Source organism: Nymphaea colorata, chromosome 12 (assembly GCF_008831285.2).
Source record: "Nymphaea colorata isolate Beijing-Zhang1983 chromosome 12, ASM883128v2, whole genome shotgun sequence".
NCBI classification, from domain to species: Eukaryota; Viridiplantae; Streptophyta; class Magnoliopsida; order Nymphaeales; family Nymphaeaceae; genus Nymphaea; species Nymphaea colorata.
Genome location: NC_045149.1, coordinates 11,399,490 through 11,460,437, shown reverse-complemented (window position 1 = coordinate 11,460,437; position 60,948 = coordinate 11,399,490). Strand labels below are relative to the sequence as shown.

The 60,948-nt window shown below is 37.1% G+C and overlaps 3 protein-coding genes across 3 annotated transcripts; 1 reads left to right on the top strand and 2 right to left on the bottom strand.

The window, feature by feature from the left end:
- Positions 1–905: 905 nt before the first annotated feature.
- Positions 906–10,315, bottom strand: LOC116266026 (uncharacterized). The gene is made up of 16 exons (XM_031647083.2): positions 9,934–10,315; positions 7,821–7,871; positions 7,539–7,714; positions 7,347–7,424; positions 7,145–7,256; positions 6,872–6,956; positions 4,496–4,547; positions 4,362–4,423; positions 4,151–4,263; positions 3,899–4,017; positions 3,757–3,825; positions 3,610–3,667; positions 3,068–3,141; positions 2,807–2,852; positions 2,637–2,716; positions 906–1,135 (listed from the first exon to the last, which is right to left on the bottom strand). The coding sequence occupies exons 1-16, from the start codon at positions 10,304–10,306 to the stop codon at positions 1,073–1,075; spliced, it is 1,611 nt and encodes a 536-aa protein (XP_031502943.1). The 5' UTR covers positions 10,307–10,315; the 3' UTR covers positions 906–1,072.
- A 2,366-nt stretch (positions 10,316–12,681) lies between these two features.
- Positions 12,682–13,447, bottom strand: LOC116266168 (ethylene-responsive transcription factor ERF096-like). The gene has a single exon (XM_031647275.2). It carries the CDS (start codon positions 13,326–13,328, stop codon positions 12,831–12,833), a length of 498 nt encoding a protein of 165 aa, XP_031503135.1. The 5' UTR covers positions 13,329–13,447; the 3' UTR covers positions 12,682–12,830.
- Positions 13,448–46,240: 32,793 nt separating this feature from the next.
- On the top strand, positions 46,241–47,283 carry LOC116265951 (ethylene-response factor C3-like). The gene has a single exon (XM_031646967.2). The coding sequence runs from the start codon at positions 46,362–46,364 to the stop codon at positions 47,061–47,063; it is 702 nt and encodes a 233-aa protein (XP_031502827.1). The 5' UTR covers positions 46,241–46,361; the 3' UTR covers positions 47,064–47,283.
- The last annotated feature ends 13,665 nt before the right edge of the window (positions 47,284–60,948 follow it).

Here is a 60,948-nt window from a genome sequence, read left to right as displayed (position 1 = left end):
GGTTAGTCGTCACCTAGCTCCACTGGGTACCTTATTATACACTGGAGCTGGCTCAAAGACTAGCTCAATCTACTGTTGAGCTGTATATAAGTGGTTCTTTCTGGCTGATATTTTGTCTAAAACATTTGGCCCTTCATAGAAGTCCCTTTTTGGTGTTGTTGTTTAGTGTGCTCGTGAATGAATTTCTCATACTTTTTTTTAAAGTTCCTTATTTGCACTTGATCATGTGCGTGTGGGATTCCCTTTTCATATTTGATTCAAATTTAATATCCTACCTTCAGGAATCTAGAAAACTTTAAGTTATAAAAGAACATTTTTTCAACCTGTTGGTAATTTTATCCGAGGGCATATGCTAAGTTACACCCTGTATAGTACAATTAATTGCATCTGTAACACTGGATTTGAAGGTATACTTGTTACTCTTAAAAAGTTACACTACCAAATGGACAACATAAGTCGATCGAGATCGTCCTTTTGAGCAAACCTCCAAGCCCACAACCGCAAACCAAAGAGAAAATACCTCTTTTTTTATAATTTAATGATTTTACCAAGTCTTTAAAATTAGAATAGTTAATTAAATCATTTATGGAAAATTAAGATGAAAGAAAGAGTTACTCGGTTAAATGTCGATAGTCCGATTCTTAGTACTTAACCCGGCGAGTCAAAAAGTCAACCCAATGAACCACTGACCCGATTGATTGCTGATCTAAGTCTGATTCCCAAGTTGGCCAACTGTGAACAGCACTGATAAATCTCACGAGAGGAAGTCCTTTTTCTTTTCAAAGCTCTTTTAAGTGTTTTACATGTTTCAAAAGAGACTGACTCTTGGATACCCTTTTTTTGTGTTTTCTTAGAGTATCTTTTTATAAGTAAATCATCCTGCAGTATTGCACATGTACTACCAATTTTTCTGTAATCAGATCCCATAGGCAGCCATTTTCTTGGTATTCATATAAGGTACAGGAGAACATACAAATTCTAGTGATACAGAAAGCATAATATCAGTAACTTATCCATGTTACTGAAAGAACAGATTCCACTCGAGCTTTAAGGTGGAAAGCCATCATAGCTTTCACCAACTTGAGCCATTTTTAGAACCTTGAACCTTCACTCGGTATGCAGCTTCCATCTCAGCCTGCATGAAGATGAAATCTTTTTCATCAGAAAATACATTGAAAAAGCATAGCTAATAAAGACTTGAAAAGAAAGCAAAGCAGAGAAAAAGGGAATGCGGTTGTCTATAAAATAAAGGTCATCATACATACTTGGCACACCATAGAGTTGAGTAAAACTATAAACATGAAAATGATTTCTGTCTCAGCGCCATGCAGGTGTGCACACACAATAGCATATGGACATTGCCTCAATTGCATTCTTGACGAATCTCTAGATCATTATGATTTCAAAATGCAGTGGTAAATTCAAGTTGAAAACTGGCGTGCAAAATAATCATAAATTCTGAGGGAGAATTAGAGAGCGTAACAAGAAAATGAAGTAGGAACACTGCAGATAACACTTCATTACAAATTTGATTGCCCATGAAGCGTTGTATTGGAAAACACCAAAGCTGACATATAGTCACCATTGTGTCAGGCAGTATTTCATGATTCTGTTCTACACAAGAATCCTACAGTCACAAGCGAATCACATGGTACTATGTCATGACTTTTTGAGAAAGAGATTATTTATTTATTTATTTATTTATTTTTTAATCTATGAAGCACCAATTAAGCAACATCAAGTCACCAACTACAGGCATTGCATTTCTTTTTCAGCCAAAGTAAGGCGTTCAAATTGCACATATGAGAAATGAGTCAAACCAGTTCCAAAACCAGCCTGGTTTTTCAGGTCCTCTCTTCCTAGGATCCACCAATCTTGTGATGAGGAAGATAGTTGTCAAAAGGAAGTGGATAAAAGAAGAGAGAAAAAGTAGGCAAGATGAACAAAAAAAAAAAAAGAGGGGAAGAGTCAGTCCTAAAACGGACTTGATTCCATTCCCCATACATATAGGAGAGAGAAATTTCAATGTGGTCCACAAGTTTGTACCCACCATGCTCACCATTCACCTTTTGGATGGTGTGTTCAGAGATGAATTTCACCATTTCTGCAGAGTGGTGGATATGGTGGAGACCAACCTGTGGTGCATCTCCCTCCCTCCCACCCCTTCTCTCAACCACCTCCCCGCCCCCACCAAAAAAAAAAAAAAACAGAACCCTTCTACTTGAACTAGCTATTGGCTAGTTCCAATGGCTGGATTTCTAACCAATGAGCTTCAAATGTCTTAGGCATCCCTCTTCTCTTGTACGCAGAAGGGGTTAAGCCCCATGTAGCAATTTGACTACATTTTATGAAAACAATCAAGATTAACTTCGGGTTTGGTATGGAGTCCATATCTGCATTTTAGTTACTTTAGCTCTTACAAGCTTTTCTATTTTGCCTTGCGTTTGGTTCTTTTGAGCTATTGTTTTTCCTCCTGGATATAGCCTTGTCCTACTTAGAACAATTGACATGCTGAAACCAACACGTTTATGTTCCTGAGTGATCATATAAGAAAATTTTATAGCCTGACTTTCGAATGGACATCTCCATGTTTTGCAATAACAGTTCTCATAATGTGCTCAATCCTCCCAATATACCTTGCATGTTTTAAGCAGTGGCTGCAAGAATGAAGATCTGAAAAATTTTATAGACTCAGCCAGCGATGTTCCTTCCCATCCTGTAGAAAGCACATATTTAACACTAAAGAAGGATTAATGCTTCTAGAGAACAAAAAAGCAAAGCGGATTTGTAAAAAATCAGGGACTACCTTCAGTATCTGCACTGTGGCCCCTCATGTTCAACTCTTCCAGAAGCTGCAATTTTCAGAGTCCAATTTTAGAAGTATTATGGAACCAACAGGGAAAAGAAATCTATATGGTTAGACAAATTTAGTATACACAAGATAGATTCTGGAAGAAAACTACATAAATGGCCACAGAAGCTGAATGTCCATTGGACCAGGGGAGTTTGTTACTTTTTGTTCACTACAAAGCCAATTGCTAGGAGAAAAGTCCTTCAGAATGCTTACCCCTGAAAGGGTTGGCACAGCAGTTGGATCAAACTGATCAGAGTGAGCAGGATCAATTGGAATACAAACGCGACCTGAAAATTAAGGCATATGAGTAACTAATGATGCACCTGTAGATGTGAAAAGGCTGAAACTTGAAGTGATAAAATTGTAATTGACAAATAGCAAGAGTTCATGATCCAGGTGAACTTCATATTTTATACATATGAGAAGAAAAAAAAAGGAAAAAAATACTTTTAGGAAACACAAAATGAAATATCGTGTTTTCATCAGTTTTTTCTGGTTTTTCCCCTTTCCAGGTAAAAATAGTTTTAAAATATACTTTAATTTTTAGATGCTTCTTTTAATATATTAATACCTATTTTGGATTTTGATAAATGTTTTTATAAGAAAATTAATAAAAAAACTCTAAGATTATATTTTTTATCTTATTTCCGTACTTTTTATATTTTTTGAATTCCCCAGATTTTCTGAAGAAAAACAAACTTCCCCTTTTAATGCCCAAAAAAAACTTTATCAAAGTAACAACTATAATCACAAACCAGTTTTTGGATGTACACAAAATGGTGACTTCAGAAGATGGTTCATGTGCTTTGAAACCTGGAACAAGGTTCAGGAGATAGTGTTTATCAGCAAAAATTAACAAGAAACTTGAAATCCAACGCAAAGAGGGGGAATAAACATCATACCTCCATATCCAGTCTGGGGTATGTATGGCAAAAGACAATCTCCTCAACACTTCGCCGTAGCCCTTGAACCTTAAAATAACTATGATTGCTCAGTAAAACATATATGATCTTCCCGATGAATATGAAAATTTACTGATCTCACCTTTTGCTTTCCAGACTGCACCATACGCTTTAGTTGCTTCCAACGAGCAACATTAACATCTTCACCTGAGGAAACCTGATGATTTTTTTGCCACTTTTCTTGAAGCTGAGAAGAAATAGCTGTCAAAAATTTATTTTTAGTTAGAGCAGGTTTTATTTCAGGGAAAAAATAAAGAAAAATCACTAAAAAGATAAAGAAATGATAAACCAAAGGAAGCAATTGGCAGATCTGGTGACAATCAGTGACACATACATTCATCTGGAATCATGTCAAGAATCCTCTGAATACTCGTTTCAGATGCTAAATAACTTTGGCTGCTAAGTAATTTCTCTTCAAAATAGAACTGTAAAATGTTATAAGATCGCCTGTAATGTATGCCAATCGAAATTCAGCAACAATCAGTTCATGTATATTTAAATAGAAAAATATACAAAAAAAGAAGCAGGACCATATCGGGGCTCACGTCAGGAATGGATGAAGTGCAGGTCCAGACAAGGTGACCTTTCTCTTATTGTTTTCATTTCCCTGAAATAATCAATGTCAGAGTTCCTGAAGGACCACCTTCAAATATTTACTCCAATAATCACAGATACTTACCCTATTTACACGGAAGTAGTGTGCAATAGCTGCCCTTTGTTCATTGGTTAGCCTGAATCAAAAGACCAGCTACAAGTCACTGTTATGTGGACATTTTGCAATGAAAGAAGTGGAGAAAAGGATATCCATGGCTATCAGAAGCACAATGTTTTGGCCACTTTCTTGTATGCCATACATTATGAGCACATAAACAGAATGCCTAGACAATTTGACATCAGAAATATCCATATATAGAAATGAGGCCCATATCTTCCATTTACCAGAATGTAGAACCCTAACATAAATTACAGCATAGTTTATATATTGATAGTCTAGACCTGGGCATCTGGCTGGCCCGACCCGGCCTGGCCCGCTAAGAACCGGGTCCGGGCCAGTCTGCTGTCTGAAACCCGGGCCCGGCCCCACCCCGCCCCAACCCGGTTACAATAAAAAATATTTTTTTAATAATAAAATATATATTATTAATAATAAAAAAAATTATTTAAATGTTATCGGGCCGGATTGGGCCCCTGTCGGGCAAACCTGGGCTAGGTTTTTCGGGCCCAAAACCAGGCTGGGTACTGGCTACCCGCCGGCGGCCCGACCCAGTGCCCAGGTTTAATTGATAGTTGATACTTAGTACATGATATTAATTATTAAGAAAAATATTTATATGACATTCCTTGCCTAAGCAACTGCCACAATGGCTTGTTTTAGCATACAATTTGCTTTGGAGAAAAAAAACAAAAGGACCAAATAACTAAGATCTGCAGATAATGTACACAGATCACAACCTGACTTGCTTTAGTAGATATCGTTCAGAAAATCTTGCTTTAAATAAACCCTCACATGACTCATGGAGTTGGTAATCATAATTCTCTTACCACGATAGAAAATATAGATAACTCTAAACCAACAACTATGTAGTGTTAGAGAAGATAAATTCAGAAACATATAAAGCTATGAGATGAAAATGCTTCTCTACTTCAGTAGAATGAGAACTGCAATATCAGAAGTATTGAAGGATATTGAAGTGAATTCTTCTTTATGGTTTAAAGGTCTTCATGATATTAGGCCAATCTAGCAAATAAAAAAAACAAAAAGTCCTAAAAATTACAAGAAAAAAAATAAATGAGAAACTAATAAAAAAGTGAAAACATATCAAACAATCGAAGATATTCATTTTTTACCAAGATTTCCAAAATCTCACAAGATTTTCCAATATTTTCATTTTACTCATTTTTCTCATAAATATCGCAAGGTTTTCGAAAATCTCATGATATCTATAACATTGGTTTTGTAGAATGTTGTTCCAGGACTAACAAAACATTTCAGCACATTCAACACTTAAAACATCATGATCCACTCTTAGTTTCTCAACCACTTCCACAGAAGAAAATCAAGAAAATGGAAATGGACAGCCCACCAAAGGAAGAAACAAACATTTTAGATGTAGGTTTAAGGATTAGCTTTTTCAAATCAAAAGTCATGTAAAATAGTATCTGATATCATCAAGCTTGAGAAATTAAGAAAGACCATGTTACTATATGTATGTAAGCTTAGATGAGAATGAGAGAGAGAGAGAGAGAGAGAGAGAACTTCTAGCAGATAATATATGATCCTTGACAATTCAATAATTTTTTTTAGATTACTGAACATTTAAATATGAAAATGATAAACTTCCACACTTCTATTTTAAAGCCAGAAACCTCAAGAGGGAATGAGGTAAATCAAATTCAAGAAAGAACAACTCTAACATGCCATAAGACTTGATGAAAAGGACAAAACTCCATGCTTCTATTTTAATAGCAGAAACCACGGTGTGAATGAGGCAGGCAGATCAAATTCAAGGAAAGAATGACTCTTGCATGCCATAGAACTTCCTCATTCAAGCTATATTATTGCATATAAGCATGAGAAGGATGTGTTTGTCAAATAAAGCACCTTCAGTTAATGTTATATATTATATTGATATTAAAATATGACATGTTGTCAACAAAAAGAGGAAAAAAGCCTACTTAGAGGTTATGAAGAAGTGAGAAATGTACAGGACAAGCTCATAAATAGAGACAGCTACAAAGGCATAAAATAATCAATGGAGGCTATGAAATACAAAGCCACAACTTAATTCAGCAAAAGACAACTCAAATAGTCTGATACAACATAATACCCAAAGGACCTTTTTCACAGTTAATAGGTCAATTTTCCACCAACGTAATACCCTAATCAGAAACAACCAAATTTTTTTGGATTAGTATTAATGCATAATCCACATACAAATTCATATCTCACAAGCGCATGAATACCCATGTTACAAGGCCTTCTACAAGTTCTTGCATTAGTTCAATGAGAAAAGTCCTATAAGGAACAGAGAAGAGAGAAGGCCTACACATTTACCTTCTAGCTTTGTGATCACAAACCCAACAATGAACGCCTCGTCGACCACTGTACACCCAGAGAACATGATCAAAACCAAAATCCTCTGCATTGAAGACAAAGTAAAGTCACTTTCTCACCCATTACTTCTAAAAAACCATCAAAATAAGCAAAAGAAAAGTACAGTTTCTTTTAAATGTTCAAGATGAATCTCAAATTCATATAAACACAGAGCTTGATTGCCCACTAAGACCATGCAAAAGCAATTGTAGAACTTAAGCTTATTTTCTCCACCTCGAAGGGAAACATCAAGGACTTTGATAGCAACTGTCATCAATGGCCAGCAGTCTATGCAGACATCTGCTCCAGAGCAACAATATCTGACATCATCATAGTCTGAAATATCCTGTTAAACCATATGAAAGGATGCAACAACAGATGAAATTAGCAAGCATTTATGCTTCACCACAAATTCCACTTAAGACTGAAACCTCACAATATCAAACACAAGCTCCCTCTCCACTGGGACAAAAGCATTGTCCCCAGACCGAGCATAAGCATTTCTTTTAGCAGGCTGCAGCAAGAAAAGAGGAAATCATCTGAGAACCAGACAAACTTTGTTCTTAAACTATCAGAAGGTATGTGTATTTGTACATATATTTAATATGAACAATTTGTTGTCACATACATCTACACTGTATACAGGTCCAATATCAATTTTGAAAGGACACTTCTCCTTCACGGACTTTTCCAGTTCTGACTTGCTACTGAAAGACTGAAAGCGAAGAAATATATTGTTCTCCAAAGTATAGGAAAACTCCCTTCTGCTGATGAAAGATGTGTCACATGATGGATGCTTCCCATCTAAAAAATGATGCACATATTTAGGCAAAAAAAAACATCACTACATATATTTATATGCACACAACAACCAACCTCTACAACATATTCTCATAGAAAGTTTCCATACCGTTTCCATATGACATCCATCTATAGAAGTCATCATAAGGAAAGAGCCTTCCTGTGATAAGCGACATTGCATTAGGTAAGAACATTCAAAGAAAGTTTAGATTGCAAAAAATTAGTCCAAGACATGCTTTCTAGTAAATTAAGACCAGGGTATCTGATTATCACTTGTACCATCTCTCTGCATCTAAATGTACAAATAGTAGGATCAAATTCAAAGCAGAGGCAGCATTATCATCCCTACAGGATGAAACTTTGTCCCCATTCTTGATTAAAATACAAAGCATAGTGAAATAAAACTTTTGAGGCCAATGACATAATACATTTAAACACAAAAAGAACACATAACATCGCTTGCAGTTGATTTTGTTTAAAAATTTTCCACATAAACCATTTCTTTCTTCAGTTTCAAGCATGGCACTAATCAGTCTGTGTTGCCCATTTTTTCTGAAAGAGTTGGGATTTTAGTTCATAAAATAGGCAAAGATATTAAGGTAACAATCTAGAGATCCCATTTGTTAAGACATTCTATGCACTAGATAACCAAGACTGCAAGCCAGGCTACCAGGGATCCTGTGCGTAGACATACTGCTTTCAATCAATGCTTATCTAGGAAATTCACTCAACCTATGTCAGACAGACTCTTCAAAAAAGAGGCCGCAACCGTGTCGACACGATGCTGGTGTTGGTGCAGCTCCGATACGCATCCCAATTGTGCCTTTTCTTATGCAAGTTCAAAATATTTATCATACTTTTTTTTCCTTCTCTCTGTCCTTTTCTTTCTTTATATATATAGTAATAAAAGTAAAAAGAAAGGACAGATTAAGCTAAGAAACAAGGTAACATTATATATATTATGAACACATACATTTATATATATATAATAAATATATTATATATATATACACCCTCGCACCCAAATTTTTTGGGATACGTCCGGCACCGGCACCGGCACCCGCACACGCACCACCACCCGCACCCCGCACTCATGTGACATAGCACCCAACACATGCATGTATCTGCAGGTAAACAAACACATGAAGGAAACGCTTCTCAACGGTTACCCCCCTCCAAAGCTCATTCAGATAAAACACTAAGACCATGACATCATCAGACACACTATATCTCCACAAGGAAAATGCATAGGTCGGTATATGTAGAAAAAGGAAATAATCAAAGGAAAACATACAAGCAAATGATGAGCAGTCAAGAAAGAGCGAGAGTCTCAGCTCCCGCTCCTGAATGGTTAAAATCAAGACAGAAAGACCAAATGAGGGTCCTGAATGAACTCACCCTAGATCAATTTTCTCACCCCTAACGAGTAGTAATTGCTCCAGGAACTACTGTCCCATCAAGGGATTGAAGCCAAGGTACAAAAACTACACATTCTGTTGGAGTGCCAAATCAATTGACTTAGAACCAGAGAGCGGGCAGGCCTTTCATTGAAACTGGCAAAACCACGTTGGAAAAGCTTGCTGTACTAGTCCAAGAAAAGGACACTTAGGAGTTTAACTCCCACTCATTTTGAACGCAGGCTTTCTTAGGAAGCTCTGACCTACTTAGGACCACTTTCTGATTAGCCCTCAACAGAGTTTCATGAGTTTTTTGTCAAATGAAGAACCCCCAGATATCCTTTTTATTGTTTATTTGCATTGGGCACATTCTTTAAAAATCAATTTAATGCAAAGAGATTAAATTTTTTGTCATTGAATTCCAATGCAGTTCGACTGGCTGATTTTAGATGCCTTTCAGAAAATACATATGGCAGAAGAAACTAAGCTAACGCATGCCGGTGCCTTGCTAGATATACCATCATAAACACATTTTCCAAGTTAAATTTGACAAGCAGCAGAAGTAATCAATGTTGTTTCCAGGGCCTAGTGCATTCACGATGGAGATTCCACTCCACCTTTTCTTTTGAGATAGAGACAGTGGGAGCAGGAAACCACAACAAAAAAAGGTTGTGAAAACTAGAATTCACTGGAAAGCAAGCATCAACTACCGATAATGTCGAAGGACTAGAAGGAAGCGAGTGCCGAAGATCAATAGGGAGACGTGCTGAAATATTAAACGAGACAAGGACGAGAAAAGAACAAAAAAAGGCAGAAGAAACATACCATAGTATACTCTCAGGTAGTTTTGGTCAAACTCATTGGGGACGACGGACCTCTGGATGTTATGGGGCGCAGGTTCGTCAATGGCCATGTCATCAGCGCCATCGCGGTTCTCCTCAGCCACCATTGCTTCGCACAATCTTATCTTTACCAAGAAAATCGAGGTTTTTTGCGTAAATACAAACGCAATATGAAAAAGAAGAGGGTGTGACCAGGCAGGGGAAGAGGATGAAAAACCCCCCAAAAGAGAGAGGGACAAGGTGACGATGCCGCCGTGGGGACTATTCCAATAGAGTCGCGAGGCAGATCGATGAAAGGAGCGGGAAGATGGGGGCAATAAATGGGAGATGTTCTCCTTTAGGTCTTTTCCCGCCATTTTCTGTGTTACCGCCGTTACGGATCAGGCCGGGTCGACACCTAAAAGAACAAAGTCCGACGATAAAAGTCCGATGAGCGTTGATTGAGGCGCATTTTTCACCAAAAACGCCTCGAAGCGGGAAGGCGAAGCGATCTGGTACACGAAGCGTCGCGCGCTTCACAACGATTCGTGCATCGGTGCGAGGTCTGCGCCACCATTTGCCACAAAATATTATTTATTTTGGTGCTAGGGCATAACATAATTGGTCTGATTAACAAAATGGTGTAAGGCTGGTGTTCAATTTATTTTTTTAGACGGCAAACAATGGATGTAAGGCACTTAATTAAGAGTGTCCACTCCCCCACCTCAGTCCAAGTCCAGTAACCGTGGACATTGAGGAAAGAGAAAAAGGGTAAATAGCCCTTTGTAGGGGGCTATTTTCCTGCCGTATTGACCAACATCGTGCCTAAGAACATTATTCAGTCATGCATATCAAGGGTCCTATATGTATAGTCTATCATGCCATTGTCAAGGATCCATTTGTCCATGTTTGTTTTCTGAAAATGCTATATATTTCTGTTTCTTCTTAACTAAATCTTTACACCAAAACTATGATTAGGACTTGCGACATTTAACTTTACCATTCTTTTATGGAACTCGACGAGCTACTCTCTCTCCCTGTTCCTCCATTTGACCAACCTCCCTTCTAATGGCATGATTCGTTGGACTCTCACCACCTCAGCCTCTTCCCCCTTAGCCTCCTGTTACCGAGCCACTGTCTTCCTCATCGCACCTTTTGGTTTTTGAATCTCTCTCCCCAAGCTAACCGTGTTCACAGACTGTTGATTGCTAGTTATATCAGTTATATGAATACTTTAGATAATCTGCATTACCTCGGCCTTCAACTTCTGAACTAGTGCACACCTATGTCACCAGGGTGCGGCAACCCTGGTGACGCGGTGTTGGTGTGACCCAGATTCGCACCCAATTGATTTCAGTTTTTTTTATCAAATTTGATATTATTAATATATTATATTAATAAATTAATAATAATAATAAATACCTTCACCGCACCATCGCACCCTAATTTTTTTGAAATGTATCGCACTGGCACCCGCATTTGCACTCGCACCCGCACCATGCACCCCGATGACATAGGTGCACACATTTCTGCTGCCTCTTGCCTCTTTTTTTCTGCTTTTTTTTTTTTTCTCTCGCCTAGCCTTCCCGGAGTGGTCTTCAAGGACACACTACTTACGGTCACTTGTGTGGGATATGTGATTCGGGCAGATGTGCACCTAGCTCTTGGCATTGGCATTGGTATACACGTTGGAGTAGCTACTAACTAGTTACCCTTCCTCAGTTTTACTTTGCCTCCCTTCATTTGTTTGTTTTTTGCATTTCGTACGATTAGTAATAATTTTGTTTGTAGGTCATTGCGACTTCTTATCACAATTTTTACTATTGCATTTTCTACTTTCACGGCCATATCTCTCTCTCTCTCTCTCTCACTCTCTTGAAAAGAGATACAGGGGGTTGAGCCGCTATTTAGTTTCTTCTCATAGTTTTTTTTTCTTTCTAGGGAGCATAAGGAGGATGGTTGATAGCTTCAGATTTTAGATCTTCAAGATTTGAGAACCTTGGATGTAAGATCAGTTCCTCTCCCTTCATTCTTAAATCTGAACTTTTGTTAATGCAAATATGTAAAATAAAAATCTTAAAGGATCCTTAGTTTAATGAATGGTAGATTTTACAAAGGATCTTTTGCCACATCACTTCCATATCAGGTCCATGAATTTCGAATATGGAGTAAAGTAGCCCCTTACTAATTCGAAGCTTAAGTAACTAGGAACTCCTCCTGCGTTCAAAGTCCCTAGTCTCTAGGTGCTCATAACAAATTGTTATTATCCAGGGATTATGTCCCAAAATTTAGTGTCACGTATGAATCTGCCAAAAAATGGGGCAGTTTCACTAAGAACATCTAAATGCCCCTAAGCAGAACCCATTATTAGCAACTTATTTTTAAGAAAAAAAAAAAGCAAACTAAATTTCATAGAAAAATGCTACATTCTTGAAGGCTTAACAAGCGTAATATACACGAGTTTCAAACAGGTTGCAACCATGTGACAACGACAAGGTCCCGTCCCTCTCCATGAAGCGATGTTATTTTCCCACAGTTCTGCAACACACAACACACACACGCACATTTTATATATATATATATATATATATATATATATATATATATCAAGAAACGGCCTTCTAGCACGCTTTTGAAACGAGAAATCACATACAAGAAGTTTGGCTGATGCTCTTGTACCACTCCCCTCAATGTGCACGTTAAGGAGCAGAGGAAGTATCAGAAGAAATTAACTTGGGCATGCTGTCTGTTAACAATCTCTTATTGAAAAGTTTTAAATAATTGAAGAACAATAATGTGCTTGGCAGTTAGCACTCATCATTTCCTCTTCAAAAAAAAAAATTCAATTACATTAATGAGAAGAAATCAAATGCTTTCTGCAGTCTCTAAATTAATTGATCATCATCTTCCTCCTCTTGTCTTGCTGCATCCCTCCTCGGAAGGTTGAAGAAGTTCATCTAACAACGTGTCGTCCAAGCACTCAAATTCAACCACCGGTTTCTGGGCATTCTGAAAGCCACTCGCACGAGCCATCATGCTCTCCCTTCCTTGTTCCACAGTAACACCCGAGGACGATGATGGCGGCAACTGTGATGATGATGGTGGTATCGATGACGATGATGAAGATGGCGCTGCTGAATAGTAATGAACTGCGGCTCCATGTTGGTATTCATGGGGAAAGTTGAGGATGGCCAAGCGGCCTCTCATGCCGAAGGCCGCCCGGTCGTAGGCGCGCGCGGCCTCCTCGGCCGTGCTGAACGTCCCCAGCCAAATCCTGCTGCCTTTTCTTGTGGAATCACGAATCTCTGCTGCGTATTTGCCCCAAGGTCTTTTCCTCACTCCTCTGTATCTAACTTGCAGTTCTTCTCCCCTGTTCTGCCTTTCTGCTTCCCGGTCCATTGGGAGCGGCGTTCTTTGGCCGGTGGGAGAGCGTTAATCCTTTTATAAAGTGGACAGGGATCGGATGTTGCATGGTCCAAGATGCTGGCTCTGTTTGAACGTGTGAGTTGAAGAAAGAAACTTTGAGAAAATTCGTGGCCAAAGGCTTCACACGCTTGAATTATCATCGAAGCTGATAATAAGACGCATTTTATTTGATTTTAGCAATCACTTTTCCGGTGACTTTGACGATTCTTCGAGAAAGCAAAGTGTTGGTTCAATCACGTTGGTAATGGTGATCGAACAGTGGGTATGAGATCAGATGCATGAGTTTCGATCATGTTATATTGCAATCTGTTCTCTCCGGCGCTTCAATTTGCTACTGAGCTTTCATTTGGTCATTTAGGCTGACACTTAAACCTAAGTTCTGCCATTAATGAATGCACAGGCTTCCCGTGAAACCCTGTCAAAAGAGAGAGAGAGAGAGATCGGTTGAGTGGTCATCTTGTCCTCTGAAAGTTTGACGAGAGTCGGCTTTGGGGAAGGACGGCATCCAATGGGTGAGGGTGTTCAAAGTTGACGTCTACATGAATCATCTGGTGACGTTATGCCCATGATGCCTTTTAATGGGGAAATCAGTTGGGCACGGTTCATTTTTGTGGGCTCCCCCTTGTCCTAGAAATATATATTAGAAGTCTTAATTTACTGGTGCTCATTTGAGATCTTGTCCTTTTCCAGCTAGTAATCTACTTAATGAAGTAGACAGATCTATCGGATCGAACCTGACAAGATGTTACGCCTCATAAGTAATGTATTCAGCAAAGGCATCCAATGTATGGAACAAAATGTACAAGTCAAAAAAGATATTGGGGTGTTTGGATGGCACACACACAAAAAAAAAAAAAAAGCTAGTTTTGTTGGTAAAAATCTAGTTAATTTTGTATGCAAAAAAAAGTTTTTGGAATGTTGGGGAGTCTTATCAAAATGGGGTTTGAAGGAAACTCAGTTTTGTCAAATCTGGTATTATAAATGGTTTTATAAAAAGGAGTGAAAAATCTCGCCTTTTAAGTTATTAAAAAATCAAGTTTTGGGTATGTCATCCAAACTAAAAGGCAAGGCTTTTAAAACCCATTAAAAAATTTGGTTTTCTTAAGACTGTATTAGATGAGGGCGCGATCCAATTACTCTCTTAAAAAATTTCACCTTTAAACTTCTGCATGAATCAAGTTAGTTGTTTCCTACCTCTCTTGAAAGGTGGAGATATATGGGGTCCCCGTGAGACGTATACCGTGGGAGCAGAATCTGAAATCTCAAATTTATATGTTGGACTTGATTAAACTTCGGTCCAGTTATATAGAACAACCCCACTAGAACTGATTAATAGAAAATTTGTTATGTCTATAGTGCCCCCATAAAATAAAAGTTCTAACTCCACCCCTACTTGAAAGCTTCACACATTAGAAAAAATACATCGTAAAGCCATTCAACAATGTCAATGTTCATCTTATTATGCCGACTCCGAGTTTGGCAAGCTACATAATTCATGATCAAGTAATGCTGTCTTTAATTGCTACTTAGACGGATAGACGGGTGTCGTCAGCTTAAGTAAGCATTCCTATAAATGATGATATAGCGATAATGATTGAAAGACATACCAATTTTGTTTTTCATGAAATATTGAATATGTGGTTAATAAAATTTTAATTGATTATGCTGTAAAGACTCAAATCTCATGAGACTGATCTATCTAATTATACTTTAAGTTCACTTAAATTTTGGATTAGAGTGGTCTCTGTAAACTCCACAAAAACTCCACCTGCGTCAGCTTCTGGAACAACGCCTCTAGAAGAAAGTAATGATGACACGAGAAGTTTAACGCGGTCTTGTTTGGCAGCACTAACATCCATCTTTTTTGGATGTTTCTCTTCCACCAAATCATAAATGTTCAAATTCCGTGGGCTCAAACTACGAGAAAGAAAGAAGCTATTCCACTGAAAGACCGAAACCTGTGGTCCGCATGGTCTATGTTGAATTGAATCGTTGACGATGATGAGGAGCCACCATTTATTTAAGGAAAAGAACGAAGAACGTCATGTGCTTAATTTAATTCTTTCTCAGAAGAATGAAATGACGACTAGCGAGGTGCCAAGTAAATTTTGTCAGGCTTTATATATATATATATATATATATATATATATATATATATATATATATATATATATATATATATATATATATATATATATATATATATATATATAGAGAGAGAGAGAGAGAGAGAGAGAGAGAGAGAGAGAGAGAGAGAGAGAGATGAGCTCACACGCTCACACTCAGGCGAGCTCATCTCGGCACCTCAAGACCGTCCACTGTGCCAACATCGGACGGTCGGTTTCTTTTTGGTGTTTTTAGTCTCCTTTTTTTCCAACCAACGCACGAAATCTTCCCAGCGCTCTTTCTCTAGTCTCTCTCTCTTCTATCTTTCTCCCTTTACCCTCTCTCCTTCTCAGCGTGAGCGCCGGGCCCTTTCCGCCTGAATCGCCGTTGAATCATCGACAGACCCACGTCCGGCAACCCATCCGGCCGGCACCACTACCGTTTATCCTCCCTCCTTCCCAGCAGACGAAGTTGTCTGCGTTGAAGCTGCCTGAGCCCCATACACCTGCCGGTCGCAGCACCCCGCCGAGGCGATGGGAGAGGGGCGGCAAGGAAGAGGCCTATTCTATCTAAGAGAAGAGTTGCTCGGGCTCGACTGACTCGAAGATTGCCACGCTCGACCTTGACAATATCAGCTCCAGCCAAGTCGAGGAACGAGCTTGAACTATGGGAAACTTTGTAAAATTTTATCTTATTTTTCTTAACTCAGTAACTAAGGGCCCGTTTGATTGTCGGGTGAAATTTAACGTGGTAAATTTATCATGGTAAATTGTCGGGTGAAATTTAACGTGGTAAATTTATTAAATTTTTTTGAAAAAATTTACAGGATGAAATTTCTCCTTCTTCCAATCTGAGGCTCTGTTTGATGCACAGGAAAAATTTAACGTGTTAAATTTAACCTTGTTTGATACACATGAAGAATTTAACGTGGTAAATTTAATCCTGTTTGATGCAAAAGAAAAATTTAACGTGGTAGATGTTTTTTTTCTTCTCGTCCCAAATGATTTTACTGCAACCACTAGGGAAGATTCTTCCATAAATTAGGATTACCAAGGAAAAATACAAGCAATACAAAATTCATTGAGTAAAAGGACAATCCCAAGCTGACTCGGGCAATTTCTGAGTCGACTCGCGGAGTATGCCAACAATGATTATATTGCAGCTTCGACCATTTTCTTTGATTTATACAAAGGTTTTCTACTTGAGTTGTGCTTGTGGACTTTATGTTCTGTTCCATACATCTGTCTGGCTCCAGCTTGAAGAACATTCCATTTACAGGTTTCTCCAGGCTATTGTCGAAAGTAGAAAAGTCTCCTACCCAATTGACTGGGCAGATTTCATCTCTTTGCAGTAATTACAACATACAAATGAATGCTTCGCAACTTGGTTTTATGGATGCTGCCATGGTATGCATTTTACAAATTTTCTCAAAGCAACGCAAATCTCAGCAACTTGAATTCTTTTGGTACAGATAATTAACGTTTGCTCATCAATAAATCCTCTTTCTCATCCTTCAAGTAATTCAGTTCAACAAAACAAATCAAAAAATTCATAGAACATAATAGCATGAAGAGCGGCACATATGCTTCAACTAGCTCCTACTCTCATGCTTGTCCGTTGAACAGTGTCACAGACTTAGTTAACATATTTATTGAACCATTCAATCGTGTGAGTTTGTGCTTCTTCTGCTCTCTTCACAGCAGCTTCATCATCAGTTTTGTATTTCACTGTCCAGCTATGTGCAGCGCCGAGGAATATCTTCATAAAACTATTACATGCAGATGAAGATCAATTGTTTAGTGTTATGTTTTTCCAAACGAAACTATAGGAATACTCAAGCAGGTGATGAAGAGCAACCATTCAAATCAATTCTACCGGTGCCTCCAAAAACCAAGCAAGAGAGGCAAAAGCATGTCAAATATAGAAAAGGAATAAGCTCAATACCAGCTACACTAACTAGAACAACGTAAATGCAACAGAAAAAGAGCTCCCATTGAAGAGCTGAACTGACAGCTTCCCACCAAATTCATACTAAAGCGGCCTTCAACATACAGTACAAGACATCCTAACAAGATAGCATCTGAAAGAAGCCTGCCTGAATATAATTTTGCTGAGGAGAAGACTTGCTGCTGCTGGCGGGCAGTGGGATTTGATGGCAAAGGGCGATGATCTGCTCTTGGTGAAAGAGGGGGCAAAATGCAACTTGAGTGAAAAAAAAAATTCCCGCGGTGGATAGGAATACTCAAGCAGGTGATCTTTGAACTATCCAGTTATTCAAGTAACTACTGCTGCATATCATGACAATCAAATAAGAGGAAAAGGCACTAGTAAAATGAAAATCCTATGCCTCCAACAAGTGCAACAAATTCTGCAATATACCAAAATTAACATTGGCATAGCAGAACTTTGGTGGAATCTCCAGAAACTCTCGAAAGTGGCTCTGTTAGGCATTATATCAAAAAATAAAATTGAAACAACAAGATAAAGTCAAGGTATAAGAGATGGGTACAGAAATCAATCAGCAGAAGCACCAAGAAACGAAGGAATTCAAAACTATGATGAATGAGAAAAATTAAAAACAAAGAGGAATGCCCTAATCGGTGGTTCAGATGTTTGCCCTGCCGCGAGAGAGAGAGGAATTTACCTCGCAGATGTCCCTCCTGTTCATCCCTAGCAATGAAGGAAGGTTAGAGAGATGGCTGGCTTGCTCGATCGTGAGAAGATAAAAGGCTGCAGAACGGTGGCGAAGGCATCAGCAAGAGGGAAAGGGAGAAAGCGAATGCATCGACAAGAGCAAAAGAGAAAGGGAGAAAGCGAACCGGCGGAGGAGCGGAGTGGCGACGGTGAGAGGGGCGACGCCTCTGGTGCGACGATGAGAAGGCACAAGGCCGAGCGAAGAAGAAGCCGAGGTGAGGAGGTTTGGGGAGAAATGAGGTAAAACGAAGCATTGTCGAGCGGGTGAAAGTTCACCCGCTCCCTTTTTCATTAAACGGGTGAAATTTCACCCTGTTTGATGCTTGTTTAGTCGAGCGGGTGAACCCGTACATTTTTCACCTCTTCCGAGTGATTTACCCGACAATCAAACGGGGCCTAAGTGAATTTGAACTAGACCTATTTAATAAATGACAATAAGTTGAGCCGAGACAAGCCCAACCTATCTGCTATCTCTGTGTTGCCCCTTCTCATGACCTTTTAACTTAGGTAACGTACCCACCACTTAAAAAGCAAAAGCATAGTGCTACCATGAATCAAACTAAAGACATGTCTTTTCACATTTATCTAGCATGACCAACTAGATTATTCTCCTTGAAGCACAAAGACAACATTGTTTGCTTGAACATGTTTATCTCTTTGATTGCTTTATGTAATATGTCAAATCAATTTTAAAAACATATATCATCTGTCCATGTGCCACAACCTTCAAATGAGATGGAGAGAATTCTACCAACAATTGGAAAATGAAAGGCTGTAAGGATTTCATTTGCAAAAAATCACGACAGGAGAAAAGACACATGATTTTTTCACGGTTCGGCACGTTGGTTTCTACGTCCACAAAAGACCCTCATTGTGGTCGCCTCCTTCTCAAGGTCGATAATCACAAATGGGTGCTGTGGATTACATATTTCAAAGATGGTCATTTATGTCGACAAGCTTGGGATTATGTTTTGGTTTATCTTTAGGATAATTATCTCCAAACTTTCTTTCTATGTTAGATTACAACTGCCAAAATTTTCTTAATCTTTATATAGGGCTGCACAAAAGTCGAGTCGGGCTCGAGTTGGGCCAGCTTGAGCTCGACTCAACCAGAAAGCTCGAGCTCAAACTCAAGTCAAACTCGACAGAACAAGCTCCAAGATGACTTGAGGATACATCATCAAGCTGGAACTCTACTCGTTTAACTTGTTTATATTAAGCATGTCTCATTTCTTTTTACTCATTTAACTTGTTAACTCATTTAACTCAATTAACTAGTTTAGTTGTTACTCGTTTAATGATTTTCTCTTTATAATGTAACATTCATTATGTAGTGGAGCCGAGTCGAATTTGAACGAGTCGAGTTCTTACAACTTGAACTCAACTCGTTTAATATTTCGAGCATACATTTGAACTCAAGCTCACAAGTTGTGTTTGAGTCGAGTTCTGCCATTGTAGAGCCCTATCTCTATTCTCTCCTACATCATGTCAAAGCTTTATGATTTTGGATAATACCTTGACCAACATCATTTACATCACCTTCCATATGTTGTGCGAGCCACCTTCCTTATGCAAGCCACCTCTCATGAACAAACCTCTTTTCTTAACAACCCACACCCTTCCTCCCCCCTGCCCAAAAAAAAACCAAATGGGAGGAAACAAACAATTAGCTTGTGAATGGAATTAATCAAAGGTGCTTCTTGTCAAGCAATTTCAATGTGGTCAACCTGCCCTATTGTAAATGTTGTATTTTAACCAATTGAAATCCGATTAATGTAAATTAATACTCGATGGATAGCATGGCATGCAATATATCAAACAAACCTAAACTTTAAAATGTGATCATCGTGCATTTGGCAATGAACATCATAAAGTGATGGCTTAAAACAAATATATAACACATACATGATGTTATTCTTAGTTCAACGAACTTTAACAAATGACTGAATGCATCATCCAACAATGAAACATGCTCAACTATACGTAAAAAGCTACAGTTAAAGTGGCCCGACAAGATTTTAAGTCCCAAGTTGTTCAAACAATTTATTGAACACTGGATGGGTGAGTTTAAGGAAATGTACCAGAAACTTTAAAATATAAAAAACACATTAAAGCAAGATCCAATAAAGATGATTTTTTGTCATTAAGTTCACATGTAAGGGAATTAAACATGTACAAAGTACCTCACCAGAATCTGGCTGGCAAATGCCAGAATCCGGTGAGGTCAAAAATTGAAAAAATTTGAGAGATTTTTTGCAGGTGACAAATTTTTGGGCAATTAATATGCCAATCAGACTAACAAACATAATTACAAAGATCCATAGCCAAACCCCACAAAAAATAGTGAAATCTTGCCTGAAGATCTCAGATCCATGCATGCAAATAATATACGCCTCCACATCTAAATGGATAAATAACACATATTAAGGTTAATGAACCTACTAGAAGTCATCTAGGGGCCGTAAATCGAAGGACAAATTGTCTAGACATGGAAATCTAAGGTCCTCACTAGTGGAGAAAGATGGAGAAGATAGGGGAAAAGGGAGAAAGGAAAAAGGGGGAAGAAGAGTTCGAATGGCTTAAAAGTAGGGCTAGCCTTTACTGATGTGAGTGGATGTCGGTCAAAATATTTTCACTAATAGTAAACTTAGTGAAAGTAGGTTGTTAGAAATGTCAAACTCAACCGACACATTCAAATGTTAGTAAAAGTCTTCTTCATTGATGTCTAACAAAAATGCGTCAATATGACCAGAGTTATACTGAGGTGAAATCAATACCTTTAGCAATCAGCAACACCTCGACCATTGGTGAATGTAATGCCAGAATAACTTTCACCGGCATTTTGTCACCAGCCATTAGTGAAGGTTGACTTTTACTGACAACCATGCACCAAACATTTGAGGAAGTCGACTTTCATCGATGTTGACTTCCGAATGTCGATGAGGGTCTTTCTTTACCGACGTCCACTCGTGAACTTTCGTAAAAGTCGATTTTCATCGACGACCATCCCGCCATGTGTCGATGATCTCAAGATGTTTTGCAGTGTATGAACAACATACATCTATGAGGCTGCCTCACTTATTCCATCATGGCCAACAATAGGCTATAATATAATTCATCTTGGATGTTGATTGGATGTCTAATCAAAGTCAACATGGATTCTCTAAATGCCCATGTGAATTATGTTCCATCAGGCATTAAAACACATTTTGTGCATTGCTAAGGAGACTATCCAATCAAAATAGGCAAGGCACACTAGGCATATCTTTGCTGGGTAAGAAAGAAAAGAATTTCATCTTACTACTCAAGAAGGGCGAAGCCCCCACCCTTCCCCCCTCTCCCTCTAGGGTACCAGTACTGCTTTAGGTGTCTCGAAGTGACACCTTCATTAATCTTCAACTTGCATATCAATACACTTCCAAGTTTATTAGGGGAAGAGTATTTCAATAGCCAAATCTCCATTCATCATCTACATCCAAAAAATAAAACATACCATACCATTTGTTGTAGTGAACTTTCAAAAAATATAATAAGAAGTTGCTATGTTTTTGCCACAAAAGGCAAAAACACAAAAAATGTGTCCACAGTAGAAGCAATGTCATTGTTCACAACGCCAAATAAAAGAAAAAGGAGGAAATACTCTTTCAAAAACAACTGAACTTACTTATGATATGAAACCACTGATCAAGTCAACACAAGTAGCATCAGCTCAAAATTTGCACTGATCGTGGTACATGTATAAAGACAATATTGGTTGCATCCCTGTAATAGTGAACCCTCACATGGCCAACAAACATTGAACCGAAATATAGTGGAAAGTGGCAATGTGCCGCCTTTTATTCTTGTCAAAACTTTGGGAGAGGGCTCCTCCCTCAGTTTTTGACTTTTATGTTTTGATTAAAACTCTTCCTTCTAAAACTCTTTTAGATATTTTGGAAAACCCACATAATGACCTTTTCGACATGGGATCAATTGGGAAAATCAAGGTGGCTATAAAAGAATTCACGAGCCTGAATTCAAAGCAACCTTGGAGTTGCATCCACGTGAAGCAAACCTAGCTACCTATCCTTCCTCTACTTTCTCTCTCTCTCTCTCTCTCTTCATATTTTCTTCTCTCCATTGCTCTTTACAAGGTTCTGCTCTTTTAGAGGTTGCACTGCTGCAGTAGAACCCATGGCTCCATTAGGCTTCTACATCGGGCTCCATTAGTGGTATCAAAGATGGCTGTGACCCTAGTCCCTGGTCTTGGAAAAACACTTCAAAACATTAAGATTAGACAAGGTTTTAAGAAGCCTTCTTTTGCCTATCGGCGTGCACAGTGGACTCACAGTTGTAGAGCTAATGATACTAACTAAGTTCATTAAAGGAGGATTGGTGCCCCAAAGCATAGTATATAATACAGCTCATTGTTAGAGCAGTTCATACATAAAAAAAAAAAGCAACATGCATGCATGTCAAGTTGGCCAAGAGCACAATAAAATGACAGGGTGACAACAATCAAAATATAGCATGATGATTAATATAGGTGCCCATAATGATGTGACCACGAGAGAGAGAGAGAGAGTTTTGACATCTTATTTTAACTAACAGCAACATCATACATAGCATATTATTTTGACCCGCCACTTAGATTGCGAAGGGCTACTTAACCCGAGTAGTTGATCTCCTCTCTTTATTTAGAGTGTCTAGGAACAAGATGTACGGTCGGCCTCAAACACGCAGCATGAAAGTTCCCTTTGCACGACAAGTGTTAATGTAGTGAACCTAAGAGTAAGAATGATAATAGCGAATGTCCCTTATGGATTATACAAAGATCCTCTCCAAAAACTAAAAAGAAGAAGAAGGCAAAATGGATAAAATTTAAAAAGTAAAGACCAAATATAGAAAGGGGTTGGGGGAAGGGAAGGGGAAAGGTGAAAAAAAAGATACCATGCAAGTTGAAGCATAGAGAAAGCATCACCTCAAAGCACCGAAAATAGGCTTGATTAGACTTGATATCTTAAAGGGAAGAATGAGAGTTTTGACTTTCAGTTGGTGATAGGATTAAATACTCTTCCTACTTACCTAAAAAAGAGGTTGGAGAAAGGCTGAAAAGCTTCAGCTCTTAATTGGGTGGTAAGATGAAATACTCCTATTCACCTTGAAAACAATGTAAACAAGAGTATGAACTTTTACAAGCTATGATGACGTGATATAGAATTAAAAGAGATAGTGTTCAGTTCATGAGGATGGCGGCCACATGGGCGCTCGGGCTCCTTTTCCATTATTTTGCCAATGGATATTTGTGTCTCTATTGGACGAAAATGTGTCTCTCGTTTGCTTGGGCCCCACAAAGTTAGCACATGGATCTACAGATGCTTGAATTTAGTATGAGCGTCTTGTCATCTTCTTTTTATTTTTCATTTCTAAGCTAGTTTCAATAATTTAGCTAGACTGAATTTTATTTTTCATTTCTGATCTAATTTCAATAATTTAAATAGACTGAATTATTTTATTTTTCTTTTCTAAGCTAATTTCAATAATTTAGCTAGACTGAATTGTGGCTTTGCTCATTCGAATTCTAACCTTAAGGCCCCACTTAAAAAGGAAGCTCAATGGCTTGACGCCCAGAGTTTGAGTAGTCCACATCAGATTGCTTTGCCAGATGCCAATTCTTTGGGATGTTACCAAAAATTGTAGAAAAGTGGCACAAAAGGGAGGAAATCACAAAAAGCAGTCCCGCAAAAAGAAGAATATCTACTGTTGATGATTCAGTAGGTGGGATGGCCAGCAGTCAGAGTTGATGAAAAAGGGAACCATATGGTCGACTTCTGCTGCCCTTTCTCGGTTATATGATATCTTCATTTTGGGTCAACTTTTCTTTTATAAGAGAAATATTAATTTTGGTGCGCAGTGTCTCTTCTACTTTAATAATCATATATGTACTTACAACCATATTAAATATGTACTTACAACTCAATTTTACAAGAAAACCCGTCTAGGCATGTACTTACAACTCAATTTTCTATGTAGCTTTCGGTTAGTTCCAGGGACTTCATCAATGTTTGAGACATCATGCTACCCCACAATTCATAGTCACAAATGTCGCTTGTACATTTTAAACGGTGACGTCTTCCTCTGACATAATATGAAAAAACGGGAAAAAGGGTAAACTAATAAAAAAATTTAAAAACTTCAAAAATCAAGAAAAAATAAATGAGAAACTCATAGGAAAACAAACAATGTAGATGAACAACAAATAAAAATTAGAAAATAGAAACAAGCAGTTTGACATTAAAAAAACAGGAAAAAAGCATCAAATGAGAAAAAGAAAAACACGGAAGAGAAATGCAACGATGCATTCTTTTTGCCTTGGTGTTTTGTTTTTTTTTTATTGTTCTGTTCGCTCACTTATTTTACATTTTTTGTGACTATGCTCCACACATTCTCTCTCTCACTAATATGGTTAAGGAGCATGCCTCTCCTCTTGGGTCAGCAGTCACTTACATTCGTATGGGGTGGAATATCAGGGGCCTAAACTATACCCCCAAGGGTTATTTTTGGCTGATTAATTACATTCATAAATCAAAAACCAAATATGATTGTCATCCTTGAAACCAAAATGAGTGTATTCTCTTTAGTTGAGACATCGTTCCTTTGCCCTTTGTTACAAGCTCCTTATATTGACAATGGCTTTCATTGCAGGTGACTTTAACTTAAAATGTCTTATTAGCTGCTATAGAATCTTGGTTGCAGACACATTGTCTACCATCACAATATATGCTCGCTTAGGAAGCCAAACTGTCACTTCTTCAACAGAGTCTTTCAGATCCCAACATCTCAGAAGTGGACAATGATTCATGCTTGCAGTAAAGTCTCCAGCAACACCTAACAGAATAGAGAGTTCGTGACAAGATTCAGTAGAGATAGAGATCTCGCCTTACTTAATTGGCTGACCCTAGCTAGTTGACTTCAACAACTATGCTTCCACAAAATGGCTAGGGATCGATACATACAACTCTTGTCATGCTTCCGCCATCTCTATCAATGGTATTACTCATGAGAACCACTCGGCAATTTCTGCTGCCTCTAAATACTGTCAATTGTATGGATGTATTGGAGCAGCCAATTTAAGAACTCTTCTGCAAGGTTACAAACTCCATTTTCTCGAAAGGAAATTTTTGCAGAGTTCATGGAAACTGCACACGTTAATGGTCGATGCTGGTGTAGATGGGTTCAGGAATGCTGAGAACGTTTTCTTTGGAGAACGTAGACAATCGGTCTGCAAACACTATCAATTTTAAAATGCTCTCGTCTTCAAGTCAGTTAGCTAGCAGGTGCCCTTATTGTCACAATGCGAACAAACATGAGAACATCTTTTCTGGTCATGCCGTCATGTGTGAAATCTGGTTCATGTTGCCTAGAATATTCCATTGATTCAATTCAATGACGACATATGCTTTAATCTGGGTCCTCACCGACAAATCCCTTAAAGTGTTTTTCCACAGAAAATGGTCATTCTTTCGGAGAACTTGGTTGTGTACTCTGTGATGGGCAGCATGGATGTGCAGAAAATACTAGGATAGAAGAATATGGATGTCCATGTGCTCGCTCTGTCTATCAAAATACTCAATGATACATAGTGCTCGCCTATCAAAATTCTCATTGATGCATACATCATATATAAAAACAAAAGGAAAGTCTCATCTTGCGACCAGTTGATGATGCGAACGGTTCTTTGAATTGTATCTCTTTGCTATATTGTTTCTTTGCATGCATGGCCATTGGCCATGTTTAGTAATGTTATCTCTCTCTCTCTCTCTCTTATACACGCACACACACACACACACACACACACACACACACACACACACACACACACACATATATATATATATATATGTTCTTTTTCTCAATATTTTAGAAATATATTCTAAGTTCCAAAGGATATAGAGGCCACGCATATATGTTTAGGTTGTGAAAAAGCTACTAATCATAGACGTATCCATATATAGAAAGCAATTTCCTTGTAAATTAAGGTACGAAATGTGAACGATTATATGTGCAGTTTTTTCATTCCATGTACATATTCTCGTAATAAAGGCTGGGAAGACCTCTCTCCCAGCAGTGATTGCTTCAGAATCCCTGTGCAGCCTCCATAATAAAGGTGCAAAACTTTTAGTTGCAAGCAAGAACACGTAGATTTCTTCGTTTTTTTTTTCTATGGTAACGTTTGATTGTGTGGGTATGTCATTAGCCAAGGCAAAAACCGTAGCTAATTGTCACTGGCTAAATATACCTCGGGCGCCATGCTTGTGTTGGCTAAAAGATAGGTTAAGCACGCAGTGGCCGCATACACTATGGTTAAAACTTTTTGGCCAGGGTTAAGTATGCGTCTACTCGTAAGACCATGGGTTTCTTGCCCTAGCTAATGACCTTGTCACTTGTCAGCCACAGTTATTACCTAGCCTAAAGGTTCTGTTCATGGCCGCAGCTAAAAGTGTGTTTTAGCCAAGGATCTTGCCTTGGCTAATTCTTTTTTGCCGGACTTCTGGCCCTAATTACTGGAGGGCTTGACTTCATCTGATATGAAACTGGTCGGATGCTCTCAAATGCAGTGGATGCACATAAACACCGCATCAGACTCTCGCTCACACATGCTGTCTCACCTCCTCAAAGTGTTTCAAATTTTTGGTCTTACATGTATGCTTTGGCCATGGCCAACATATCATTGGGGATGTGTTGGCCATGCCCGATGCAGAGAAACAGAGCTGCTCCACTGATGGTGAGAAAGGGGCCAGGGGAAAAAAGAGAGAAGGAAAAAAGGGGTGAGGCGTAAGAGATCAAAGGGAAAGAAGAGAATGAACAACAGAGAGAATGAGAGTGGGTTGGGCACAGAGAGAGAGAGAGAGAGAGAGAGAGAGAGAGAGAGAGAGAGAGAAAGAGAGTGACTAATGCAGAGTTTACGTGTGAAGCATTTGAGAGCATCAGGCCACTTGGTAAGTGATGGAAAGTAGACCTTTTAAATTCTTGTTAAAAAGTGATTCAAACAAAATGTGAACCTTCTATTGTATTTATAAATATAATTTAATATAAGTCCTGTTTTAGTTTAAGTCATTTTTGTAAAAAAAAAAATTGATCTTTCTACTATCAAAATTTTGATATTATAAGAGCCGTTTTTTAATTATTAAAAAAATTATTTAGGTAAGAATACAACTAATTTAATATATTTTTATCACATAGTCTCTCTTAAGATTATATCTATAAGGTTACATTGCAAAAGAAACATTTTATAAATAAATTTAATTAGACAAGTTTTTGTCTTGTTTCCAAATGGCATGCTTTTTACCAACTTTCCTATATTATATGTATATGAAGACATAAAAAATCGAGTTATTACAGCACATGGGAGGATATTCACAGGGCTGCAAGTGGATTGACTCCAGCAGGGTTCATTTGGGAGGCCAAAGTCTAGCTTCATGTATGCAGTCTGACCGGATTTCCACAGGCATTTGGCAGTTCAGGATCCAACCCCGTTGGTTAAACGATTACGAAGAGGAGCCACTTTTAGAAGTTAAAGAGTATGCATGTTAGGCACTGAGTTGGATCATGCTTATTTCAAACTTTACTTTACTGTATAGTGAATATTCCACATAATCAATGATTGGGCAGCAGACCCTTTTTAATTAGCATAAGGATAAGACTGAATAGCTCCTGTTGATCAATCCTCCGTCAACATTCAGACTTGTGGTCAAAAAGGAAGAAGTAGTTGCTTTCTTGACTCAAACAACTGGCTCCAGAGCCAGGAAGATTCAAAAGCAACCAGAACAATATTTCACGTGCATAAAACTGCAATCCATGTAACATCCAAAACTAGACTAATAGTTAAGGTGTCAGTGGCTGAGGCAGAAATTTTTTAGGCAGGAATCCTTTAAGTTTAAATTTCAAACTTTAAAGAGTATTCATATGTAAAAAACTGGAATTAATAAAGTGTCTATATACAAATAAAGTAAATTTCATGGGCTGGTGTAGGCAATTGCCCGCACCAACTACAAGGTAGCTCTGCCGCTGCCGGTGGCTCTACCAGTAAGTGGTATCACTTCTCGGCATAAAAATCCTATGCGAAGAATATTTGAAGAAACAAGCTTCTCTAAGATGCGCCTAAAGTTTTTAGTGATAATGAAAACGTATTAGTAGTTTTGGTATGGTTAAAATGCAGTTGAAGCTGTATTTGTTGTTGCTAAAAGTGGTATAATAATTGACGTTTATCAAGTTCTGGCATTAAGCAGGTCGGATGGTAAAACTAAGTGTGGTTTTAACTACATGGGCATTTTGGCATTTCACATGGGGTATTTTTTTCTTATTCCATTTTTGCCCTTATGCCAGAAATGGTAGCTATATAGGCATTTTGGTCATTTCCACCACCAACTCATTGTCCCTTTGAAGGGCCATGCCATACAAACTGCTCAGTGATCCCTCTATGAAACTTTCAAGAATGAACTGTCTCCTTGATATGTGAGCTATATTGTAATCTTTCAATCAGATCTGCTGGAAGATAGGTTCTGCAGGGGCGAAGCCAGGGTAGGGCCTGCATGGGCTTTGGCCCCACCTCAATTTTTTTTTTTAAAAAATATGCGTGTAAATTTCGCTTGTTCTATATAAACATTTTAAAAAATGATATTTCGGCTTTAGTCAAAATTTAAAAACTTTAATTCGACCGCCTCATAAAAATTTTTTGACTCTGCCCCTGAGCTCCCAAAGTTATCGAGAAAAAATGATATGTATAGGAAAGAATCGAGGGATGCAAAAACATTAAACTTGTCTACAGGCACTCCACCATTAGAAAAAGTACATTAAATTGACTTCAGAGAATGCTTCTAATGAATGATTAACTATTCCTGCCACCTCCATGAAAATGGAGGAGCAAAAAAAATTCTGGTTAAAGGACACTAATAATTTAATTCCAAGCTTTTATATAAATGAAGAAAAATTAAAGGGGTATCTATGTATAGATATGGCAATTTATGTAGGCTGGTGTGAGCAATTGCCCATATATCATCCAAAACATGCCTTCGCTACCTCGCCATGGTGAAATTTGCAGCCTTAATTTGATAAAAAGTAGGACAAAACGGATTTGGTAAAGAAAGTTCAAGAAACATTATTTCAACTTTTGAAGTGGCTGAGAACAAAGCATACAGACTTGAATGTGCTCCATTTAACCATTTGAAGCAGCATGACAAAAATCTGTGATCACACGACAGAAAATTCAAACTTAAAGAGCCTGTTTTTGTTATACAACCATAAGTTAGGTAGATTGGGCTGATATATTTATATTCTTCTCTTTTCAATCCGTTCAAACGAAAATAAGGAACCGCCGCTTCTGGAAGATCGCTTTTTGGCCTGTGAGAACTTTAATTTGTTGTGTTGTTCTGGGAGCCTTTTAACAGTTGTTGACTTGGATTGATGGGACGGAGACTTTGACCATAGTAAGAAGGGCAGCTGATCAACAAGGAAATCTGTGGGTTTTATACATGTTTTTCTTAACAATATTTGATTTATCCTTAATTTATAACTCAGATCTTCTATCACTTTGATTAGCTGCATTTTATTCATACTTCTGCTAACAAAATCAGTCGAATTAAAACTTGACGTGTTGAAATTTGGGTTGGTCCTTTATGTGAATTGAGCCAAGATTCAACTTATGAAGATTAAACAGAAGAAGATCAGGTGAACACAGTTAGTTAGCTAGCTTGTTTCTATGTGGAATGCATAGTTAGACTACTAAATTGAGTAGCATGCATAATCTCAAGCCATGCATGTTTCTAGCTTATATATATATATATATATATATATATATATATATATATATATAAACGTGGGTTCATCTACGCGTGAAAAAATGACCGTTGGTGAAAGTTCATTTTTACCGACGTCCCGGAGTTTCAGTACTAAAGTCTGTGTTATTCGGCTCAATTCTACAATCCTCGTAGGGATGGTCAGCTTGAGTGCCTTGATGCAATAATTCGGTCTATCTGTACCCAAATACTGCTGCCAAATCTATTCCTCTTTCCAACAACAAAAACTACACATACCCAAAAATTTAGACAAGTTCAGTATCCGTCTATTTGGCAGAGACCTAGATCCAAAGGGGTTCAGCCAAATCCTTCATGTAGATTCAAATCTACACTAAGTCAATGGATTCCCCTTCCCCTAACAGCTACGAGATGTTGGATCAACTAAATTTGACAATTTGGGCAGCCTAAACCATAGTCACAAAAAACCTTCTTGTGTAAAACGGCCACGTTTTTCTACGGCTAGCTTGAAAAAAAGGGAAAAAAAAAACAAAAAAAAACAGTAATTTTTTTAAAAATTTTAAAACTGAAAAGTAGAGAAAAATAAAATAAGTGAGAAATTAATAACACAAACATCAACAAACAAGTTGGTTTGCAACAAATAAAAAGGAAAATGAAAACAAGCAGTTTGGCATTAAAACAAACAACATGAAAAAATGAAAAAAACGAAAAAGGCAAATAAAACACGGGGAGAACGTGTTTTGTTCGTATTGGCATTCTGAAAGAGAAACAGAGTTTTTGTTTAAAGCTTTAAATGTTTGTATTTTCGTGTTTTCTTTCGAACAGCTAAGTCAAAGAAGACAACAATTGATTTCTAGTTCTAAGAAAGTTATTTTTGGCATAGTCTCTTAGGCACCGTTTGATGCAGGAAAAATACAGTGCATCAAAGAAATTTCTCCATGTTCGTACTATTTCTCCTGCAACATCAAACACATAAAACTTTACCATGTGTTTTTCATTGATTTGGAGAAAAATTCCCATGCATCAAAAGTACGACGGTAATTACCATGTGTTTTTCCACGGTAATTTTTCCATAGTAATTTTGTTGTTCTATGCATCAAAAGTTACCTTAAAGGCCCGTTTGATTGCCGGTGTAAAATGAGAGGAAGGGGTGAAATTTGTACGGGCGGGTGAAATTTCACCCGCCCGTCTCACGATGTATCAAACGGGGTGAAATTTCACCCGTTTTACGTTAAATGGAACAGGTGAAATTTCATCCTTTCGATTTTTTCCGTCTCACACCCATTTTCCCCTCATTTCACCCTTCTCCTCCTTCCGTGCATAGTCGACAACAACTCCTCTTCCCTCGCATTCGAGCTGCTTCCACCGTCACCGGTAGGGAAGAGGGACGCAGTATTCTTGCGGGCCAGAGCTCCCACCGTCGCCGTTCCGCCGGTTCATTGGTGCTGTTGAATCCTCGTAAGTTGCCGCCCGGAACCCTAACTTGTTCTTCTCTGGCTTTGCTATCTGAGCTCCTCGGATTTGGGCTTCGGTTCATGTGATTTCGTTCTTGTTTACGCTTTGCATTTGCTGATGATCGATGCTCTTTTTCTTCATCTCTGTGTGTGCATGTGTTTGTTTGTCTGTGTGCAAGAGCTAGAGGTTTTGTGGTATTACTTTTTAGGATTTAGGCATTTGCATTTCCGCCTTCTCCATTTTGCCGGTTTCTCCGAGTATCTTATGCAATGAGAGGATTTAGGCATCTGCTCCCACCATCGCCGCTCCGCCGGTTTCATTCTGTATTTTGCTTTTTATGGTTCTTTCTTTTTTGTTGTTTTTATTTTTTGAATGACGACAAAGATCATGGGAAGAGAAGGGTTGGTTGAAAATTCGTGAAATATCGGTCTTCTGATAGTGTTCATATGGTGAATGAAGGAATGTCAAAGGAATACCTTGCGACACATTTGTGGTTGTTACTTGGCCTCCTGTTACATTGTGGTAGGATGACACTATGAGTTTACTACCGTCATTGTAACTTTGATTGGAGGGCTGATAATGGGGGGTATCTTGTGCGGCATGACATGTTTTGTCTGCAAGTCCAAGCGGAGTCGATCACTTAGGAAGAGGGAGAGACTCTTGTCAAGGAGGAGCATCTCTCGCACATGGCCGCGCCATTCCGACGTGTCTGCTTCAGATGTAGATGCAATTTATGCGATATGACCAGGTATTAGCGGTTGTCGGGTGTCTTGATAAAATTATCAAGATGGTGTCCATGGCCAGCTGCTTTGTCTGATAAATAATTTGTATTTGTATGCAGCATTGTTCAAGATGATTGGCATTTGGCACTTGTAATCATCAACTATAGCATCTCCATTTAAAGAGCCCGAAATAGCTCATAGAATTCTATACAAGCAACTATTTTCCAGGTCAATGAATATATTGAGGTGCATAAAAATGACGCTCGAGAGCTATTTCTAAGTTAAAACTATGATTTAGCTTCCCTCTTGCTGCTGCGAGCAGTGTATCCCTTCTGTTGGCTCTTCTGAATCACTGATTGAAAGAAATTCGATATGGTGGGGTTATTTGACAAGCTAGTGGGGAAACAAAAGTTTTCATATCGGATGCATGTTTTTGCGTGTTTGAGTCAGATGCTCCTCTGTGGTTGTAGTTCCTGGGTTCCTGGATTAAGATCGACTCTTTTAAGTATGTTATGCTTTTTCTTTCGGTTTTTGATGCTCCTCTGCGGTTGTTTCCTTATTTGGAATATCTTTTGCCTTGATGTCATCTTCCAATATATGAAGTAAATGTTCATGGATATGTTGGGATAAACCATTAATAAAATCATCTAATTTGCCATCCATGGTTCCAAAATTCTCTTTTTTCTATGCTTATGGTTGCATTCTTCATGTAGCATGCATGAACTACTTGGAGATTCACTATATCATTACAATTGTTCTTCATGCTAGATTTTTGAAAACTGTAGTTGTGAAGAATTATTGTACAAAACGTTACCATTGAAGATAACAGTCCTTCAAGGAAAAATCTTACATGGACTGAACCACAAACGAACTACTTAGTCCAGCTTCTTGTGGAGCATTCATGCATGCCTGACAGGAGCATGTTGAATAAAAAACAAATTGAAGTATTCCAAACCCAACTTGTCAATCAGGAAGGAAATGTTGAATACAAGTGAGTTTGGCTACGACCCAAATAACAAATGAATTGAGATCGACCCCCAAGTATGGAATGACTACATTGAGGTAAGTTATACAATTCATACTGTTAGGTTTTGTCTCATATGTCTTTACTTGTGCAATATATGAACACATGAAATTTTTCAGAAATATACGAAAAAGAAAAAGTACAGAGGGCTAAAAGTATGGAGATACTATGATGAGTTCGTCGAGGTCTATAGCGAATCTCATGCAACTGGGAAAGACGCAGTCACATTGCACAACATGCTACATGATGACACTGAATCACTCCCATCTACACCTGCATCTCAGTCGACTCCTTTGTACATGCAACCTGATAGTGAACAATCATTCACATAGATGCTTAATGATGATAGTCCCCTACAAGCCAGTACCTCCAACTCCTACAACTGAAAATCCGATAAAATAATACAACTACACGTAGGTAAAAAAAGAACATGTCAACCAATGATGACGTATATTACAATTTGTTGAACGGTATAGCTCAGAATGTGGACACACTCACACATACCTCTAGAGGGTTTTAATACGTCAAATGTTGCGAAATTTTGCAAAAGATGGTGGACACTGGGCTCCTAGACAGTCATACGCAACTAATGAGTATGGACATGTTAACAGAGAGCACCAATTCCATGATCTTTGTCAACATTTCACCTTCAGACCGAGTGACATGGTTGACGCATAGACTTGCTGGTTCGTAGGTAAGAGTTTATTGTTATACATTCAATTATTTGTATAATTCATGTCTTGCAAAACATTTCTTATGTATTATTAGTATAATTCCATGATCTTCGATGTTGTTTGAAATTGTTGTTGTTCATGCAATCCGTTCTTGTTCTTGTATTGAAACACATGTTCGAAATTATGTTATTAAATAAATTATCTTATATGTACATGTAATTTAGTCGAAATGATTGATCTTGATATGTTCGATGACGACGATGAACAAGTGCTTTTCATCATTCAGCTAGTTTTCATCTTCATCTTCTTTTGGTTAAGATGTCAACCATCATCTAAGAGGATTGTTCATCCATTTAGAGATGCTGGTACATCTTTTATTCATCTTATGCTTGAAGGTCATCCTAAAAATTGTTTGGACTTACTTTGTATGAAAGGACATACATATATGAGATTGTATAACATTCTAAGAGAAAGAAATTTATTGGAGGATGCTCGTGACATTACCGTAGTAGCTATTTTGCTTTTGACAATTGGACATAATGAACGGAATCGTGCTGTTCAAAATACGTTTCAACATTCCAGACAAACAATAAGTAAATATGTCAGCCTAGTCCTACAAGTGATATGTATACTGGGTAAGGATTACGTTCGGCGGCCTAATGATGAGATGCCAGCACATATTTGACAATCTAAACGATTCTTTTCATATTTTTAGGTAATTTCATCATCGTAAACTCAACATGACACATACAACATGACTAACTTGTATATATGCATATATAATTGTTTAGGAGTAATTGATGGCACTCATGTACCTGCATGGGTCCCAGCTTCAGATCAAATAAGGTTTCGCAATAGAAAATGATTCGTTTTTCAAAACGTCATGGCTGTGGTTGGATTCGACGCTCGATTCCACTATGTTTTGGCTGGATGGGAAGGAAATGCAACAGACTCAAGAGTGTTGTACAATGCACTTGATCATCAAATGGACCCGTTTGTTGTCCCAGAAGGTACGTAGTTTCACCAACCAATGCACTCTTTTAACAAGCATGTAACAGTGTATAAATAAATTGTGTTAAATTGTAAGCAAATATTATCTTGCTGATGGGGAACATTCAAACATTGTCGGTTTGCTAACACCTTATCGAGGGCATCGTTATCATATGTCTGAGTTTAACACTTGGGGAGCACGCTCACCTAGAACTGAAGAAGAATTGTTCAACCATGGACATTCATCACTGCAAAATACAGTAGAAAGATCTTTCGACATGTTGAAAGGTCGTTTTCCAATATTGAAAATGCAAGTGCAGTATCCATTCCAAAAACAAATTCAAATTGTTCTTGCTATATGTGTATTGCACAACTTCATAATTGAACACAATCCAAATGCCGAACAATTTGATGATGAAAATGCACATTCGAATGATAACTTTGTCTTAAGCGAACCGAAAAATGCAAGCCAAACACATCGGCGAGGAAGCAACAATTCTATGAGAGCAGCTATATCGTCTCAAATGTTTACAAATTATCAATTGAATAGTAAGTTTGTTTATGATTTTTGACTATTGATTCATTTGATTGTTTGACATTTGTTTTGTTTTGAATAGGACAATGAAGATGATGCCTCGCCGAAAGTACTATATGATTTTCGAAGGTCGTGAGCGAGACATATATGATAGTTGGGAGCGGTGTCAACTATTAGTCTATCGGTACAAGGGCCTCTTCAGATCGTTTGATTCATTCGAAGTAGCTGAGTATCACGTGCATGAGTATGTCACAACAAGTATGGTGTGCAAGTACGTAGGCCTCCACTCATTGAAGATGTCATCGCAAAGCAAGATATAAAAGACACAAAGTTTGTTGAACGAAAGTGCAGCCACAAATGTTGGATTATTTGTTTTGTGATTACATGTTTTCTTTGTTGGATATGTACTCATTAAAATTCTTTTTTTCTGGATAGTAGGAAATACACCCCTTTTGTGGATTTGTACTCATTAAACTTTTCTTAACTTATACTCATTATACAGTTAAACTTGTATGGGTTAGCTAACTTTGTTATCGTTATAAATTTTATTTCGTCAACTATATTGCACTGTTGGATGTCATGGTTTTAACTGTGTTGTTGGTACCATGTGCATCTTGTTGTTTTCTGGATGGTAGGGAATACACCCTTAACATTTTGTTGTTTTGGAAGATCATCTTCCAATTTCTGAAAAAAGTCTCTACATTTTTTTACCATGTGCATCAAACATGGTTAAATTTACCCCGTTAAATTCTTGTTGTGCATCAAACATGATTAAATTTACCACGTTAAATTCTTCTTCTGCATCAAACATGATTAAATTTACCATGTTAAATTCTTCTTGTGTATCAAACTGAGCCTCAGATTAGAAGATGGAGAAATTTCATCATGTAAATATTTTCAGAAAAATTTACCATGGTAAATTTACCATGTTAAATTCTTCTTGTGCATCAAACGGACCCTAATGAAAAAAAAATTCTCAAATTAGGAGAATCTATTCCAATGGAAGAAAACAATCCATTTATAGAAATCACGACACTATTGAATGCTTCAAACAAAAAATAGTTTGTAAACTTGGCATGAAATAACATTACGAACCGCAATTCAGTAATATTGTGAGTCAATCGATTTTGTGCTGTTGTGTGCGAACAATGTTATTGTTGTTTTATCCCAAATAATTTTAAATATTAGGTAAAGTCATGACTAGTATACTCTCATTCTTCATCAAATTGAAATATTTTTATGTACTTATCAAAATGTTGTTCAACAAATTTTCAAAGTGGATAAAGCAAGTAAAAAAATTTAGTCTTCATCTTCAATAGATATAATCATGTAAATCTGCAATACTAAGCAATAAAAACGATAGAATGTTTATATCCAAAATGAGAAGCAACAGGATTTGATCCCACAAATTAGAATGAATTTATTCAAAAGTTTCATAACTAACAGGCAATCATGACTAAAAAGTGACCGCATACAAGACTTTATAATCTGACAACTACGAAGAATGTAAGTGTTAGAACTAGTAGAACAAACTTGAAACAAAATTTTCTTCTACAAATGCTTCATGATGCCAACGTGAGGAAGTGCTACTATGTGATGTCAATCATCTTCAGAAGCACGCTAAAACTGCTTGAAATTAAAGCAACACTGTCACCCACTTCCATCTCCATTGTTGCACAGACCATTGCATCTAGTTCTATGTGCCACTACTTTGCCCGTTCTCCAACCCTTTGTCAAACAAGATTAAACCATAAATTCAAAGGGGCATTACGAGTAGGGATGTCAACGGATTGGATATATCCTTAATCATATCTGCTTTTTTGGATGTTCACATATTCATATTCAAATTCGAATAAAGAAAAGTCATATCCGAATCCAAAATCCGATTTTACAATCTGAATCTGATTTTTATATTTGTATCGAAATCCGAATCTGAATTTTGCACAGGATTTTTCTAATTTTGAAAATTTAATAGCATTAGATACATGATATTTGTCTAAAAATGAATCCGATCCGAATCCGATCAGATATTTATATATATCCGAATCCGATCCGATTTCTTAATCGGGTATTAAATTTATTTCCATATCCAATTTCTTTGAATCAGTTCGATCGGACATCCGATTCAAATAGGATATATTGGCATCCCTAATTACGAGTAAGCTAACTAACAAACAGTAAATTTTTGTTCAAGTTAGTTGCAAATAAAACATTGGAGAGAGGAATATTTGCTAGAGACAACCTTGCTTTGTCCAACAATAGATATAAAAAGAGTATTGTCATTTCCCACAAGAACATAGTTGTGACCAATGTGCATAGTGATGTTAGAAATCCTATCAGGGTTCCAAGTAGGTGTGCAAATGCCCCTTTGTTTGCGATGCACTCAGAATGTTGGGTGTCGGCAATAGTAACAGTGGCAAGAGCTTGTTGCATATCTTCAGCATGATATACATGATTAAATCTCTCAAAATACTATGGATACTGCTTTCCATAATCCTGACAGACGATGGGTTCCATGTTCTTTTTGTCTTCATCCCTAAACAAATTATCATTATGTTTGTATTATTTTGATGATAGTTTTGTTGTTAATTTCATCAGCCTCTGTTATTATAGCTGTGGCTGTGACCAGCTTGCTGGTGTGCCATAGCCATAATAGGCAGAGTGGGAGCTTTAAGCCTAGTGTCAAAACTTTGTAAAAGAAGGATTACTTCATATGAGGGCATAGGTGGTAGGATCATGGTAGCAACAACTGCCTCATTTTTTTACCTGAGACCTTGAAAGCACCAATCCATCTGCAATAGGTATACCCACGGTTGAAAGATCATCATCAATAGATATGCCAATGGTATTTTTTTATTTTGTCGCTAAGAATAATTGCAAAAGGTGCATTTATGATGCTATGTGCTTGGCCACAGTTTGTAGCAACACAAAATAAAAAATGACCATTAGACCATAATGGTAGACAGTTATTTTCAATATATATATATATATATATATATCATAGTCACAATAATGTCTCGGAGTATGGTGAGGTTTTTCTTAGGTATAATACGGCGAGCTTGAAAAAAAGAAAAAAAATTATAAAATAAGTGAAAAACTAATAACACAAACATTAAAAGATAAGTAGATTTGCAACAAATAAAAAAAAAAACTGTTTGACATAAAAATACTGAAAAAATGAAAAAAGTGAAATAGTTTTTAACGTTTAAAAAAATGTGTTTTTTTTTAAGTTTTAAGTGGCCATTTAATTTTTTTTTTGAAAAAACACGTTCTTTGTGATTATATATATATATATATATATATATATATATATATATTGCTGCTGCGTCTGTTGCCTGGTTGATCTTTTTCTGTTTTTTTTATCTGTAAAAATACAAAAAAAAAGACTTTACTAGAAGCCTTGAAAAACAATGATAAAAGTAAACTGGTTGGTTTGGATCTACTTGAGCTATATCACTTGAATAGATTTGATTATAGATCATGATCTACTATTTAAGCGTATCATAAGTCCATGTAAATTCAAGCGGCCATACGGTGGGGATGATTAAGATGAAAAAGACCGATAAGCAAGTCAGTGTTCGGCTCAGAATAGAGCATTCGGAACAGCCTCCTGAATCTGATTGATTTTCATTGTTAACAACCAAGAAAATTAAACTGTCGAGAAAGGAACATCCATATAAAAAGGACATGTAAGGATGTCAGCATGGTGACGGAAGCAGATGGCGTGCCATATTAACGGATGATCTGATGATGCATAAGGGACAAAACTTCCGGGGGTTGTGCTTTGAACCTGAATCGTTTATGATCAGGGGAAGTCCGTGTCGGGGCCCACTCCTCCATTCTTTGACTAGCAACAGTGAAGATCAAATCAACGTTCTCATAGAGCCACGTGTCGAGCGAGAGATGGGTGAAGGCGATATGGCAACTTGGGGTCGGAAATCAGTGAATTATTGTGTGTGTGAGAGAAAGGGAGGGGGAGACCTTTTAATTATGTCGCCGTCGGGCTCATATGGTTGGCTGATGTACATGCGATCCGCCTTCAGTAGATTCTTGCGAGCTTTATTTTTTAAGACTGCTGATGATGATGTATTATATAATCATCAACATCTCACAGTAGCTATGAACCGAACAAGAGAGAGGACATTGGCTTTTGCCTTCCATATGCCGCTAATATATATATATATGTTAATTCTAAAAAGTTGAAAGGTTGAGGACCACGTTTCTTCGTTGGACTAAAAAATGTAGAAAGGCGGTGATATTGGTTATGAGGTGCTAGTTTTGTGCCCAATTAGGTCAGTTGAATGGAAGAAATTGGTTGCTGAGGGGAAATTAAAAAGAAGGCTGAGCTGTTGTTTGCACCGAAAAAGGCTGAGGAACAGTTTTGTCTTATTGATGTTCCGAATCGATCGTCATTTTGTAGACCAACACATACTCAATTCCATGAACCGTCAGATTGAACTCGATGACAAGGACAAAAGAAGCCCTTTGGTAAAGACAAAAAGGGAAAACCAACTCTTGCAAAATTAAAAAAAAAAAAAAAAAACAAGACCGTGAAGTGAAAACGAAAATAATTCAGTATCCCACTTTAATGTCATAGCTACTTTGCACTGCTTTCTGTTTGCTCTTCTCCCAACGACCGCTGCATAGTCGAAGTTGAGTTGGGTAGCTCGAGCTGGACTCGACTTAGAAAACTCCAGCTTGAACTTGAGTCGAGATCGATAAAACAAGTTTGAGCTCGAGCTGGAAGTCAACTCGTTTAACTCATTTATGTGAAACATGTCTTATTTTTCTAACTCGCTATCTCATTTAACATGATTAACTCGTTTAGTTGCTAATCATTTAACTATTTTCTGATTACAATTCAACATTTATTATGTAGTTGAGCCAAGTCGGATTAAACGAGTCGAGTTCTTACAACTCGAAGCGTCTCGTTTAACAATCCGAGCATACACTTGAACTCAAGTTCGACTCATTTATAAACAAGTCGAGTTTAGATGAGCAAGTTCAAGTCGAGCTCGAGTGGCTCGACTCGTTGACTGCAACTCGACATAACACACATGTACATGCACATGCAAAGAAACGGAGAGAACGAGTGTTGAAAAACGACCGCTCTCAACGTAAATCAACATTTCTCAATACCATCAAGATGATACTCTCTAAAATTAAACCAACGACATGGTTAATACATGTCAAAAAAAGTCATCAGTTTGCACTACCCATCACTAGATGAGAGACAGACAACATGCACAGTTTTTTTAATTATTTAATTAACTAAAAGATGCGACTAATTTGGTTTTACGAAAATTTTCAAAATTGCACGATGTTATAATTCAAGCTGCTCTCTTCCTAGTCAGAAGAAATCAAAAGCTTCTAAACTGTGAGATCTTGCAAGCTTGACCATCAATTAGGAACAGTGCTCTTGTGATATGTCATTTGTGTATTGATAACATAACTGACAAATGACAATGGGCTTGGTCACCCTATCTAAAAGGTAATTCATAAAAGGTTTTCACTGAGAGCCGTGTTTAATTATTTGCGGCTAAAATTGTTTTTAGAAAAAGGCTTTTGTGAAATTTTTTCATGCATCATATTTTCTTAAAATTATTTTCCCTCTTTTTTCTTACATTTCAAAAGTAAGAAAATGTTCCACGCATGGCGGGTGGGATGGCCATTGGTTGCTGGGCATCCTTCGGGCCCGGCCAGATATGTGTTGGGCCCAGATCTGCCCAATTGCCAAAATATGAGCTCGGGCCTAGGCCCGATAATTGATACCTGAGCTCGGGCCCAGATTGACCCGATTAAAATAAAAAAATATTTTTTAAATATAAAATAAAAATTTATGAATATAAAATACATTTTTAATAATAAAATTTTTATTATTATTAAATAAAAATAATATAAAAAATAAAAATTAATCACGCTTAATCGTGTTCCATCAAACAAACTCGATAGGTTATGGGGCCGGCCCGCACCGAGTACATAGTAGCCGGACCCGTTGTTGAGGCTTAATTAAAAGTCGACTTTTGCCAACTTAAGTGGCCATTTAATAAGAAGAATAAAAGCATATGAAGCTATAAAATACGTATATTCAATAATCAAAATAACAACAATATGAATATTTTTGGAACACGGGTAATTCCAAAAATACAATCTTCTTCTTAGAGAAAAGCGACCTATCGGTAGCCACATCAATCATTAGTTTCTCTTGCCATCAGTCGCTCATGTTCACCATTTTTCTAATTGGAATGAGAAAATCTTGAAATTTCTTAGACATCCTTTCGTGCTCTCTGATTTTCCAAAAGATTGATAGGAACAATAAGCTTCATATTTTGTATGACTTAGGTGTGGGTGTATGTATACCATAACCTTAACTTGACTCAGCTCGACTGCACAACGTCGACCTTCAACTAGTGTTGGGTCAGCTTGAGCTCGACTCAAACTCACTCGATAAAACTTGACTCGAAGTCGACCTTGAGTTGAGCTCGAGTTCAATAAAGTTGACTCAGCTTGACTGCACAACGAATATTCAATTATAAACGAGTTAAAAAACGAGATACAGTTAATGTAATCGAGTTAAAAAAGTTTAAAAAAAGACATGCTTAACATAAACGACTTAAACGAACTAAACGAGTCGTGTTTGAGCTCGACATTGTATCGTCGAGTCAAGCTCGAGGTTGTTTTGTCAAGTTGGACTCGAGTTGGAGTCAAGTTCGAGCTCGAGTTTTCTAAGTTGAGTCAAGTTCGAGCTGGCCCAACACGAGCTCCACTCAACTCGTGGGGCTACGATGACTGGTAAGAATCATCTTGACCATTGATCTTTTTAAGATGGAAGGATGAAGGAAAATTAAGGCAAAAAATTGTTACTTGAATGTTCGACAACTAAAATCTTCTATCTCCTTTTTTTTTTTCTTGATTTTCTTTTAGTTTTTCATCTTACAAACATCAAAGAACAAGATAATTCTTTACCAGCATGCATCTAATGGTCATGTATATATATATATATATATATTCCTTCTATATGTGTGTTTTTAACGTTTCAGATCACTTTATGACCCTCAGAAGCAAAGACTTATAACTTTGAACCCTTAAAGAATTTGATTTGTGCATCTTTTGTTTCTAATCTTACAAAGTTGCGAATCTTCTGCATTTACCTTTATAGTTATATTTATGAAGACAACATACACATTAAGAAATAATGCAGCAGCAGCAGACATCACAAGAGAAAATATAATATAACAGACATAAAGACATAATTAGCTATGCCAATATGCCATATTGCGAAGGGATATATAACCTAAAGGTGAAAACAAAACCAAAATGCAAAAGAAGAAGTAAAGAGAGAAAAACTTTATTGAAATTGGATAGATATGTAGGAGCACGATTCTCAGTAAATTGATTAAACTGACTCAGTTTCAAAGTTCAAACCCCTCCAAAACGTACGAGTAGTTAACATTCCACTAGTCGTATGGCATGAATTAAGACTGAAAGAAGTCCATTCAATTTTGCACTTACATAAAGGGCGTTTTCACACTGAGAGACTTCTCAAAGCCACCATTGAACTAGGTGTGGGGGCAGAAGGGTTTGCTTTTGTTCTCGAAGTTGTCAGCTTTTGACTAGTATAATTGGATAGGGAAGTTTATATATGATCTGTTGGCATTCCTAAACTGATCATCACGAGGGCATTGTGAAAGAAAATTGAGGGCAAGAATGCAAATGTGTTTTTTACGTGCTCTGCTTCATAAACTTTGCCGGAGACATAACATAGTTGGTCGAGTTAAAGGGTCTTTGAAAATATAGGTGTAACAACCCAACCCACTTCTATGCTCGAAACCTAGTCTAGCAGATACAAACTTGGCTCTTAGCAGTTTTCGCTCCAGTCTCCAAAAGGATATGAACCAAGACAACCAAATAATACATAACATTTTTTATAAGCTATTGAAGATCCCTCACAATCTTCAATATAAGACTAAATTTTTGGAGTGTTACAATTCACCCCTCTTAAAGGCACATGCATCCATGCAAGTGGGACCTGAGGTTCAAGTATTGAACCGGCTCTGATACCACTGAAACAACTTGAGGTCTGAGTATTGAACCACTCAAAGTTTCTGTTAATGTTCAATTACAATATAACAAATTGCCGCAAGTTAACAAATTGGAAAGATGTAAGGAAGAATAGGCTAAACTAATTGCACAAAAGCATATACTTTCTAAATATCATCAACTCATTTGCTAATTCCTAAGGAATTGTAGGGTATTGGGCAGCCAGACAGTCCACCTCAAAAAGGATCTATGGTCAAATCACATAATTGCTGTCACAATCCACTGCACTCTTTTCTTGGACTGCAATAAGTTCCTACATGTTATGTAACCTTGGGAGTAGTGGGTACAAAGAGAAGGCAGTGGCATCCCGATGGAATGAACCACTTGCCCACTCATTTACTAATGGAATTATAAAGCTGCAGGACGAAAGCCCATTTGTGTGAAAGGTGCTCTTTGGCCGGAAAAGGTAGGGGGTTGCCGGAAAACGGAGGGACCGCCAAAAAGGGGCCATGGTTGATTTGTGAATTGCTGCAAGGCGAAGAATGAATTTGTTAATGGCATGTATGTCCAGAGATGAATTCAAAAAAGGAATGGATTATTTATTTTTTAATATGTCCAAAGTACAAACGTCCATTCTCTGAACATTTAATTGTATAAAGAGTCAGTTCCTGGCACCCTTCACGTAGTGAAATAATGGGTACTTAGAGCTTACGTACAATAAATTATGCTGCGTGCGTGAATCTTGTTACAATCTTCAAGACCCATCGAACTCAAACTTGCTCAATCATTCAGATCTTACAAAGCCTTGTCTGATGTCTCCATAGAAGAATTAAGTATGCAAAAAGGTACAAAAATTCTGTCAAATTAAATAATGGTGCGCACCTTTTTTCACGAACAAGTTGACTGATCGTATAGAAAAAAACAAAGATCGGTTATACATCGCTATTTTGCAGTCAAATTATAGCTAAATTATTATGAAATCTCAATACGTGACGCCTCCAATGTATTTCGTTGAAACATACCACTCTTATCCATTATTATTTAAGATCAATAAGTTTTTATTATTGAAATCAAGTTGGGTTGCTCATTCAATCAATCTATAAACTATATACTTTGGTTGTTAATTTGTTGTGGGATAATAACAAAGGTTAGGTATGGTTGGATTGTAGCTTTAACTTAACTCAATTGTTGATTGATATGTATGTTGAAGCATAATGAAGTGGCATAAGCAGCTACAAGCCTTAGAAGATGAGTAGAAGGAAGGAGACTCTAGCCTCCACTTGGGTGGTGCAATTTCCTCCTGCTTATTTGGATTATTGGTCCCACTTGATCAGCTAGCATAAGGTTTCAATTAAGTCGGATTCAAATTTCTAAAACCGAATCATAATTTGAGTATCTTCATATCATGGGCATATATTTGAAATATCATGGAGCTCATTCTATGAAAGCTTAAATTTGTGGGCCTAGTTATATAGGACAATCCCATGGGACTAAGGTTACTATCTCATGGTCAATTGAAAATTTGTTAATTATATATTTTTAATGCTTCACAAAAAGAAAATTGACTTTGGCCCTGGCTTTGTATATGATATTTGCTTACAGTAATTGAGATATTGGTTAGACTACATATTTAGTTTGGCTTAATTTAATTACAAAGTGGTTCCATTTTGATAATATAGTTGGGTTGAGTTGTACCACAGGTATATGGTGAAGGCCGAAAGACAGAGCAGTACTTAAATGAAAACATAAAGGAAGTCACGACGTATCTGCAATAAGAAAAAGGGAAAAAATCATCCATGTATAACCGTTTAAGACGACGAGACCCTTCACAAAACGTACTCCTAATTTAATGAGTGTACGAAGAATTTTTTTCTAGGACAGACCACTGTATAATTTTTAAAATTTTTACAAGGTTTAAATAATTTTTTTTTGTAATTTTTTTTATCAATATAATAATAATGATGATTACCTGGTGACGGGTTCTTTTTTTTTTTTCACCCAAAACATCGTCATGGGATGAAAAACATCCCCTTAATGTTTCATTCCTTTCAAAAAAAGTTCACTTTGTTTAAGTTTTCTCATCTTTTTGTTTTAATTCCCACATAACATTTTTTCTTGTTTCTTTTCAAGAAAAAATTCACGGGATACAAATTTACTATATATCATTTAAATTTACTATATATCACAAATCATTGCTACCACATAAAAAAAAAGTTTAAGATGTGCATGATGTTGCAAAATAGCTAAAAAAGGAAAAGATTGTCACTAAAAACACACAACACATGAATTAGCACAAATGTATGTTGCATTAATGATGATTTATCGTGCCTTAACATAGTTCCTAATACTTTAAACAACACACTTTTAATTCTTAACCATTGTGCAACATTCAACATTTTGAATTATCTACAAGAACTTCATGCTGATCAACAATTTATAATACAATACTAGTTTAATTTTTCCTAACAAATTTTTAATTTTATTCATCCAGTAACATTTGAAAACTCCCCTACATACTTAAATAATCCATGTTCAAATAATTTCAATCTTTGTCCTCTTACTCCCTCGGCCACAAAAACCTTTTCTTAATTATCATCTTCTTTTATATATGCTTGTCCAAAATGGACCACATAAGATATGAAGTGTCACGCTAAGCGCATTATTGGCTGACGTAGCGCGCCCAGCGTCATCCTGCTAGGGTCACCTTGACCTGTACGCCGCCTTGCGTCATTCAACCACGTGTTGGTCCTCAGAGTTCTATCCACCAACGACCCAATTGGTCCAACACTATATCCTCTCCCCCCCACCCCCTTACTTTACCCAATGTAACTTCCACCCAAGGGCGTCCTCCTATTTAAGGCCCACTTCCTTCTCTCTACCTTCTTAAAGCCGCAACACGCAACGCACTTGCAGTTGCAGAGCGACTTAGAGTGTCCAAGACAAGTAGCAAACGGGGAACTCCATTGATCCCGACATGTCCTTCTCCACAGACAACTCGAGCCCCTCTTCCTTCTACGGCTCCCCGGAGCCATACTGCTCTTGGGAGTGTCTCCTTCCAAAGCAGGAAGCGCTGCCCTTCAACGAGAACGACTCCGACGAGATGCTCCTGTTTGATCTCCTCATCGAGGCCACGAAGCAAGCAGGGGACGCGGGGATCACCTGCAAGAGCGAGGCGGTCGAGGTCGAGCACCCCAACGCCGGGAGCCCGGAAGGGGAGGGCGCCAAGCCGAAGTACTACAGGGGAGTCCGGCGCCGGCCGTGGGGGAAGTACGCGGCGGAGATAAGGGACTCCACGAGGAACGGGATCCGGGTGTGGCTGGGGACGTTCGACAGCCCGGAGGCGGCGGCGCTGGCCTACGACCAGGCCGCCTTCGCGATGCGGGGCTCGATGGCGATACTCAATTTCCCGGTGGAGCACGTCAGGGAGTCGCTCCGGGACACGGCTTTGTACGGGACGGACGGGTGCTCGCCGGCGATGGCGCTGAAGGAGAAGCACTCGATGAGGAAGAGGAGGAGCAAGCAGGGGAGGCAGCAGCAGCAGCCGCCGCCGCCGAAGGGGAGCTGCGGGTTCAAGAGGAGTGGAGTGAGGATCCAGAATGTGGTGGAATTGGAGGATTTGGGGGTGGAGTACTTGGACGAGCTGCTGAGTTCGTGTACTAGTGAAGGGGGCTGCTGAATTTCAGCTCCATCATCGTCCTCCTCCTCCTTCTTCTTTGAACAATAGGCGCGCATCCATGATTTTTTTTGTTCGGCATGGTACTCTGCGTTGGGATTCTTTTGTATTCTCTTCCATCTTCCCAGGCACATAATCGGAAAGCAGAAAGCCTTTTGGGGCTATTGTTGTTCCTTCGTGATCCCAAGGGTCGATCGGTGGTCCCGAGGAGATTATATATTAATCTGTCCATTATCTTATATTTGGTTTCATATATATATATATATATATATATATATATATATATATATATATATATATATAGACGGCTCCTCATTCAATTCTTTCGAAAGAATTGAATCATATTCTCCCTTTCTAGAATCTTGTCTCGAATAGTAAATAAGAGTAATTAAGTCACGTTTTCCTGTTTCAATGGGACACCTTTTATTTTGAATTATGATCAAAGGAGAAAATTATTCTTTTTATCAAAGGATCAAATCACAATCTTATAATCTTATACTTATAATAAGAAAAAGAGATCTTTCTCTATCAATCCCCTTGCCACTATATAGTTAGTTAACAAGTTGAACCTGCTGTGTGCATGAACAATGCGTCTCATGTTTGATTACTGTACATGTTATCCTTCCGAGAGTGTTAGAGGTAAGTATCAAGTCATATATATATATATATATATATATATATATATATATATATATATATTGAAATAAGCCTACCAATGAATATTGCTAGTTAATAACAAATTTAATATTTAGAATATTTTCAAAAAACATTATGAAACACACAATTGGTTTACGATGCATTTAGCGAGGATTTTTGGATATTTAATCATCTAATAACATTGGCCTATGATAACTTCCAATTTTCTTATATGTACAAAATGTTGTCCGATTGCTAAAAGTTAAAAAAAAAAAAATCATTAGAGGAACCATAAATCATTGAGAAAAATACCACGCATCGTTTCTGCATCATAAACTATGGCAGTTGCTCATAGAGCGGCTGTTTTTTTAGTGATGCACATGACAGCACAAAATTCCTCTCTTTCCACGCACGCATATTTGTCCACACTTGCCTCTGTTACTGCTCAATATCTAAAAATCTTTGACCAAGTGAGTTGTGGGGAGAGAGAGAGAGAGGACAGAAGCAGGTGTGGGCAATTGCCTACACAGATCAATAAAAATGGTAATTTTCATATTGATACTTCAAAGTATTTTTTTCTGGTTGACATATTAATGCTTCTATGAAAAATTTAAAATTGCATAGCTAGTACCCATTAGCCAAAATGTTCTAATTCCGCTTACTGAGATAAAAAGAGAGAGAGAGTTTTTTTCTTTCACTAGTGTTCCTTAGCAAAAATTGTCTAGCTTCATCCACCTCACACACATACCGGACAAGAGAAAGAGAAAGTGTGTGTGTGCGCGTGTCTGTGTGCGTGTTTTTACCATGAGCGTAGCAATTCGATCCAAAACCCACAGTTTGGTAATGTTTGCGTCTTTTCTTTGTGTTCTTTTACCACCGGTCACCATCTGCAGTGGGAGAGATCATACGTCCTACGCATACAAACCTTCTTGGAGATCAAGACTCAATCTTTTGAATTTGTAAAGCAAACATGTACACGTCTTTGGAAGATTGCAGATAGCTGTCAAACAAAACCAAAAGAACTTATGTAAATAGTTAAAAAGCTTGTCATTATAAGAAAGAAAGAAGAAAGAGAAAGAGAAATTCGAAGAATTAACTCATTTTTCGTTGTTCTTAAAGTTGAAAATACTAATCCAAGGGAATTGTGAACGACAAAAACAAAGTTCATACAAAATCTTTAAGGGGTGTTTGATGAGACTGGAATTGTGGAATTATAGAATCAAAATTCTCATTTTGGATGAATCAGAATTGTGTTATCAAACAAAGAGTTCTGATTAATTCTTATTTTATCAAACACTTGATTTTCAATTTTGGAATCAAAATTTTAGACTGTTAAACACAAAAGAAAAATAAAACTGGAATTTCGATTCCAATTTCAGTTTGAGGTAGAATTTTAATTCTAGAATTTCAATTCCATAATCAAAATTCAAGGCCGTCAAAGTACCCCTTAAGTGAAACATATGTAGCGTGGATGGGACACCTCCATGTTATAAAAAATGCTTGTGGAACAAAAAGTACCCCGAAATATGAAACTCATACACCAAGGGGCCAAGAAAGGCAGGCTATTAAATAAAACAAAAGCATTGAACTTTTTGACCATTGAAAAAATGGTCCTGGATTTCCCGAGTACCTTTATATTCATTGCTTTCTGGTCAATTCTTTTGGTTGAATAAAGACTCTCATCTAGTTCACACTGCCACCACCAATAACTCTCTCTCTCTCTCTCTCTCTCTCCATATATATATAAATATATATATATAAGCTATAGTATATCTGAATTGATCAACTTTCAAATGGACGATCTAAATCCAATTTGAACCCAACTTTCAAATTCGCAACTGAATATGAAACACATTATCATATGTTGAAAGTCAACTTAACAAATTGTATTGAATATTGTATAGAAGATATTTATTTACAACTAAATTCAAGTCTGATTAGCTAGACATTTAAAAATAAATTCAATTTCTTAATATGAAGTTAAATTTTTTGCTTAATTTCAGATCCAATATAATTTCCTACTTGGATGTTAAATTTAATTTTCTTCATGTAGAAGCACGTCTAAATCCAAATCGATTGATATCCTGACCTCTGAAAGGACCTCAATCATAATATTTCTTGGTCAAAATATTTCAAGCACCTCTTGTGTACATGTTACGTCTTAATCGATAGGGAAGCAGTAACAAGTAAATTCATAAATATGCGGATCATCATATTTCATTTAATACAGTCTTTGCAATGAATAATTTAATTTGGATACCTAGACATGTTTTTCCAAGAAATAAAATATCATGAAGTGCAAACAATTTCTATTGTGAAAAACTCAAAAGTTTTCACTAAACTAACTTGATCAAGGGAATGCTTTGTAATAATGGTATATTAAGGTATTAACTTATGTACAAGCACAACCTTCCAGCAAATAACTTATCTACAACCACAACCCTCCAGCATCTAAGTCACTAGTGGGGCCTATGTCTTTATTATCTCTTGCAAACAGGTTGGGAATGGGTCGGCCTGATTAGAAGTTGGGCTTGGGCTGGCCTGGGACTTGTGGTTGCGGCTTGCGAGAAGTTGTCGGGCCCACCCATTTGCTTTTTTTTACAGCTTGGGCCTGACAAGATCCCGGTAGAGTGCCCAGAAGCTGGGATGTTAATAGATCGGATATATCTTTAATCATATCCGTTTTTTAGGATATTCACATTCGAACGAATTTGAATAAAGAAAAGTTATATCTGAATCTGAATCCAAAATCTATTTTACAATCTGAATCCAATCTGAGTCTGATTTTTATATTTATATCCAAATCCGAATTTTGAACCGGATTTTACCAATTTTCAAAATTTAATAGCATTAAAAGTTGGGCTTGGGCTGGCCTGGGACTTGTGCTTGGGGCTTGCGTAAAGTTGTCGTGCACACCCATTGGTCTTTTTTTTATAACTTGGGCTTGACATGATCCAGGTAAAATGCCCGGAAGCCCATTGGGTACCTGGCCCGATGGCCACCCTTATTTGCAACTTTAATAAATTTTAACTATATAATAACCCAATTTTGCAATTTTACATGAAAAACCTGCCCAGCGATAATTGAGTTTTTCTTTAAGGAATAAATTAAAGTTAATTATTTGTTATTAAGGAAGAAGAAAATTTACATAGAGAAGTCAACAATATCATTCGAATGAGAATTCATTGATCTATCATAGAAAAGTCAACAATATTATTTTGATGATAATTCATCGATCCAAAATCCAAATATCATCCAGGGAATGGGGGACCTTTTGTGGGGTGTCATCCCTAAACTAAACAATAATGCATAATGGAAAGGGACCTTCAATCTTTGTGACAGGCTGGACGATGTGATTGGCTTACGTATATGATCCTTGAAATTATCCATCCAAGTTGGCTACTGAGAAATCTTTTGGCCCCACGTTAATTCACTGCCGATATAATGCACCAAATGGTTGTGAATCTGTAATTAAACAGAGACCTAGATGGTCGGAGGATTTCACTTTTTCTCTCTTCTCTCTCTCTCTCTCTCTCTCTCTATATATATATATATACACATATATATATATATATATATATATATATATATATATATATATATATATATATATATATATAGATGAAAACACAAAAAAAAAAATAGATAGTGAATTTCAAAATTGAAAAGTTAAAAAGCCATCATGCCAAAAGAAAATGAACCACAAAAATGAAAACTGAAGTCGTTTTCTGAGCTTGGATCTCCAATAAATTTAAGAGAAATGGCGTTCTTCTTTCCAATGAAGGATGCTGGGAGGTAGGCTCCCCACCATTTATTAAGAAGGAATAAATGGCGTTCTTCTTTCATTTTAATTAATATACGAAAGTTGGGGCATGTTAATTGTTTCTTTACGCTTAGTACTTAACTGGAAGGGTATCAAGAAATATGAAATTATGTGCGCATAGAACCCTTTTCTTCCATAAGCCAAGAGAAAGTGAAACCAGAGATATTGGAGGCCGGTTTAAATTTATGGAGCTTGTCCAATGAAAATTAAAGAAACGCTAATAGTTTTATTATAGATTATAGATCTTGTAGCTAAGGCGGTGTATGGAGTCACATGCAATGGTATCTACAATTAGGGCTGTTCAACGAGTCGAGCTAACTCAAACTCGACTCATTCATTAAACAAGTCGAGTTCAAGTTAATTGGGCTCGGTTCAGTTGAACTTGGTTAAGCTCGAGAAAGAAACTATATAAAATACGTTTCACAAAATTGTCAAAAAAAGTAGATTGCTCAAATGGGTATGCACGTGACTGGCACGTGGGAGCTTTTCAAATCTATATGCAACCTCTTTCTTTAAAAAAAAGATAAATTTTTAATGAAATGCTTGGCTCGGCTCAAGCAAATCTTTGGCTCGAGCTTAATTGAGCTGAGTTAGAGTTTTAAGAACTCGAGATCAGTCAAGGTGAAGCTAATGAAATTGAACTCAGCTTGAGAGCCCGAGCTGCGTTCGAGCTTCTTTCAAGACAATCAAGCCGAGTTTGAGCTGGCTCAACTTTGCTCTATCTCAAACAGCCCTATCCATAATGCATCCATTGATGCTAAATCATGGATGCAACTCAATTTTCGCGGGTACTTTGTAACACTTATCTAAAATGACTTGTGCATAGTCTTATATCAAAGCTCTAAAAAGTTATTAGGAGCTTATTATAAACATGCACATGTGTTGTACTATTTTTTTTTTTTTGGAGGTGAACCGGAGGAAATCCCATTGCCCGAGTGTCAAACAAAAACATCTTATAGCTGACGAGATAAGCACTATGATGTAGGGATGACGTGAACGGAGACTTATTCAGCCATATAAGTTTAGCTAGAAAATGGCTAGGACTAAAAAAATACGACAACGAAAAAAGAAAATTTGACTAAGATGAGGGAATCTATGACATAATAATAGGTGCAGGTGCGACATGATATTGATCTCTTAATTATTTCCTTCATGATGTTAGCATTTACTGAACTAACTACGACATGATAGTTGATGTTTCGGTGCTGCATGCTCAAGAAAGCCTTCCAGGTTCAATGGGTTGGACACAGTGGGCTGGGTTTTGTGTGTCAAGGAAACAAACAAGTGTTGTTTGGGACAGGGAACTTGTGTGGATATCAGTGAAGTGAAGAAATTCCAGTGGAAATGATCTTCATTGGAATCAATAACAAATTCTCAAGCAATCAAGCTAGGTTGAGAAAGAAATTGGCTTCATGAGGAATTTTTGGTAACTAATAAATGACCTACATTGAGGAGAAGATATGTTCCAAGACCTAATAAATAAACATGTGTTGGAGCTAGGAATTTTTTATTAGGCAGGCGGAACCATAGATTTTACCATGGATCATTTACCACACCAGTAACAACATGCCATGTTTGATCCATATCAGACTCATGGATTTCAAATAGGGGTAATCAAAGGCCTCCTTTACGTAGGGATGTCAACGGATCAGTATCGGATCGATTATATCCTTAATCATATATGCTTTTTTGGACATTTACGTGTCTGGATTCAAATTCGGATTCGAATTCGAATAAAGAAAAGTCATATCCAAATCCAAATCCAAAATCTCATTTTACAATCTGAATTCGATCCAAATCTGATTTTTATATTTATATCTGAATCCGAATTTTTAAATAGATTTTGCTGATTTTCAAAATTTAATAGCATTAGATACATGATATTTGCCTAAAAATGAATCCGATCCGAATTCACACAAATCAGATCGGATATTTATGTGTATCCGAATCCGAATCTGTATGGATGCCATTTATTAAATCCGAATCCGATCAGATTTCTTAATCGAATATATTGACATCCCTACCTTTAAGGATATGTAAACGGTTTGAATTAATTATACATCATGTACCTCCACCACCTATCATATTTGACTTAATAAAATCTTTCTTATCAACACTACACAAAATCAACTAAAGGGGTATCCATTGTAATCTTTACGACTAACCAGCCTAGAAAATCTAAAGATCTGGGCAAAAAAGAAGACACTATATGTCAAACAAAATATATAAAAGAATATATAATTTTTTTGGTGGAATTAATTTTTTGGTACTTTATTTTGATAAAAATTTCAGAGATCAATGATACAGTGCAGGAAGTAGAATAAGCAACAGATGTTAAATTTAATTACGGCTGACTTAATCGAAGCCTGGACTTTGTTTTATTATATAAGTTTTTGGATTTGTTAATACGTAGTTATACCATGTTGATTTTGGAGCTGGCTATACTGCACATTATATTAGGATTGGGTGAAACTTGATTAGATTTTTATCAAGCAGAAAAATAAATAAGATTGTATGTATGCATAATCCAACCAAGATCAAACTCAGATGTTTTTAGACAAACAATGGATCTGCTTGTAAAATTATGAAGTAGCGACTAGATTTTTTTTTTTGGGATTCAATGTCAAATTCAGAGTCGGGAAAAGTCCAATTAGAGCAACACTTGATTAATGGAATTAGAGGTGGATTTAACTTATGTTTGAACTAGGAAATTCAGTGGCCTGCAATATGACTCCAATGTCAAGAAAAGTTAACATCTTATTAATAAATTGGATCAGATTTAAATTTAAAAAATTATATATGATCGTCAACTTGTGGACCAAAGAAAGGCTGATGGCCTAGAGCTGCAGCTTTAACCTGCAAAGATGTACTTACACGGTTGCAGTAGACAGATGCTGGTCGTAGTCAACTATTTCTAGCTATATAAATTAATCAGGCTAATATAATACAAAGCAATCAGTTCTTGCCCCTTGATTAATGGAAGAGGCAATCAGGGTCATGGAAACACCATCATTAAAGAAAGAAATGAAAAGAAAGGTCCTTGGGGACCCTACAAGAATATTGTGGTGCTCAATTAATGACAGTATCTCCTGTGCTTGGCGTCATAGCAACTTGATATATACAGTAACAAAAAAAAAAAAAAAACCTCCACCCCGTCAACAAATGAGAAAATTAGGACATATAATAGTTATTTTAACAAGTAATTAGGGTGAAAATGAATGGTAAAATGCCTCTAATGAATTTTATTTGTTTATTTAATTAATTATTTATTACCACACAATCGAAAGCCAAAAAATCCCCACATTTCCCTCCACCCCCTCAGGATACCAAGCATGTTTCTTGGTGTCTCGGAGTAATATTTTCGGTGTGCTTCAACTTGTATGTCCGTACACCACCTTTTACCGAACAAAAACTTGATACCATAATGGAGATTGGCTACCTACCGGCCGCCGTTCCATCCATTAAGTTATGCCAACCCTGTTGGGGATTATTTATTTAATTCTTTTAAATACTATGCAAAAGCATCAGCGCATGGCCAGTGTATGGAATAAGAATTCAATCGGAGGATTTTTCCCTCAAGTCAAACAAGTACAACTTGCAAAAAGCGTATGTCAGATGCAAATAATCACTTGTTACATTATTGATGTATTTGGTAGCTTCTGGTAAGAGATCAAGGCAGATCTGAAATCCGTTTACATTTAGAAAGCCAAGACTCGCCCTTGCTCTTTGTAGCATTGCCAATAACTATTGGCTAGGGTGATGGCCGTTGCCAATAGCCTCATTGGCTACAGCCATGTCATTAATGCTACAACAAAGGTCGTAGCCAAACACCTCACATTTGCAGCTACTTTTGTCCTTGCCAATGAGATGGCACATTCCCCAACCTTCATCACCTGTGTTGCATTATATATATCGATTCAATATCTGCAACTTACACAAAATTTAAAGATTGAAAGTCATTCTTTTGGCATCCTTGACATCATTATTCTGCTCCATCGTTCTTTGGGATTATCTGCATGCCAGCAAAATTCAGCGTGAAGAGGCCGCTTGAAGTGAGGCAGAGTGCACCATGCCTTTTTTGTGGAGGCAATTTGACCTCTCTTTGGCCTGAACAATACTCACCACCAAACAAGGTTTGCACAAATCAGGCCATTGAATGATCCACTTTTTCATACACTACCCTTTCACAATATCTGTCATATGCAACAACTTGATCTAGACAAAGTAAACCAATTAAAATAAGTAATTACATGACATAGCTAGAACCAATAACAAAAATTCATGTTTGAAATTACTATGGTTGTAAACGAGAAGAACAAAGTACATGGGCTTTCCTGCAGCTTGTTACTCCCACAAGCTGGTCTAAGCTTAATCTATAAATGAATCAAGTAAAGCAGGCTTGAGCCATCTTATTTGCACTTTCAATCAATTAATTAATTGAATTGAGAAATCAAAATGATGAATTTGCATTTAAAAAGGTTGAACTACTCCATGGTCAACACTTACAACTACAATTCTGTTATTTCAATTAATTGATGAAAGAAGCAGAATTGGCTTTGGAGACTTATCTTAGGCTCTTGCATGTAGGGCTGTACACGAGCCGAGTCGAGCTCGAGCTTGCCCAGCTCGAGCTCGACTCGACTCAACGAGCTCGAGCTCGAACTCGAGTCGAGCTACCTAACACAAGCTCGAGCTCGACTCGATTAAATAAAGTCGAGCTCGAGCTCGACTCGATTAACTCGATTAGCTCGTCTAAATAAAATATGATCCTTCTTTTTAAAAATATGATCCTTCTTTTTAAAATATCTAGTAAATTTCATGACGTGGGATGAAATTTGTTTACTCGTCGAGTATAAACGAGTCGAGTCGAGTATAAACGAGTCGAGTTCTTAAAACTCGAACTCGACTCGTTTACTCATTCGAGTTTCATTGTAAGCTCGAACTCGACTCGTTTATAAACGAGTCGAGCTCGAGCCGAGTTTAACCGGGCAAGTTCGAGTCGAGCCCGAGCTGGCTCGACTCGTTGTGCAGCCCTACTTGCATGAGTCCAAGCTCCTCTCCAACCTACATTAAACTTGAAGTCGGTTATTTTAAGTCATTTCTTTGATGTTTAATCTCATGAAGACATACATGTATATACATGTTATATACATATATATGTACATGATGATTCTCTTCATCCTTCTCTCTCTATGTTTTCATATTTTATTTTTAAAAATTTTCATATAATGTGTATATATATGAATGTCTTATTTTCTATCTCTATAATCTTTTATTTCTCTTTTCAAGTCACATGCCTTCATCTACAAATTTCTTTTATATATATATATATATATATATATATATATATATATATATATATTTCTCCATTTTCTTTCCTCTAAAATCTCTCTTTTTATTCAAATCGATGTCATTTTTACAAACTTTCATATATGTGTATATGTGATAGTATATACATATGTATGTGTATCTTTTTCTATTTCCCTTTATTTCTCTCTTTCTTAAAAGTTTCTTTTTTTTTGTACATAAAATTCCATTTTTCCTTTCTACTGAAATTAAGACCTTATTGTCAAAAGCTTATATACTTATATATACATACATATAAAGAATATGTATCTCCTCCTCTTTCAAAAATCTTTCATCTAGTGATCTTTGAAGTATTCCTTTTTCTCTCTCTCTCTCTTTCTTTTTATGAAAGTATTTCATCTTTTCCATTCTTTTAGATATTTTTTTCATGATCTTTTATTTACCAACTTCTAAGAGGCCAAAACTCAAGTAATGACCCAATATTGGATTCATGCTAGATGGTCTACAACCCCAATACAATTTCAAAAACTTTTCTTTCATGGTAAAAATATTTATGTTAACTATAAAACAAAAATCTTAGATATATGTTATGGTAGGAATGCTTTTAGATGAATGTTGTGGTAAGAATATTTTGCTCTTTTCTAATCATATAGGATCAATGCATCTGTGGATTCACCCTCACTTAATATCACTTGTGATCACAAGCACCACTCCAAAGAATTTAAGTAATAGGAGATGGAGCTCTAACTAGGTAGTAACCGTCTCAAACCTACTTAAAGTCTTAAGAGAACTCTAAAACGACTTCAAGAAGATATCTCCAAAGTTTTCCAAATATTTATAAGAATTTTTCAAAATCAAAATGTTTTATACTCTCAAGAGATTCTTTAAAACTCTCTCAAAATCTTGAAACATGAAATCATCAACATTTTCTCAAACACTACACCGCATATAGAGTGAAAAGATCTTTAACCTAAAATGAAATGCATAAATAATAAACATAGCCCTTGGATTAATTAACCCTGGTAAAGGCGCCGGGAACGGTTGATCCTCGTACCGACGGACGAGTCCCTTTCTTTCCTACTTTCAAAATAAAACTTCATTTTTCTGAAGCACTCAAAAAACCAAAAAACAAAAATAATTTTTAGAGATGCAAACATGAAGTTACTACAGTCATCAGAAGCAGCTCGATATCTTGAGTTAAGGGTAGACCAGCCCATTCTCCTTTTGTTGTTCATGGCTGATTGTTTTGTTGATTTAATTCAATTAATGAATAGAGGGTTCTTTCAAAAATGTTTTGGAAAACATGATCTCAAATATTTATATATATAAACATAAAATATAGTTATTTCATTTGTTACAAAGGAATATGTTTATTTCATCGTTGGGTATAGAAGAAAGTCAAACCACACGATAAGACGTTCATTAGGGTTCATAAGCGGATGATTAAAAAGAAACTAACGCAAAATGACATGAAAATGCATATTAACATGTACACATTCGTGAGGGTTTTCCCCAGGTTGGACAGACCCCAACATAAAAAATTAACATAAGAATAAAGAGTCCCAAACCACACACTCATTCTCACCTTTCATTCACATACAAATGAAAAATCAAACAACTATGTATAGATAATATCTTGAAATAAAGTAATTCAAGAAAAGAGAAAACATGATTCAATCATAAGGCCATGAGGAGATGAAGAGAAAAGAAAATAAGGTAACAACAACAAGACTATATTCAAGAAAAGAAAAAGCATGATTTAATCATAAAATGAAGGACTACTTCTCATTCTCATGCTACTGGTGCACTCAAGAATATCTTCTTGATTCTAAAATAAAGATTTGAAGACTATCTTATATGGTCGTGGGGAGACAAAGAATGAAAGAAACAAAGGAACCAAAACGAGGCTATATTCAAGAAAAGAGAACACGATTTAATCATAAAATGAAATATCATGTCATCTTCTCATGCTCTCGGTGCACTCTATCATAGCTCATTGTCTCTAAATTAGAAGTTTAAGAGCTATCTCATATGACCATGGAAAGATGAAAAGCAGAAGAAATAAAAAAATGGAATGAGATGATTACATACCTCTAATGAGAACGACTTTAGGAAAAATGAATACCTTAGCTTGAAACAATCCTAGATCCCGTTGAGTGAAGCTCCAAGAAGATGAAAACGATGTCTCCAAGAGAGTTGTAGCTTGATGAAGCTTGCTCCAAGTTGGAGAAGAAGGGGAAAATGAAAAGAGGAAGAGGAAGAGGGAAATTGAGGAAGAGAGCTAAGGCAAAAACTCTAAGTCTTCAAGTGGGAATGCTAGAGTTTCTCCAAGGGCTAGCTCATACCCAAGAGGGGGGAATTGTGAGCGTATTTTTAGGGAGTTTTGGAGATAAAACTCAAAATTTGATTTTTTTGAATTTCATAATATTTTTATGCGAATTTTAAAGAATTTTGAATTATTTTCAAAGTTTTTTCTAAAAAATAAGTCTTGAGTAAGTGGATTGGCCCTTAGCCCTGCAAATACCCCTTTCAGGTGTGGGTAGGGCTAATGCCTACCAAAAAAAATAAAAAAACGACCCCCAAGGGCCGGTTTTGCAAGAAAAGGGAGAAGAGAGGTAAGACAAAAACCCTAAGTCTTCAAGTGAGAATACTAGAGTTTCTCCAAGGACTAGCTCATACTCAAGAGGGGGGATTGTGAGGGTATTTATATGGAATTTTGGAGCTAAGACTCAAAATTTGATTTTTTTTGAATTTCACAATATTTTCATGCGACTTTTAAATAATATTGAATTATTTTCAAAAATTTTTCTAAAAAAAAGGTCTTGAGTGAGTGGATTGGCGCTTAGCCCTGCAAATACCCCTTTGGGGTGTGGGCGGGGCTAATGCCTACCCAATAAAAATAAAAAACCACCCCCAAGGGCTGATTTTGTAAGAAAAGGGGCCCCTGCTCGAGGCCAGGCACAACAGCACCCGACGGTGGGAAAATGCATGCGGCAGCGCGCAAGGTGCTGCCGCGCACTGCAGCGATCGCGTAACGCTATCGCTGTAGTGATCGCGTAGTGCGACACCCGGTCGCGCGACTATGCATCGCGGGACGTGCAAACTTTTTTTTTTAACTTTTTATGAAATAAGGATCTTTCTATAAAAGCATAACAATTTATTTATTTTTTGTTTAATTTATTTAAAAAGTGTATAAAACTGTTTTTTTTTTCTATCAAAAGAGTGGTCAGTTTCATTTTAAGCTTCAAAAACATATTTTGGTGTGAGGATGAAGCGTAAAACAAGGGAGCACTCTATGCACGTGCACACGATGCTTATAGCACTAGACTTTGTTTTTTTGAGCTCAATTTTGGATTTTGAGTTTCAAATGCTCTATTCAAATCTAAACTTGGATTCTGGATTGAATTTGGATCTGAGAGTTGGATTTTAGATTTGAATCTTGCGTTTAAATTTGGGTTTTGTATTTGGGTAAAATAACGTAGTCTTTTAAAAAAATTTGAGGTGATTACACTTCAGCAAGACTTATCAACCCACCCTAAGAAAGGAATAGAGAACAAAAGGAAAAAAAACAAAGGCAATTGCAAAAGGTCTCCAATTCTTTCCATAAGTGAACAAGCCCTACATTTTGCTGCACAAGCTAAAACTAGCGACATGAAAATTAATTTCATTACTCTGCAGGGACAGACCTTGTGATGGTCTGCTTGCATGGATCAAGGAACTCGGTGATCAGTAAAATCACCACGATACTTATCTTGTCATGTTTCCCAGAATTGGCCAAAAGAGGACAAAAGCAGATCACATGTCATATGTTGTAGAAATGAATGACATTATCTCAAAGAATCTTTTTGTAATGCATAACAATGTCAAACTGTAGTGTAAGTATTGAGCATCATAAGACCCAAACACTTTAGTTTGCTAGCTTGAGAAAGAAAATATCACCTGGTCCTCCTCTTTGACAATTGCCTTCTCTTGTACTTTCTCTTTTATCAGACAATTGATGAAATATATTGAACTTTAGAATCAAATTAGTTCTCTCTCTCTCTCTCTCTCTCTCTCTCACACACACACACACACACACACATATACATATAAAAGGGCAGACTACATGTTGGAAGAATTGAT

Coding starts and splice junctions, on each gene's coding strand:
- LOC116265951 (XM_031646967.2), top strand. CDS start 46,362: ATGTCCTTCTCCACAGACAACTCGAGCCCCTCTTCCTTCTACGGCTCC.
- LOC116266168 (XM_031647275.2), bottom strand. CDS start 13,328: ATGGACCGGGAAGCAGAAAGGCAGAACAGGGGAGAAGAACTGCAAGTT.
- LOC116266026 (XM_031647083.2), bottom strand. CDS start 10,306: ATGGCGGGAAAAGACCTAAAGGAGAACATCTCCCATTTATTGCCCCCA. Junction 4,018..4,150: donor TGACATGATTCCAGATGAAT/GTATGTGTCACT, acceptor AATTTTTGACAG/CTATTTCTTCTCAGCTTCAA. Junction 1,136..2,636: donor CACTGCTTAAAACATGCAAG/GTATATTGGGAG, acceptor ATCTTCATGCAG/GCTGAGATGGAAGCTGCATA.